Source organism: Poeciliopsis prolifica, unplaced genomic scaffold (assembly GCF_027474105.1).
Source record: "Poeciliopsis prolifica strain line A6 unplaced genomic scaffold, Auburn_PproV2 SCAFFOLD010, whole genome shotgun sequence".
Taxonomy (NCBI): domain Eukaryota; kingdom Metazoa; phylum Chordata; class Actinopteri; order Cyprinodontiformes; family Poeciliidae; genus Poeciliopsis; species Poeciliopsis prolifica.
Window position 1 is genome coordinate 1 of NW_026562385.1, and position 59777 is coordinate 59777.

Sequence of the window (59777 nt, forward strand, 5' to 3'; positions counted from 1 at the left end):
CTTTGAACTTCTCATTAAATGTGAAAGAGAACTTTTTTCTATAAAAGCAATGTGATCAAGTTCAAAATTTAAACAAGTTAAATGATTGTTTTAAAGTTGTATCATTATTTAGTTAAGTGTGTATTTTATCCATTTTGTTGACATTAAATATGCATGGTTTTAGTACTTTGGAAAACACATACCACTAAAGAAAATCATAGCTATGTAAACTAGTAAACTTCAAACTTATTTGATGTTTACCCTTCAAATAAGGGATTGAAGAGTCACAAATACATTTTTACAAAGGTCAAAATAAACTAATGACAACAGAAAACCCAAAGGCACAAAACCAGAGAGCCTGGACGTATGAAAGGGATTTGGTTCATAATCGATAGATGATAAATCTATAGTCTCTTATCAAGGACAGTCCCATGGTACTGATTTAAAATCTTGACCATTTTTCAAAATTCATTCCTGGTTATCAGTGGGTTGCAATATATTTTCTGATGCGGTAAAAGTTGCCACCATCAACTATGCTTCTATGCCTATCTGACCTTTAAAGGGGCGGAGCCGCAGGAGGGGGGCAGATAGGCGTGTTGAGGCCTCACTGTCTGCTGCTCAAGCTTCAGTTAAACATTTCACTTCCTGCCTGTTTCATTTAATTACATTAAGTTTGTTTTGTTTTTTTTAATCAATCTCAGCCTGTCTAAAACATACATGTAGAGTTTTAATGACTTTTTGTGAAGGGAGATTTTTTGCTGTTTGTTGATAGTATTCACAATGTCTAACGTCTACAGCCACTTAGTCCCCAGTTTGTCTTATTTGGAACTTCATTTAGAAATACTACTACTAATGCTACTACCAATAGTAGTAATTGTAAAAACAAAAGTTATTTTTATAATTAGATTTATTACTAGTAGTATTAGCCGTAATAGTAATTATTATTACTATTATTACAATTATGTAATATAATAAAATGACGATAAACAGTTGATATCAAGATAGATAATGATATAATATTTGGAGGTCAAATGTTATTTTCCCACCTTCTTTAATAGTTATCCATATATGTCAACATTTGAATAAAGTTAAATTAAATAAAGTTAAATTGACTAGATTATTGATTCTGTACTTTTTTTATTTGTAGGAATTGCAGTTGATAGCCAGCATAAAATAAGTAGAAAACATATTTATTAAAAAATATTAACATGACATTTTTAAAAACGTCATGGCAACAGACATTTTGCATACAGTTTTGGAGCAAAAATGTATGCAAAACCCTGTCTGTCTCTGAGACATTGTTAAAATTTTTGCAACGGCGTTTTAGCGCCCTCTTGTGGAAAAACCAATGGACATAAAAACATTTATTTATTTATTTATTTATTTATTTTACTGTATATAATCTATTGCTGTCACTAGCCGACTGCTCTATTTTCACACAAAAAAAACCTTCTTTTTCTTGTTCACTCTGACTAAGGAAAACTAAGACTTAAAAAATGTTTAACAGCTTTTTAAGCCTCGGCTGGTCAAAGAGAGAAAAGAAAAAGACATTCAGTGTGACATTAAATGTCAAACCTAAATTTCTTGGTTAAAGCCTTAACATTTTATATGGTTCTTGCTGGGATTATAGCCTTTCAGGACATTTTCTATTCATTTTAATATCCAGAGGTGTTGTTACATTTACCTGAGTAATGTTTTAAGGATGCAACATTACTTTCAGGAGTAATTTTACTGTACTTTTCAGGTCTACTTGAGTGACTTCTGCAAATCATTATGAAATGAAGAATAATTGTTTTAATCAAAACCTTATGAGACACAGATACATATTTATATTGAAGTGAGAACTCCTGTTTCTATACAAGCTTTGTTATTCTATCTGCTGACCCCGTTTGGAGCTGAAGAAGATACAGTGAACATAAAAGATCAACAGTGATTTCACAGTGGTCTGTTATAAACTTTATTGCCGCCAGGGGTCGTAAAAATTCAACTTACACACAGGCCACCACCATGTGCGCAGCTTCTGCAAATCTTCAAGCACTTGCGCTCTTTTCCCACATGTTGACAAGCACATAAGCGCTTTTGAAAACGTGAGTTTTATTCAGTAGTAAATTGATTGGGTCTGCTTTTTTTATTTGTACTGACTGCTCATAGCTTCCACTACAGCAGACAGAAACTTCTGCCAGGTGGCCTGGACCTGAGGGTTCAGCTCGGCTCTGAGTCTGCAGGCGATGGTAATTGTAATGCATTCGGCCAAAAGCTGGGGAAGAGAAACAATATCATAAATTTGGGGAACAATATCCCATGCATTTGTAAAACGTGTTGAGTCACTAGAGCAAACACCCTTTCTTGTACGTTTGGTGTCACTTGTCACTGGCTGAATTTATTTATTTATTTATTTATTTATTTATTTATTTATTTATTTATACCCAATAAATTCTTAGACGGCTTTCCCTACATGAAATATTCGTCAGGATAGCAGCTTACTCTGAAGTTATCCGGATCCACTTGGATTTTCTCGTAGTGCCGCCTGCTCAGAGACTCGAACATGGCTTTGAAGTTGTCCATGTTCATCACGGCTGTGTCCAGAGCCGACAGCACGACCTTTCCCAGGGCGGCCAATTTGGGGTTGTTTAAAATTGCCGTAGTGGTGAAGATGTCGCCAAAAGAGCCGAAATACCGCTCGATCCAGGGGTAAACAATCAAAGCTCTGTCGATGTGAGAAACCCGATGCCGATTATGAGATTATTGCACACCATAGTCGATATATAGCCTACAGACGGTAAACCGTCACATCGAAAGCTGAAAACTATTTTTTGACATGTCATTTCGAAGAATATCCTCAACTTGGAAGGAATTTTCAAAAACAAGAGTCAACAAAAACAGACGGACAGCGACTGGTGCTGAAATATCATGCAGCTGAACCAACATGCAAAAAAGGTCATCTCAGTTTCTGTAATGTCTCTCAATCAAAAGAAATAACCTCTTCTATTCCAGGGAGATTTTACATCATCATAGTTTTAAAACAAGACTTGAAAAGCCTCAGTTTGAACTAAAATCTAACTCTACCTTCCCCAAAGCTCTCCACCGATCTCATCAATATCAACTTTTTCCCAAACTCCTCTGACGATGCGGCGCTCCTCTTCTGTCCATTTCACCATGATGTCATGCAATAAAGAAACTGTCAGTTTGGCAAAAGATCTGGTGACATTATGAATGACCTGACACCAGCACTAAGTTGTTTTCGAGCATAAACTCTCTCTTCTGTCCGCCTCTGCTGGTCGCAGCAGGTTTTCAGCATCTGCTCGCGGGAGATTAAACCGTAAACGTTAATTATCTTAATAATCAGGCCAGCCACGCCCAAATAAAAACATGATGCCAATGTTATTAAGGGGAGTTTATATGCTTGGTTAATATGTCCAGTCATAACTGGTCAGATCTCATTTTTAAATTGCATTTTAAAAAAGATGACGATGAGCAAATTATTTTTGTTCAAGTTAAAGAGAAGAAAGATGAGTGTGAAGTTAAAATCTGAACATGAATATTGTTGTGTTTTTTTATTTGTATTACTGTTATGGTTTTGTTGTTTTAATTCTGTTTCTCCCGCTGGTGCTTCGAGTCATTTTCAGACGCAACATTCAGATTCACTTTATTCAACTTTTTTGCCCCCACTGGCCATTATTTATTTCACTGTAATGGAAACCAAAGATATATTTATTTGATATCTTATTTATAAACGGAGTGAACAATTAATAATTACAGAGGACACTTGCATATGATTTGAGTTTTTTATTGATATATTTTTTTGGCAGCGTTTAATTGCTCAGAAACTGATGTTTCGCTGCAGCTCTTCAGTGGTCGGCCACTTAATGGTACTGTCTGCCCAGGGCGGAGACCACCACGGCCAGGAACTTCTGCCAGGCCTCTTGGAAACCAGGGGTGAAGACGCTGGGTCCAAACTTGGCGGCCACGACCACAGTGATGCACTCGGCAAGGACCTGCAATCATGAGCCCAGAATACGACAAGCATGAACAGACTGACACGAATTTAAAAAGAAGCAATCGCGTCTTGGTGTGAGGGATGACTTACCCTGAAGTTGTCGGGATCCACGTGGAGCTTCTCGGAGTGCATGACGCTCAGTTTGGCGTAGGCGTTCTTGATGTTGTCCATGTTCTTCACAGCGGTTTCAAGGCCGCCCATCACAGTTCTTCCGTGCTGAGCCACTTTGGGATTTGCGGCGATGGCTGCGGGGGTGGAAAGGTCCCCGAAGGTAGGAAAGTACCTCTGGGTCCATGGGAACACGACCAGAAGCCTGGAAGCACAAAAGTGACAGTGAAAAATCCCGATCCTCAGGATGCAAGAGGTCATCGTGTCGTGGAATAAAATTTGCTCACGGGTTACCTGGACAGGGCTTGGGGACCAATTTCACCCACATCAAGGTTTGACCACAGGGTGGAGATGGCGGTGCGCTCGGCGTCTGTCCACTCGACCATGATGACGGTGTGAAAGCCTCGGACTTTTCGCAAAAAAAAATACGAGTTTGGTGATCAAAGGTGTAAGACTGTCTAAATATGTTTACGAGCCCCGCATTTATTCACAGCCCACTGATCCGTCCCCCAAACAAGACGGGCTCTGATTGGACGAGGCGCACTTGCCAATAAAATGACGTCCGTCATTTTTGGCACCAATTAATGAAAATAAATGTTGCGTCATCAATCTGGAAAAAAAAAATTCTGAAACTGTAGACAACGTGAATTTTCTTACTTTGTTGTCAATTCTCTTTTTTGTTAACGCGTTTCAGACTGAAACGTTAACACAGACTGTTACCGATTGTTGAGTTGACATGATTTCTTTGGAGAATCAAGTTCAATACACTTAAAATCGGGAGTGCGTAATATTTAATATCGGTTAAATTTTTATTAACTTGTTTTTTATTTTTCGCCAAAAGGTCTACTTGCAAAAAATGCATGTTGCTGAATAAGAAAAAACCCCAAGTAGGCCTACAACGATTTCAACATTTGTTAAGTGAATTTTGTGTATTTAACTCAAGAAGTCAGTTAGATATAAGTAGAAAAAAAAAACAGAGGCGTTATCCAGAGCAGCGCCTTGGCGTAATTCCTGTAACCAGCCAGCATTTACGTAGGGATTACGTGAAATTTGAGGAGTGGTAGCTTTTATCGAGCCAAATTGGCAGGGGGGGGTTGCGTGGCAGTTTCGTTATCACAGTTTTGGCATGGATTGATTCTGAGGCGTGGTGCGTTTAGGCTTGATATAAAGACGCAGTGACAAATTCATCAAAGCAGCACTTTTGATCTTCATATTTTGTCGCTGAGAAACTAAAGGCAGCAATGAGTCTTTCCAGCACAGACAAGGCCAGGGTAAAGGCTCTCTGGGCCAAAGCCGAAGGGAAATCCAGCGAACTGGGAGGTGAAGCATTGGGCAGGTAAACATCAAGTTATTCAAAACTCTTCCAAAAATGTGCCGTTGCTGTTTGTGTTAATCTTTCTTCCGTGTTACTTACAGGATGCTTGTTTCCTACCCACAAACTAAAACCTACTTCTCGCACTGGGGAGATCTGAGCCCCCAGTCCGCCAAAGTGAAGAAGCATGGTGCCACCATCATGGCAGCCTTGGGAAAAGCTGTCAAGGGCATCGACGATCTCACTGGCACTCTGGCCGCCCTCAGCGAGCTTCATGCCTTCAAACTCCGGGTGGATCCTGCAAATTTCAAGGCATACTTCAAATCTCTTCCGAATTTACTCGCGTAATCATGATCATGTGTACGTTTAGTTTCTGCTCTATGATATTCAATCTTTGATGTTTGTGTGTGTGTGTGTGTGTGTGTGTGTGTGTGTGTGTGTGTGTGTGTGTGTGTGTGTGTGTGTGTGTGTGTGTGTGTAATCTTCAGATCCTGGGCCACAACATCGTTTTGGTCTTGGCCATGTACTTCCCTGCTGACTTCACTCCTGAGGTTCACCTTTCCGTGGAAAAGTTCCTGCAGAACGTGGCCTTTGCTCTGTCTGAGAAGTACCGCTAAAGTCGCACTGATTGTGTGAAGCAGGAGTTTCACCATCCCACATCCTCAACACTCTACCAGACATGTGGAGACACATTCAATAAAAAATAAAAAAACAGACATCCGAGGATGTTCAATTCTCAGTTTTTGTTTTCTGCTGTTCTTTCCGATTTGTGTAATTATTTTTTTTTTTGTCATTGTAAAATTGGTTGGGTCTGCAACTGCAGAGGTCAAGGTATTTGTAGAAACTTTCTTGGAAAAGGCAAAGTGCCTGCACCGAAACTGCACCGAAATGCACATGGGGAAAAGCGCATCATTGTTCAATGACTTTAGTAATTAAGGAAGGCAGACATTTTGAAATAATTTCATTTAATTTAAAAATAATATTAGAATAAATAAATAAATAAATAAATAAATAAATAAATAAATAAATAAATAAATAAATAAATACTCAAGCAGCATGAAGAGTTTTCAGACTTCAATAATTTAATAATTTAAGCTTTGAACAAACATTTATTTGTTTGCCAGGAAGGCGGTTGATGCAGATACACATTGAAGCAACATATGTTAGAGTGCCATTTTCATCGATGTGAAGCCTTTAAGAAAAGGATATAGAAAAATGTAAATATTTTTGAAGATGTCAGACACAACATGAAGCATTGCTCTCTAATCAGTGATGCTTATGCTTTTGACTACAAACACCCAGAGACTTTTACTACAGAGCAAACTGGGTGTGCCAATTTGCCAAGCTCATGAGCTGTATGAGCCATAACCTGTTTTTATATTTCCCCCCTATTAACTCTAATTATGTTCAGCATAGATTTAAATATCTTCTTCAATTTTATTAAAAGCGAATTAGAATTACAATTTTGTGGCTCCTGAAAATTTTCAACATGATATTTCCTACCCTCATGGTAAAAAAGTCTGGACACCACTGACACAAACAAATAGCTTCTCAGCAAGAAGAATCAGTTTTAGAAGTGAACCTGGATCTTTAATTGCTCAAATTTAAATAAGCATAGAAAACCTACAGGACAAAAACAAAAGAACCAATCTATGTCTATCTATTTCCATTTCTAAGCTCCTGCAAGAGAAAAGCATCCCCACCTTCAAGCTGGCATCTTTGTTTATTATTATTTAACTAATGTGCAATTACTGCATAGGTTTACGTCATGTGGCACAGACAAACTTATTAAATAAGTTAAAATCTAATGTTTAATATTCCATTCTTCTTGTTGATGATGTTTGCTCTGTCCTCTTAATTGTATTCAGTTAATTTGGTTTGGCTGCAGGCTAGAAGAGTCTCGACTAAGATAAAGACTAATAGGAATCCTCAAATGGACAAACAAGCAAACAGGCTATTCCAGTCAGTTACACAATAGGTCCTAAACATCCAAATAAATGTTGTTTTTCTGTCATTTACAGCTTAAAAATTGATACATAATTTGTGTGTAAAAATATAGAGTAGACTAATATAAAAATTTCAGGTCATTCATTATTTTTTCGGTTTTTGAATTAAACTAAGTGAGGACCTTCTTTATGGTGCCAGTAAGTGTGTGTTTTAGACAAAAATACTATCATATAATCCTCTATTCACTCTTCAAAACTGCTTAACTTTTCTGCTTTGTTGATGACATTTTTTTGACTCAATAATTAAAGTTATGTGGTTTTGCAATCACTCAAATACAGGACATTAGTACAACAGTGTCCATTTGTAAGCAAGGGTTATTGAAAGTGCTTCACAGAGAAGTAAAGGAGCAGAGGTAAAGGGGATTACATTTAAAAACAAGAAAGAAACAAGTACAATCTGTCTCACATTCTCAACTTATTAAATACTTAACAAGTAGCACCGAAATTGTGTCTAACTGAGGCTTTTCTTTTAACCCTTTTCTTACTCTTAGCTGATTTTGATTTGATTCATTCCATTCGTTTCCTAAATCTACGTTTCCTTGCTGATGCTTATTTCCAGGAGCCATTGGGCGAGAGAAGGGACCCTGCAGGTTGGAAATCCTTCGCAGAGGTTAAAACAAGAATCCTATTAGTTAGTTGAATGATGCTTGGGCGCCCTCTGCTGGAAATATTAAAACGACGCCAGGCTGGACTCAATACGACACATGAATTAGTTGACGGGATCCACGTCTAAAACTTGCTCCTGAGTGCATGCAGTAATAATAATAATAATAATAATAATAATAATAATAATAATAATAATAATAATAATAATAATAATAATAATAATAATAAACATTTTACACGGATTATAAAGAGATTTTGCAGGCTTTCTGTCCTCTGATTCAAACAAACATTTTCATGATAAGTAGGATTAAAAATTGTAAAGATACATTTAATCTTTTCTCATGGCAGTGACAAGAAAATCGAGACACACATGAGCCAGTTGAATTAACACCGTGCTCTCTGGAGCTATTCTGGTTGCTGGATGAAATTCAGTAAACAAACGACAGGAGGAGCAGCACCTTGGAGAGCGCCAAGGTGCGCCTGGGGGGAGGCTTCAATTCTACAATACAATGGGGATTCAAGAAGAAAAGCAAAACTTCTGATTGCAGCTACTGTTTGGCTTTTTCACTATGTAAACAAAGTATGCAATTCTTTGAATTTGCATCTCAAATAAGTAGAAAATCCTGTGAAAAAGCTATAGAGTTAGCGCATCAAAAGCCAGAAAAAGAGGAGTCCAGTTGTTAAAATCTTCGTGTCACATTTACTTTAATAATATTGAAAAAAAAGGAGGCTACTTTTAGGAGCAGTTTTGGAGCGCTGTTTACTTTTTCTTGAGTAATATAATTATGAAGTAATGTTATTTTTACTTGAGTAAAATCGCTGGATGCTCCATCGACAGAGAGGAAGTTCACTGAATGAAGAACAAGCTTGTTTCAACCCAGAACTCACCAGAGAATTGTTCCTATTTAAGAAATATTTTCCCAAAAACATTGAAGTTCCCAATATGTTGCGGTCTTGGAAATTGTCCCCTCTGCTCCTTTGTTTCTGTTTATTAATAAGGCCTCTCCAAACTGATAGATGTTGGAGGTTGATATTTTATTTGATCTTCCTTTTTGAAATCTTTTAGCCTAGTTAAGAAACATAATTAATCAGAGTAAATTTATCATTTAAGATCAAGAGTAATTTCCTAGATATTGCAACCTTTCTCTTCTTAAAAAAAAAACTTTTCTATGAAAACAGGACACAAATTTTCACTAAAGAACCAGAAGTCAACATTTTGCGTTTTTTCAACCATGCCTTTATTGATCACACCAGGTGAATTCATGTGTCTGGATCTCCTCTCCAGTTGTTCATCTGTACTTCTCGGACAGAGCCAGAGCCACGGCAGCCAGGAACTTATCCATGGCCACATGGACCTCAGGGGTGAAGTCGTTGGGGAAGCTGATGGCCAAAACCACAAGAAGATTGTGGGCAAGAATCTGTGAAAAACAAGTGATGAGACAACACTTAGGCTTCATACAAGCAGAAAAAAGAAGGCAAGGCAACTTTATTTATATAGCACCTTTCAGCCAAAGACAATTCAAAGTGCTTGAACAAGAAAAATAAGGACTACATACTGTTAGAAGATGAGAAAAAAAAAGGACCAATACACAGCTTAAAGCACAGTCTTAGCTCTGAATGTTCACCTTAAAGTTGGCGGGGTCCACTCTCAGCTTGAAGGCATGCAGCTCGCTCAGGGTGAGCAGACCTGCAGTCAGATCGTCGATTTTAGCCACAGCGTCAGCAACTCCAGACATCACTGTAGCTCCATGCTTTTTGACTGGAGCAGAGCCGGGACTCATGTCCTTCCAGTGAGCGAAGTAGGTCTTGGTTTGTGGGTAAACCACCAGCATCCTGAGTGGAAGAGTAGAATGGGTGGGTAACTTTTTCAACAAAAAGTTGTTGAAATTCAAAGGTTTCAGGTGTCATTTACCTGCCAAGAGCATCTGCTCCAATGGCTGCTGCCTTGGAAGATATCTTTCCCCAGAAGGCCTTGACGGTGTCCTTGTCCTTGGCAGTAAGGGTAGTCATTTTGGCTGTTTCAGTAACCAACTAACTAACCAGCTAAGCGCGAGGGCTACTTGTCTGAGAGGCAGCAGAGGAAACACCCAGCAGCACCTCCCCTGAAACGGTCCACAAGAGGCGGTCTGAGTAATCCTGAGCAACGGTTTCTGAGATAAAATCTTTCACTGTCTCTGAAATTTCTTTGACTTACAAAATATTATTCAAACTTACTCAGTTCTATATGACAAAATATTCAAAAATAGTAAAAAATAATGGTGTGGATGGTCAGGATAGTTAGAAAATGGGAAATTGACTGTTAGAATTAAAGATTTTCATTTTCTAATTTTCTCTCATTTGCATCTTGTTTAAAGGAATATGATTTTACACTTGCAGCTTGGAAAACCGGCTTCAGTGCATAACAGAAAGAATCATTCAGATTTGCAGTTTAAGCTTAGAATGTGGTCAATAGTATGAAATTCCATTCAAATACATCGCAGCTTTGGTTACTACATCAAATTTGGGAAAGCGTTTAAACCATGTGAATGCTTTTCACATGTCCAACATGTTTGTAATGAATTTATTTAATATGAAGCTTTTCTGTTGTGTGTGAATGAAATACTAAAATTAAATAGATTTTCAATTACATTTTATACTGACTGAGATTTACCTGTTTTGTTTACATAAATGGCCTAAATTACAAGGTATTTTCAAAAATTGCGGCTCTGATTATGATGAACTATTGTTATCAAGATTGCACTGAGGAGGATAATTAATTGAACCAATTGACTAATCAAAATATACTGGGACATTTTATAATGTTTTAATTCATTATATACGACACAAACACCTTCACTGCACCATTAACACAAACAGTTCATAGGCATAATTGTAAAATAAAAGGCAAAACATTTCAAATGCAAATATAATGTCTGTATCCCAATTTCCAGATCTGAAGGCTGATTAAACCAAGTATTAATGATGCATTTCATCTGATATGACTATGAATGTGACAGAATTTTCAAACCGACATGAAGGATTTTGCACACAGAGCAAAAAGAACCAGATAACCATTTTTTTTAGGGTTTTTGTTTTTATGCATTTATTCATCACATCAAGAATGAACTGATGTAGATTCTCTTCCTCTCCAGGTGTTCATCTGTACTTCTCGGACAGAGCCAGAGCCACGGCAGCCAGGAACTTATCCATGGCTACATGGACCTCAGGGGTGAAGTCGTTGGGGAAGCTGATGGCCAAAACCACAAGGATGTTGTGGGCAAGAACCTGCAAGGTAAACATAACAAGTTATAATCTGTCTTAGCAACTACAACCCCTGTCAGATGTGATAGAAGGAGACAATAAGGATATATTCAAAGCTCAGAGTCTTCACCTTGAAGTTAGCAGGATCCACTCTCAGAGTGAAGGCATGCAGCTCGCTCAGGTTGAGCAGACCTGCGGTCAGATTGTCGATTTTGGCCACAGCTTCAGCAACTCCACCCATCACCGTTGCTCCATGCTTTGCCACAGGAGCAGATCCGGGGTTCAGGTCCTTCCAGTGGGCAAAGTAGGTCTTGGTTTGTGGGTAAACCACCAGCATCCTAAAAGGTCAGAAAACAAGAAAAGTGGGTGGGAAAATTTAAAACAGTGAGAGGCTGGAATTGGAAGATTTTTGTCACATTTACCTGCCAAGAGCATCTGCTCCAATGTCTGCTGCTTTGGGAGAAATCTTTCCCCAGAAGGCCTTGACGGTGTCCTTGTCCTTGGCAGTAAGGGTAGTCATTTTAGCAGTTTTGAGTACCCTGCTGAATCGAGATCCTGGGGCTTTTAAGACCGTGAAAGAGGGAGGACACCTCTTTCACAGGACCTTCCCTAAGAGAGGCCGTCCAATAGCAGCGCTTCATTCAGGGTAATATAAACAGAATTGTCCTTCTTAAAAGGATTTTCAACTCCACGAACTGGTATGTTACAATAAAAAGATAATGGCAAGCTATACCATTTAAAATGATCTTCCCCTGGATAAAACATTTATTTGACATTAAATAACCTTTTGTTGAAATTGTTTATGATATGATTTGGATAAAATGGATTTAGGTTTTCTCAAAAAATCAAATTCCAACCCTAGATCAGATTTTAGGACTAAGAAAATGATTACATTTTCAGTTTTTACAATAAAAATAGCAAACAGTTTATGTCATAATGCATATAGTTTAGTTAGTCACTTATTATCATAGCTTTATAGACAGAGATCAGCCTCTTAAAGAACAATTCAAGAACACACACAGAGAAGATCCAGGCAAATTTTGAAATCCAGGCTCTGCAGTCGGGGAAATATTATTAGATTTGTCTGGAAACATTCCAAGATGTTGAATTTAGTTACTTTCTGGCCCCTGCAGCCAAAATATATGCTCGAGCTTAATCTAATCAACTGCACTGCACCTGCAGGGCTGGATCCACACTTAGTGGAGAGATAAGTCTCATTTCTAGTTTAGCTGATAGGGTTGTGCTTTGACCTCCCTGTTATACTTCTAGTCTATGTTCTTCTTGTAGAAGAGGAGTAAAGCTCTGAAGAAGCAAAAAAATAAAAATAAAAATAAGGATGGGCAGTAAATGTGCTTTTAACAAGACAGGATGAATACAAATATTATCTCACTTCATTTTTTTGACTTTTAGTCTTTTTGTTTCAAACTTCAGCTGTAAAGATGTAAACTCACTTGCTATGCATCCAGTAGTGTCTTATCAGCTCCTCCCAATAACAAGCAGCTGTCTAGAGCAGACAGCTGCTGCTGCCACAGTGTTTTTCTCAAAGATTACAACTCGTAAGTTTATCAAAGATGACTTCATTGTTGTTTGAGAAAAGGGGTCAAATGTATAAGACTAAAGTATATGTTATTTTGGTGGGGATCTGTCTAAAACCTTTCGCTGTCAGAGTGAAAGGCAGCCAGAGCCGTCTATTTTATTAAAGCTATTTTAAAACAGACTATTCAGAGAGATATATCAAGCATAGTTTTTTTGTGTGTTGCAATGTCAGGCTTCCAGGAAACTAGTTCTTCAATAAATTTCAAACATTTTAAGGCCTCAGTTTTCAGATGTACAAATTGAAGGATGCACAAACACCCTGAATCTTGAATGAACAAGAGACAAGCACGTGTTCCACATTTATTAAGTAGTTTTTCAAAACGCACATATTACAGAGGACAGAGTCTATAATTTACAGAAACCAGCAGAGAAAAAAACTGAATTGTGCCATTACATACAATTGGAGTGAGGTTAAAAACTCGGTATGTATAAAAAGGATAGACACTTAAATTAAAAACTCCAAAGTTTATCAAAAATTCTTCACTAAAAAGTGGATATGAAAAAAGTGGGAAAAAAAACTTTAAAAAGTAAAAGATATTTTGACATCAACAGCCTACACACTTCAATCAAGTTAGACTTTAGGCATAACCATTCTGAGTTTGCATTGACATATATTATTTCAGTATTCATATCTTACACAAGACACACTTAAAACTCAGCACACTCACTTGCCGTTTCCCTGACAAGACCTACAAGCTTCTCTAGCATCTTCAGTCACTGTTCAACCCAGTTAATCTTACAAAAACATGTTGCATAAGCAGATACAATCTAATCTCTTCTTACCACTGCTGAAGATACCTTCCTGACTATAAATTAAAAAAAGACTATATATTACACACAGTCTTAAAGTTGAGGGAAGAGACAAATCTTTTGGTATAATTTGCCAATACATAAAATGTTTAGTCATCATCTGGTTAGACATTTACCACTGCGTAGGAAACGAGATTAGAATCTGAGGTTCTGAAAAAGAATAATAATTAAAAAAAGATAGAAAAATACTCTGTAAATAAATCCTGTGTATAAATATCAACAGAATGTGGAGGTGGTGTCTTTTGTTTTATTATTTAGTAGCACCAATGAGCTAGTTGATGCAAGGACACTTATGAGAGGGCTTTTGTTATTCCAAATGGCAGTAATGATCTCACATAATGATAATAAGCCTAACAGATTTGTTCCCTAATAGAATCTCAAATGAGACAGATGATGAATAAAATGAAAAATGACTCAACATAATCAGGATAATGACATTTGTTAACAGTTTTGACTTAAGTGCCACCAAAATAACAGTGTAAAGAACTGAAACGTTACAATGTTAGACTGATGAGACTAAATGACAAAGATGGAACAAAACTAACATATGACAATGTTTTAAGCTGTCATGTTATTATTATATGCACAATGTGATGTACCGAAAACTTTCAGAGTGAAACAAACACATGAACAGACATGCTGTTTTTTTCTAAATTACATGGAGGGAGAAACACGAGTGGAAGCTGCTGCGAGCTGCAGGAGACGAGTTTATTTTGGTTCACCAGATGGAGGAGAGGAACCCAAGAGAGGAGACTTAGGTGACACCTAGAAAGAGCAAATAAACAAAAATCAGTCAATACATAAACAGAAGTAGAGAACTTTTATATTTTCTGAGTGCATGCAAGAAGCCAAGTGTCCTTAGAACATACATTTACGATATGCAACATCTGAAGTAATAAATTGTATGCAGCTTCTAGTACAAATAAATGTGAATATCCAGATTTAAGCTAATGATAAAAGACCTGTAAATAAACAGAATTAATACAATGGGGTTCATCTTTCTTATTTTATTGCATTTCTAGTTCAAGACCCAGGCATTCAGCAGTCAGTGAGTTGACAGTGACCTTGTAATTTACCTGAGCCTGGCACATTCCTCCCCGCAAGAGAATTTCCAAGGCTAACAATTTAAAACATTTTGTACTTTGACATTGACCTTCATTTGGAACCATTGAAAAATAGGAAGCCATAGCTAGATAATAGTATTTTACCAGCCTAACTTAGTACTCACAGGTGAAGGAGGCTTGGCAAAGTTCAGGTGGGCATACAAAAGTACAGCAATGTCGTTTTGGCTGGCCTCCAGAGCGATGGACAGAGCAGTGCTGCCGTCCTGCATAACACAATGAGATGAAAACTACATAGCAGCAAACACTGGGAACAGTGAGAGGTGGACCAGGTTTGCTTACGTTATCGGTGAGTGTTGCATCACAGCCTGGGACAGAGAGTAGCTGACGAACAATGTCCACATGACCATGCTCACAGGCACACATCAGGGCAGTGGAGCCATCATCATCACGGATGTTGACCTGAGCTCCACAGGACAACAGCGCCCGGACCATATCCCCACGTCCGTGACTCACGGCGAGCATCAGCGCTGTCTGACCAGCCTGGAAACACACATGTGCATCCGAACACTAAGACTGTGACAGTCAAACTACTGAAAGTATATTCATAAAGAATATTTGACTTGGATTGGCATTTTTGCAGGCGTCAAGGTGCAGTAAAATGTAAGCAGCAGCAGAGGGCGCACCTGGCTGGCTCTAGCGTTGACGTCCCCGGTGCGCAGCAGCTGCAGGACAGTTTGGAGGTCGCTGTCAGAGTGAAAGGCAGCCAGAGCCGTCAACATGATGGCTGTGTAGCCGGCCTTGTTCTGCTTGTCAGCATTGCACAGGCCTGTCAGGTAGACAGGGCAATCAGTGTGGCAGAAGGCAGAGCAGCAGCAGGGAAAACCCCATCATATAACATGCTAAAGACAGGCTAATCATTGAGATACAAGACACGTCATCTCTCTTAGTCATTAGAGCAGATTAATACCTTAATATGGAATTTTCTACTATTATTGTGCCCGTTATTTGGTTTAAACACATTTTTGCTTACTTATTGAGTATTTGTCCAGTCTTATATTCTTTCATTTAATCAATTTAACATTTAAATGCAAAAATCTCAACAGGATTTTGAGCAAATACTTTTTGCAAGGGCTCAAGGTGGGAAGGAAGAAAGTGTAAAAACAAGATAGAAAATGAGAAAGGAATAACACAAGGAAAGGCGGAAGGAAAAATAAAAACAGTGAAGGAAGAACACAAGAGATGGAAAGAGTGTGAAGAGATGAAACAAAGATGGAAAGAATGAAGAATACTAGGTACCATGGAAGGAAACAAAGTAAAGTCATAGAAGAATGGAATAAGGAAGGAAACTAGGAGGTAAAGGAGACGATAAAGCCTGGAAATGCGGATATTTGCCCTTAAACGTTTTTTATACATTACTTTTCCAGACCTGAAAAATACTTAAAGCAAATTGAAAACTGTTCAACACTTTCCTGCCAGCTCTCATGCTACAGAGCCGTCACGCCAGTATGAAACAATTCCACAGTAATACCTGAAACACTTTCACACACACAAAGTCACATTACCCCATTCCACACACACTGATATATATATATGAAGAGTCAAGGTCTGTGGTTGCATTATATCTCGACTCTCACCAGTGTCCAGCAGAAGTTTGACCACAGGGAAGTTGGAGTGTGAGACAGTGTAGTGCAGCGCCGTGTTCCCATTGCCATCTGCCATGTTGATCACAAATTCCAGCAGCTGAGGGGAGATGGAGGCGAAGGTGTCCATGTAGGCCTTGACGACCGCTGTGTTGGCCGCCTTGTGACAGGACACACGCAGCCACTCCTGTAGGACGATGGTGTAGGCTGTCCTCTGTGAGCAGACACAATGAGGATGCTTAAGGCAGAAAACCATTTAACAGACTGCTGAGTATGAAGACATGACTGGGTAATGAACTCAACAGTGAAAGCAAAAGGCATTGTTTGAGATTTTAGTTGCAGAAAGCAATAAATATATTTATTGTATTTATTTAGCTAAATACAGAGCACTTTGCAAAATGATTCATTCTTGAGCTTTGTTATATTTTGTCACAATACAGTCACAAATTCTGATGTTTTAAATTGACATAATCCATTAATATCCATTTGTTGTAGAACCCCTTTTCACCAATACCCCTAAATGCAATGAAGTGTAACAATTTGCTGTTAGAAGTAAAGCTGTAAAACAGCTTAAAGTGGAGTCAGGTTCAATAAGAAAAATAAATAAATAAATAAGCCAAATAACTCCAAGAGATTTGTTCAAGCCATCTTAACATCCAAGAGGTTCAAATTAACTTTGGAGGAGCTGCAGAGATCCACCACTCAGGTGGGGCAAGATGTTGAGGACAACTAATAACCATGAATGACACCAATCCCAATTTGGCTCTTTTAGATGAGTAGAAAAAGGAAAACCTTTTACGGAAATGTTTACAAGGTCAATCTTCAGCAAGCATGTAGAAAAGCTGCTTCAGTCAGATTAAACCAAATCCTAACATGTTGGCCTAAATGTAAAGATCAGTCTGGCAGAAATCTTTCACTGATTAAGGGATGATGCATCAAGATAAGTACAACGCAATCCTGTAAAAATCTCTTAAAGGCTGCAGGAGGACATTCCTCCTTGAAAAATCTAACAAACCTCTCTCCCTTTTAAAGCCAAAACCAAATACAATGATTAATGTCTTAACATATTCATGTATACGAACTGGCAGCCCTAAATCCAATTGAAAATCTTTGACAAGACTCAAAAAGTTATGTTCATTTGACATATCAGTCCAGTATGACTGAGAATAGTCTGGTCTACAAATACAAATTTTCTGAAAATTAATACCACTAGAAACCAGTGGTAATTGTTTTTTTTAAACTTTTATTAGTGAAAAAAGCATCATTTTCCTTTTACTCTACAGTTCAATGTTGAGTTCCATCATTATAAACAGTCCTAAAATACATTAAAATGTGTGGTCATAATGCAAGATGTTAAGAAAAAAATCTCAAGTGGCATGGATGCTTTTGCAAAACTCTGCAGATCAAATTTCACAAAGCATATGATCCTATTGTTTCAAGAACGAGAAACTACCATTAGTTTCTTGGATTTCCAAGATGTAGTTAATGATTGAAGTAGTGTGGAGACATACTGCTGCTTGTTGGCTGAAAGCATTGGGCTCCCCCAGGGCTTTCTGCAGAGTACAGAGAGCTGACATCAGGCTTTCACTCAGCTCCAGCCTGCACAGACAATAGCAAAGCAGACAAATGAGAGAGAAACCTCCCTGACAGATTCTCCGTAAAGTGTGTTTACATTTACCTGACTGGTTTAGAGGACTCCTGTTTAACGCTCTCAGGTGCTGCTTTGGACTCTGGTTGACAGGAGGTGGTAGACGTTTGTGACAGAGCATTTACTTCTGCAGATTTAGTGATGCATGTTGAAGAACACTTAATGGCGATTGGTGCAGATTCAGTGTTAGGTGATGTGGAAGTGGTCTCCTGGGCAACAGTGTGATTATATGCTATTTGGTCCACAGAGGAGGCAGAATCCTTGGCTGGAGGTGTTGAGGTGGAGACTGTGGTAGATGTGTGGGAGGCACATTTTCGCTCAACAGAGTCAGTTGCTGGTGAATGATGAGCATTTTCTGGCAGTTTTGTGTCCTGTAAATGGGTTATAGCTGGTATTTTTATGTCAGTTTGTTGAGGTGCACTGGTGCTTTCTTCTTGGGGTTGGGAAGTTTTATTAAGAGTTATACGCTGGAGCTGATTGGTGGACTCTGGAAGTTTTTCTCTTGCTTCATGATATTCACTGGAGTCGCTCCCATCGTCTGAACTCTCACTGCTGCTATCATCTGAAGAAGTGGACTCGTACCTGGGAGACAATGCATCTCTTAGTCCTCTGAAATATTATTACCAAGTTCATGAAAAGTAATGTCTGCTTTATTTCCATTTACAGCATCGCTTTGGCTCTAATGATCTCACTGCTAAGTGGATAAAAATGGCTCAGTGCTGCTTTGTTGTAATAGCCACTTACCCTCCATTGACTCCAATGAACTGCAGGTTTTTCTTTGTAGAGGGGGAGCCTGGTTCACCTTCTGCTTTCCGCTTCATAATTGATCTCAGCGAGGACTGGGGAGATGAGGCTAAAACAAAACCATCAATCAAAGTTAAAATAAAAACCTGATACTTGGAGAACAAAGTAAGCGCACTTTACTTAACTCAATCCACAGACCTGATTTAGAAAAGGTCTCGGGAGACTCTTCTATGGTTTGCACCAAGCCAATCTGATCACCAGATGCTACAACGATGGCAGGATTACTGACAGGTACGGAGGTGGATAGCCCACTTTTCAGGACGTCACGAACCTGCTTGGAGCTGACTGCAATTGGCAACTCAACGGGATCTTTTGAGACATGGAAGGAATGTCAATAAGTAAATTATTACAAGAAAAAACAAACAAAAACAAAACAAAAAAAACAGTACAGTACTGAACATCCATCCCAATCAGATTTGATTCTGCCCAATCTGTTCTAGTTTTAATATCCAGTTTTTGTGTGAAAAATGCTTACAACTTTCACAAAATGTTTTGTATCAAATGCTTGTTTAAAGATCAGAAACTTAAGCCCTAATTGGACCTAAGTAGTTTTTTTGTTTCTTCAAAAGAAAGTCATCAAAAGGTTCTAAGCTAAAAATTGGCTTCATTTTTCTGGAGAATCATATTATTTTGTCACTTTGAACTTCAACTCTCTTGCTTCCTCCTCCCAGTGATGTTTTCAATCAATCTTCAAAGGTCTGCAGTGAATCAGCTACACATGTGACAAGGTTTGTCTTTTTATTCCTGTAAGAAGGTGGATCAATTATGACTAAGTCAACACTCTGTTTGCTGAGATTATTCACAATGCAAACCAGCATATTCGACTTCTTAGCAGTACTCATGAACGTTCAGTGAAAGGAATCCTTACAATTCATAGTTGAGCAGATTGATAAATGCCAGATGGCAATAAAAAAAGACTCAATATTAATTAAAAAAATAGTCATAAAATGTGCTTATATGTTCAGTTGAAAAATGATGACTGTATGCAGAAATGTGCGGCAGCGGTAGAATTTATATGAAATTGCAGGAAAATGAAAAGGTAATGTTTTCATGAATTAGGCAGCTTTAACTTTGAAGGTCTCTATATTTCAAACCACACCAGAATTCACTTCAACCGAACCAAAACTTTTAGGTGAACCAGCGTTTGGTCCACATTAGTGTTTGGTTGCACATTCACATCTCCCTAAGTGAGCCAGAATTTCAAAGTAAAGCAACTAGAGTTCAATTAAAGCACAAACTAAACTGGGCTGTTGTGAAGTTTTTCCAAAAGAACTCAAACCTACAAAAGCAAAGGGTAAATGTTAAGTTAGCGCCAGGGCTGGAGCTGATAGTTTTAAGTTTATTAATGGTATTAACAGAGCACCGTCTCAGAAGTGGAACTACTTTGGTGGAAAGCCCCTCAGTTTCTCTCCCGACATCATCAGTTTAACACAAACCTTCAGTTTGTTCTTTGTGGTGACGTTCTGTAACTCCACCTGCTGGCTGACGTGAGGGAGGGCTGCAGGTCTCTGCTCGGAGCAGCGTTCCCACCTCCACTACTGTAGGTTTCTCCAGCGTGTACACTTGGATCCCCACAGTTCTCTGCTCCCTCTGCTGTGGCTGCTGTGTGAAGCTGACCAGAGTATGCAGAGTGCTGCCTTGTGGTTCCTGCCACCCAATGCTGGTTGCCATTACCGGATGCTCTGCCTGTGGAGCCTTTTGCAGCTGTGCAGCCTGCAGTTCTTGCAGAGTCCTCTTTAGCTTCCCCTCAAGCTGCCCAACTTGGTCTTTGAGCACCTCAGCCTCTGCGAGAAGACCCAGATCCTTCTCTCGAACCCAGACCCCCACATCACGTCTGCCCCTAGACTCCTCTGGTCCAACTCCAATGGTGCGAACTTCTCTCTTAGCATCTGGTCGGGCTCCACCCACAATCACTGTGTCCTCGATTTCACACCCTGAATCCTGCTTAGAGACTTCAGTCGGAGACAATGACTCTGTTGTCTTGTTGGTGCTTTTAGCTCCCGTGCCTACCTCCTCCTCAGGAATGTCGATGTACAACTCTCCACGGTTTCGACCTCGGCTAAAACCCAGAGTGTGTCCAAGAAACTTTTGACTTTTGAGCTGAACGCTGAGCTGCCTTTTCTCTTCTTGCAACACAGAGATTTTAACTTGCAGCACAGGGATGGTCTTCACCTGCTCCTCCAGCTCCTTTATCTTCCTCAAGGCCGCGGCCATCTGCTCTCTGACATGTTGCAAATGTGCAGGGGTCGGCGTCACTGGTGTGGACAGGCCTGAGCTCAAAGGAGTGAAAGTCCCTCCACCCTGTGCCCGGTTGAAGCTGTGCGCACTGCTAAGGGAGGTGTTAGACCCTGCCATACTGTTGTTCATGCTGCCGAGGTTGGAGAATCTCCTCCCTTCTTTCTCCTCCTCCAGCTTCCTGCGAGCATCTAAAAGGGTCTTCTCCACCCGAGCTGTGCTAAAGCTGGGTCTCTGTAATGTGTGGTAGCCTGGGGCACAGTAGGAATAAGAGGAATGCCTGCTCTCCACGCTCGCGTTGGAGCACAGAGACTCCGTGGAGGTCCACCAGGAGCCGGTGTAGCCGTACCCCCGAGGCAGGGAGCCATAGCGTGGCCGGCGCTGTATAGGCACCTTTTTAATAGTGTTACCCTTTTCTATGTCGTTAACATATTTGAGGAAGTCCAGGTCCAGACGGTAGCCATAGGGGGTCTCCACTGAGTAGGGCGCCTCCTGTTCTTTGGTGTGCAGCGTCGGAGGAGCAGGCGAGTTGAGTTTCCCTGTAGGGGAAGGAAATCAACGTTAAACAAACGGAAATCTTTGTCTAATCTTGGGCTCAGACTTTAAAAACTGGAATAATCTCTGGAGTCCTGTGTAATAGAGCATGCACTTTGTAAAATTCCACTAATTAGACACCAAAGGGATTGTTGTTAAATCTAATCTCACTTTAAGACAAAATGCACATATGGTCCAAAGTATCTGACAAAAAAAATAAAAGATGAATAAATAAGTCAATGGAGTAATCATTGAACCAGCAAATACAAAGAGTTTTAGACAATTTAACTCAAACAATTAATTTAACATTATTAAATAATTTTAGGAAAACAAAATAGTAAACAACACAGAAAATATTCAGTTAGCAATTATGTGCCTGTAAAAAAGAAGGGCCTAAATAAGCAGCATGCCCACCTCCACTACTGTAGGTTCTCTTTTATTGAGATTTTTATTAAGATTTTTTTATTAATCTTAATAAAAAAAAGATTAAAAATAAAATGGTAAATCAAACAAACAGACATGATAACACAAATAAACTACAACATTTTAAAAACTTTTTTCAGAGCATTTGGTGGGATGATTACTAGTCTATGATCTGAAATGCTAAGGTTAATACGTATGAAATGAACTCTACGGTAACGCAATAAATCCTCTAAGTAAATACAAATATGCTAGTTAAAAAAAAAAAAAAACTATAACTATATTTTTTTAAATCTTACATGTCGCTCCAGATAGTTGGGTATAGTTCTTTAACTAAATCAGGCAAGTCAGTAAGGAGTTAAATCAGCTATAGTGCCTGCCAAAACCCATTTATAGCATTGTTGTTGGTCTAATTTAGACAAAACGAAACTCTTATCAGCAACTATATTTGGTGATCTATGTGGCACCAGGAAAGATGAAATGATAAAACCATCGTTTTGAAGAATACTTTAAAAAAATGATTATGTTTTAAACAGAAATATAAACTCTTACATGGATGTAGTTTTTCTGGATTTTTTTAAGACAAAGATTTAATGTTGTAGCATGTATTCAGTCATTATTGTTATTATTAGTAAATTTAAAACCAACCTGGAAAGCCAGGGTCCATGTGCATCACCTGAGCCATGACGAACCAGCAGCTGCTTTTCAGTCACACACAAACTCTCACCTGTTAGAAGACAGACAGCTTTCAATTAATAATGAGCAGACTGGATGTTTCCTGCACCAACAATAATACAGAGCTGAAGTAATTATTTAAATTATCTGTTTACAATGAATGAGCTGCACAGCACACACCGTGTAGTTTTCATTTTTTTTCTTGCATTGCACAGCTTTCTCAGCCTCTAATTTTACTCGTTCAGTCTCTGAAATACAGCTGATTGCGTATTTGCTTCTGTTCTTAGCAGCCTGAGAAGAGTTACAGGGTGAAAGTTTCCTGGCAGCTGAATCCAGCACAGAGATTTGCCAGTTACAGCCTTATTAGGAATCATCTGCGCACACCAACTTTGTCTCTCAATTTAAGGTTTGCCTCCCAGTCTCTGCTCCTTCTCACTCTTACTTCTTTTTCCCCTTTAATCTTCCACATCAGTTCTTTTCTGTCTCTCTTGCTTGGCGTCAGCTGATGATCAGGGGTATTTGGGGTTGCTCACTTTTTTGTTTTTCTCCACTTTTCCTCGAATCTACTTGAATGTCCTGTTATTTCAGAGGTGATGTATTTGATTTCTGAAAAAACAAAAGATTTCCTTTTTGCCTTTATCACGCTGGCAGAGGCAGCACTAAATCCCCCTCATGCCAGTCATTTAAAGTTTGTATCTTCTTGGAAAAGATTAACTTTCTAGGTCATCACTTTGTGGGAACGGGTACGATTGAGTCATCCACAGAAAAGTTCAACTTAATTTTAATACCGTAGCTCTAAGAAGTTAAGATCAAACATTTTAGTGAAAACAAAACAAACTCTGCTATATTTCTAAAGGCAGTCAATTTGATTCAGCACTGGGTTGTTTCTCTTCTCCTCTTCCCTCCCTTTGTCTGTCTTGTGACCATAACTGGTGCTTGCTCGTTTGTGAAAAGTAGGACATTTGGAAACACTGACTGAGCAGACTTGGTATTTTTGAAATGCTGTGTTCACTTAAGTTTCCTCTGTGTAATTCTCCTCATCTGTGCTCCTTCATCACATACATTCTGAAATGGCCACATACAATGGATATCTGACAGTATGGTATGCATTTATGCACACACTAGAAATGTGATATTTGAAAGCCCTCCTCATCAGACTGCTGTAAGGATGAATAAACTGGAAGGTGCATCAAGAACAGTAAAATTATTAAATGCCCCAGATGGACATGGGCTGGTTATCAAGGTTTTAGAAGCTATGGTTTAAAAACCGTTCAAATTTAAAATACTGGCCCTACAATTCAAAGAGTTTTTCTGATAAGTTTCTAGAAGAAGAGCTAGACATGAGTTTTCTCCGCCTGTATAGAGTGGTGATGCTTCATCACTTGCACACCTCCCCCCATACTTCAAGAAAAACAACCAGGCTATATTTGGAAATATAACTGGTCAAAATATGCATGACTTCAAAATAAAAGTGTCGCAAAAATATTTAATCAGTAAATTGCTTGTTAAATTAAAATGAGCTTGATGATTTCCAGTTTGACGATAAATACTTAAATACGAAGGGCAATTTTGTTTAAAGAGACATCATAATGCATTTTATTTATGGTTTTGGTTGCAAGTGGTTTTTATTTCTGTTTTAGTTCTTATTTTTGGTTGTTGTGTTTCATTTTGGATATTAAAATATCTTCCAGTTCCACAGTGGAATGTTCTTTACAAAATTAAAGTTTATTGGTATTGGAGGGGGTGAAAATGGCATTGTAACACCATTACCAATTCATTACTTGTAAAGGGTCTCAAATCAGCATCATTTATCTCAATAGTTGCTGGGGCAATTTATAATACAACATAATTTGCTATGTTTAGAGCAAAGGGCCGGCATCCTGCACGTTTTAGTTCTCTCCCTGGTAGTACCAACAACCTCTTCAGCCTGTCAATGTTCTTCTTGGGCCTTTTAACGAGACATCATTGGATCCAGGTGCATTAAAGCAGGGAGGATAAAACATGCAGGATGCTGGGCCTCCAGGACTGACTTTTGGCACCCCTGGTTTAGAGGCTTAATTGGAAACTAAAGGAGAACCAGTCAACACTCTCATCAGGATACTGCTACATCCTAATGAGATACAAAAGTATCTCATTAGTAGTATCTTGTTAGGAAAGAAGAGGGAAAGTTGAGTATTTCAGTATTAGTGAGGGTTTTAAAATATGCCAGAGAATGCTCAAAAGCTGTTAGTAGCTCTTAGAAACAGTTTACTGTCTCAGCTATTCATTCATGGCTATACCTTTAGACAGGGAGTTAAAGGTCACCAGATAAGAAGAACACATTACAGCAGCATTGCCCTGCTTTTCAAAAACATTTAAACCCTTGAAAAGCTCTTGACAGCCGATTCTTAATGCTTGATACAAGTTGTTACTTAGCCTTATGTAAACATTCCTCATACCGTCTGAGTCTATGGAGAAAAAGATGGCTTGGGAATCTTAAATTGTATATTGATGGAAAAAGAAGAAGAATTTGAGCTGCCTCCTTGAGGATTTATTTTAGGTCTGTTTATCTCCAGCATAAGTGTGAAACTGATTATGTGCTGCACTTGTAGTGTGGTGTCAGTACGGCCAAATCTGTGAGAAAGCGACACAGTGACTGTGACAGAGTGTGAGAGTTTGTGGGCAGGAGGGCGGAGGACAGAAAGGGGAAAGTTGATGAGATATAATTAGAGCCGGCAGTTTAGCCACCACCATCCCATCCAGACACAAAGGCCGACGTCCGCTAAATTTGTCCCGATTCCAAAACCCTTTTTCTCCCCCTCTTCCCTTCAAGCTACTCTCTGCTTCAAAGTTTCCCTTCACTCCTTCTCTGGAAGCTCTTCCTCCCACATCATCCTCCCCAAATGCCCACACCACTAGGCCTCCACATCTGTTTTTACATCAGTGGTGAATGGGGTGATTCTGCAGCATCTCCGTGTGTGTGTGTATGTATTCCCATAAGTGTCGTAGCACTACTGACCTGCTTACCATCTTCAGCTCTCAAGATTCTACCATTCTTCAGATCATCCTGACTCTTCCCCCGATTAAATCCATACCAAAGGAAGCTCTCATTGCCCAGTCGACTCCCTCCATTCTCTGCCATTAAGATTAAGCTTGGCCTCAGGGGATAAGATGCAGGTCATCCAGCACAAATTACATGTCTGTGGTATGTCCTGTAAGATGTCACGAGACTAACCGCATCGCAATGCGACTTCATCATCCTCCTGTACAAACTGGTTTGTGCTTGAGATTTATTTTTTAAAACTAAACTCTTGCATCCCATTTGGGAATTTGATGACTGGCTTTGATTTACAGCATGCATAAACATTCTTGTCTCTTTGTTGTGTCAGAGGACTGAGACCACCCTCAGGAGTCATTTGACATACCAGGCAACATTTTGAAGTCAGCTCGACTAAGTTTAACAGACTAATTGAGTCATTTGATTAATATTACTGCTATTGCAAAAGATTAAAAAGAATTACATCTGGACTAAAAATTATGGATTTTTTTCTTTGCATTACAACTCTTGAGTTTAATGATAATGTCTATTTTGCTGAAGGTTTGGAAATAGGCTTTGACTTAGGAAAAATCTAAAGTATTTCTTGTGCTCCATACCAGCTGCTTGCGCTGTGAGGATGGGACGTCTCCTCCCCAGGATCCTCGCTCTTCCTCCCTTCTGTTTCCCTCAACAGTCAACACCTGTGGGAAATATGAACAAAGGAAACCTGAACTTTATCTGACTATGCTCTACTGTAGCAGTCTGAAGACTGGAAAACCAAAAATAAGGGCAATATCATGACTTGGTCATCAGGAAACATAAGCTTTTGGCCCCACACCACTTAATGGCGTGCAGACAAAAACAGACTTACATCAGGTTACAAAACAGCATCAACACAACGCAACACTTGAAACAGGTTGGGAAAAATTAAGCATCCGTAAACATTCCAGTGTTTTGACCTACAACTCTGATGCAAAGAATACACCCCTATAAGATGAGCTGCTCAGACCTTGTGATCCGTGTTTAAGTGCTCCTCTTTCCCCACCCTGTTCCACACTTCTACTCTGGGCACACTAATCAATTCAAGGCTACATGCGGGAGTTGCCTTCCCATGTGATTAGGCAATGTGCTGTTTTCTTGTGACTAACACTCCTAAATCCCATGGCACAGACACACACCCTCCAAGTTTGGTGGGAACAGCCATCACCTATGCAAACCAAACTGATTTCATGAGACTTTTACTGCATTCCTCATAATGTAGACTTAACCAGTGCATGAGTGTTCAGCAGATAAGCTCCATGATAGTGCCTGCAGATTCTCAGCTATGATTAAGGCCGGACATTTTGTCTGCAGGGCCTCAGAATTACCAAAGGGTGACCTTTGCATAATATCATAACAGAGCCCCTGGTTGTTCAGTCCATTGTTTAATTGTGTTGTCATGCCAGTACCAGTGAGGGTTGGAGGCAAGGGTGGGTGGGAAGGTAGTGGGAGAAACAGATCGTTTCAGACCCGGAACGGCGGCCAAATCACAAAGAGCCATTCATTCGTCTGCTAGTTCCACAGCTGGTTTTAATAGAAAGCAAGGAGGGGCATCTCAGAGACAGAGAGGCTGAGAGAGACTGTATGTGCATGAGCATGCGGCAAGGAAATTTGCCTCAAAACAAACAAACAGTTGACGAACTGCTGCTACAAAAGCCACACGCTGAAAGTAAGTGGAAATAAAAGAAACAAAACGGGCACCGAGGGGACAGACGTCCAGAGCTGATTTGGTAATGTCCCAAAAGCATTTTTACATTTTTCCACTACAAAATCAACAACAGACTACTGTGTGCAGATGATTTTGTTAGAAAGCCAGCTTTGGAACAACAATAAATGCAAACTGTTACAGAAGAGACTGACAAAACTCCCACGCCTCCCATGAAGACACACAGATCCGCCAACACGTCAGCGCTGTCTGAGGCCCGAAACTCCCACATATCAACCAACAGCTGTAGCTATTGAGTTGATTTATTCAGGGAAGGAGCATTAATTTTATTTAAAAAAAACAAATGATTTAGTTGGTTTTAATTCACTGAGAAAACATCAGCAACAGGCTGCTGAGAAAAGGGCACATTTTTCATTCATTAGGTCAGCTAAGTAAAAAACAAATAAAGCCTCTTATCACTTTATGTCCTGGTCTCATCTTAGCAAGCTAATTTATGTTGCAAAATAGAGATAATGGGTTGAGATCTGATGAAGAAACGGGTTACAGGAAGGGGATTTTCATCTTTGTATTCCCCAAGGACACAAAAACAACCCAGTCACTTCCTCCCAGCCCAGGAGAAAGAGTAACAAGGAGAGCAAAACGAAAAAAAAAAAAAAAAAAAAAAACAGAGAGCAAGAGAGGGAGAAATTTGCTTAGAGCAGAGCAGCATGTGAGGGGAGAAAAAAGTGGGAATGTAAAGGAAGAAAGCTTCTTAAGTCAGAGGAAAATGGGAGTTCTCCTCCAGAATGAATCCCAGCTGAACTTCTGCTGCTTTTAATTTAGAAAAAAAAACATCGGAAAGATCAAAAAAGGACTAAAATGGTTCCTCACAAAGCATAAACAAACTTCTCATTGTTTTTAAGGTTACGCCTAGAAGAATACCATCATTTACATGTTCTGCCCACCCAAAATAGACTGAGAGCAACCCAACATGCAACACAATGCAGACTAAAAACAAACCAACAAAACTGCATTTCCGCAGACTAAAAAAACCCAGAATGAAGACACCCATCTCAGATATTCACAAAAAGTTACACAAAGGCCAATAAAAAAGGCTCTACTCTAGAGATAAAACTAAAAGCTGAAGAGATTTGTCTCGTGAGTCTAAAGAAAAAGAAAAAAACTGAAACAAATTGCAACAAATCTCTGTCACCGCATACAAACGTGGCTAAAAAGAGTATGTCACTGCCTGACACAAATCGGCTTTGCCAAACTGCACTGAAGCCAGATGACCTCATATTATGGTGGTAATACAGTGTGTTCCACTCCTTTTGGAGGGACATGCTCTCTACTGCAGCCTTGAAATTTGGGACAGTGAAATCCTAACCTAAAGGGATGTCCATTTAAGAAAAAGAAAAGAACAAAAAAACCTTAAAGGCCTGTTTTTCACATTAAACAGTGATGTGGAGGAGCAGACAGTAACTGGGGCTGAAGTCTTTGGTGGCGGCTGCAGAGCAAAGCCAAAAGGAGGGGCTGTCCAGCTCACATTACTCCTGGAACAGGAGCAGAATAAATACCCGCCGGTCTAGCTTATTGGTCATTGTGCTGACCTCCAACAGGAAACTGCGCAAGGGTGGGGCCGAGCGGCAAGGAGCAGCACCGGAAAAAAGATACACACTAAAAGAAAAAAAAAGAAAAAAAATCTTTTGGAGAAGATTCCTGAGCAAGTTGCAGAAGTGGGGAGGGGGGGCAGTGAAGAAGGTTGCAGAGGTCTTTTGGAGGTGGAGAACGACAAACTCCAGACGGAAATGAGACGAGGTGGTCAGAGCAAAGTTAGGGTTAAAAGATCATGTCGGTGTGTGTGTAGCAAAATAAGACGCAATGTTACTGTGGTTTGGTTAAGTTGTTTCCCCTCATGAATCTTATCAATTACCTCCTGGTTCCAAAAGAAATGCTCTGCAAGAATAAGGACAGCAAAACATCCTCCATGCCAATTATACCAACATATTTAAGCCATTTAGTGGACAGAGGAGTCAACTGGCTTTCTGAGTCATCAGGGTATTAGGTGAGATCAGTCAGATTATTCGAGAAGATAAGTACTTTTTCCAGGACATGAAACCAAGATTTAGACCATATGTTCACAATGAGCATCTCTCCACTGGTATCGTTAATTATCTATGTTGTGCTGGGGTATCATCTTTGCAGACGTTTCTGCAGCCGGCTTTACAGAGTCGCATGAGTTTCCCTTAGTTTATAAACAATCCAGTCCTTAAAACTTAGAAAGAAAAGCTCCTGTTGAAAAAAAAGCACATTATATGAATACAACATATAAATGTACACTTTTGTATTTTGAGCTTCAAGTAAGAAAGAAAGTCATTAGAGTGGCTGAAATCAACATCGTCAACTGAGCTTCAACTTAATTTAGAGAAACGTTTGAAGTTTTCCAGTAAAGTTTGGCCAAATTTTTAAAATTGTTTTTATCTATTTATTTTGGACTGAAACAAAACATTAAAAAGCAGGGCATTCCATAAAACTTGGAGAAGTTAATCTGTAATAAAGCCACAAGACAGTGACAAACCCACCCTGGAGTTGTAATTTCATTAGTCTCAGCAAAGCATTTAAATGCCCGGCGTGTGGCCTGGTGTGCAAATGGGGTTTACAGCGCTGCATTCCACCGCAGCACCCCTGGGCCCGAACGCTTTAATGAGACAGCCACATTCCTAAACCTGGTGAGGGGAAACTCCGGACCTGACCAAAACATTCTCAGATTGTGACTTTAACAAGTCAGAGATAGAAAACGTTTCTCCAGCTTTCAAGACCCGCAGAACTTTCAGCCTTCACTGCAAGCAAAATGAAATCGGCTTAATGGGGTTCACTAGTAAGACGTACACAACTTCTCTTTCCATGTGACAAGCCAAAAGTGAAGTCAGAGCCCAAGTCTAAATGCCATGCAGCTGCCACAAGCTATTCCCTGTTATATGATTACATACAGTCAGTAAGTCATTATACAACAGCGAACAGTGGAGTACTGTGATGAAGTGTAACAGGCCAATGACTACTCCCCCACATCCTGCCAAGACCTTCATGTCCTCCACAATAACAACATCTGATGTGTTTTCTGACGAATCTGAAAAAAAATGCCACACATCTCCCACTCTGGAGTGTCAAGTCATGTAAGGGCCAGGAAGTCAACAGCTTTGGAAATAATACAATCATTTACTATTTGAGGATTTCCCTAGGAAATCGTTGATTATATCTGTCAAGCTGATGGGAGTTAATTGATAAGTGGAGTCACCAGAGTGCTTCATGAGAAAATTCAGAACTATATTCATATAAATGCAGTCAAGTTGGGGTATTTTACACTCCACCTGTTCTGCTTCATCCATAAAACCTCATCCTAGTGGCAGAGTCTGCCGACCAGCAAATCTGAGAGCAAAAAGTAAGGAAGGGGGGAAACACATCTGGAAGTCATGAAGTCAGGGATGCCTGGACCCACCCTCTCCCCAGAGTACTCCAGACAATTGACTGGCTTTAATCTCCTAATGAATTTAAAATTTTGAAACCCTTCACTGGCTTTTGGCAAGAGAAAAGTTGTGCAATCCTTTCTATAGCTTCTCTACTGTGGAAAACAAACAACAACAACAAAAACTGGCCGGAGAGATAAAATATTGTCAAATATAGAGGCGTCAAATTTCTTCGTTATTTAGTTTTCACAACGTTTGAAACAGCTTCAGTCATTTAAGCGGAGGTTTGGGCTGTGAGGAAAAGTCCTTGCAAAATGAGCCTTCATCCAAAATATCCAAACAGACCATAAATTTGGGCTGCTGGAGAAAAACGCAGTAAAATTCAACCAAATGAAATAAATCATTCTCTTTAAAATGACAGACGCATCCCTAAGGGAATTTGATTTTTCGGTGAAGTAGGGATTATTAAACATATTTTTGGGTTAGATTTTGCGGCGCGTCAGATAATACTCCAAACAAACAAAAAACGGGGCAAACGACTCCGAGGCTCCGTCTCAAATTCCTCTGAATGTAAAACAGAAACGAAGATGCAAAACGAGAAAAACCCACCTGGTCTCAATTCTGCTAATTAATTCAAACGTAGCGTTGCATTTGCGCGTGTTTCAGTACATTTATAGCCCGTTACTTCACAGAAAAGCCCCCCGCGGAATGGGCAGAGGCGACGCTTCACAAAGAAAGTCTCCAAAAGGCGCGTTGTCTGAAGTGCCTCAAAACGTTTCGGAAAAGAGACGCGAAGCAATGATTCAAACGGGGGAAATGAAACTTATTCACAGCGCTTACCTGGCCCCTCTCTGGAAATCCTTTCAGTCTTCTCGGCCCAGGAGCGCTCAGTGAGACAAAAACACTGCAGCCGAGATGCTCCGACCCTCCTCCTCCCCTCCCCTCCCTGCTGCTGCTCCTCTTAAAGGGCCAGCAGCCCCCAGGACAGGCGCAGGCTTTGGTCATTAACTGTAAGACGACCTGACAGGTTGGAAATATGAAAAATAAAACAATACAAACACATTCAACCGCTTCAAATGATGTAAAATCGACTATTTTGAGCGTTAAAATATTCTATATTGTTATCTCCTAATCAAAAACAAACCTGCAATGTTGGTTTTCTTGTTAGTTTGAGAATTTAATTGGTGGCAGCCATTCAGCTGTTGTAAAACGCCTTGGGGGACCAAGCGCCACCTTTGAGGCTCCCTCTCAGAGCAGCAGCTTCCAACATGCCCTCACAGGGCAGCCCTTCCCCAAGACTCCCCCTCTCAGCTCCTTCAGACTAGCCAACAACAATTAGCAAACACCTGACGGAACTGGCAACTGCTGAGCTCATTAGACCAGCTATTTCTCAGTGCAATGCTGAAAAAAAAAAACATTGTTAAATGAAGGTGGTGTTTTAAAAGGGTTTAAAGAGACAGAGGTCTAATTTCAAAGCATTACATTATATATTATTATATACATATATTTCTTTTAAGTCATTTTTGAGATATATGGCTTTTTTCATAAAGACTGACGGTAACAATTACTCCAATCCATATGCCTGGAAAATGCACAATACTGCTCCTTTTAAATTGATTTAAAACAAAAATAAACATTGAGGGTAGAAAAAACAATTTATAATATTACAAGTCATACACCTGTTATAACTATTGCAAAGCAACGATAAATAAATGAATAAAATAAAAAAGAATAAGCCCATATCTTGTCTCACATAGGTGCCAGAGACAATAGGGGAAACTTTTCAGAACAAGTCCAAAAAAGTGGACTTGCAAAGCGGCTCTCTTCATACCGCATTATATATATTTTTAAATTACACTTAGTACAATTACATTTTCAAGGCTGTTTTAAAATAGTAGAAGCCTTTTTTACCGTCTTTTTGGCTTCTTATTTTTGTCATTGTTGGTGTAATTCCCAGTGTTTATCCCACTATTTTTTTCTTTCTCTCTCCATATCCTTTTCCATAGCCTTTCCAGTTTGCCACCAGAACTTGATAATTAAACAACATGGGGAAAAAAAAAATAAAAAAATAAAAATACTTCCTCCCCTTTAGCAGTGTCTCGCTGACACTGTATAGGAACCTGACCTACCACACTGTTTCTGAGCTGCTAGGACAGGACACATAGTGAAAAAGTTGGACTGAATGGTAAATATTTAATCCATCAAAAATATTTATGAGCCCCAAATTGTTCAACCCACCTCCCCAACCCCAAAAAGAAATGCTAAGCGGTTTGAAGAAAGAAATATTTAATAGAATACAGACTAAATAAATACAAAACTACCCGGTAAAAAAGCAGTTGTAAATAAAAGCAAAGCTTGTTTGGTTATAACAGTTTATGTGCCCAGGTTGTTTACAATAGTGCAATTTTAAAGATACAGTAGTAATAAATGTCTACAAAATAATAATAATTAACAAAAAAACATATTTAGTAAGTAATGATGAACGCATAAGAGCACAGAGCACTTTCTAACAGCAGATCCCAAAGTCTAAAGGGGGCTTGCCCACACAGGTAAAGCTTATTCAGTTATCACACTGCAGTTTGACAGTAGATGCAACAGTCTGAACATATTTGTGTAGATAAAGGAGATGATTCAACTAGAGGCAGAGCTTCTGTGATAAAACATCGCATATGACTTCCGTACAGAGGAATTCACAGTTAAAAGAAAAAAAAAAAAATCACATTTGGACTTTTTTTTTTTTTTTTACTAGAAGTGGGGCCTGAGCTTGCATGGAACAAGCCCAGCAGGTCTCTATACTAAATTCTTAGAGCGAGATGAGCTGATATAAGTGACAACTTGAGGACGAAGGAATGTAAATCATGTGGTCCACATACAACAAAAGAAAACTCACAGTGAGGTGACTTTTTTTTTTTGTTTAAAACTTTGGCAGTGACTACTAACAGAGCTGGATTAGAATAACCTAGCAAATTTTAAAAAAAGGCCTGACAAAAGGCAGCCCACTGACACTCTCTCTAAAGCAAAACCGAGAAACCTTAAGCAACTCAGAAACATAATGTTTGGTAGAACCACTAGAGCCAGATCAGCTCAGACAGATTACTTTGGGTCTGGGAGATTACTTTAGACAGCTTTCTTTAAACGCAGACCTCTTAAAGAACCTCACACCAAATGACAATGTTTACTAAGCAGATAACCTTCAAGTATAAACACACGAGATTTTTTCCTACAGTGGTGTGAGCCTGTAGTGATGGCGGAGGGGGAGGATGGTACAGAAGGGAAAAAGAGGTGACATCTTTCAGTGTGTGGATGGTAGCAGAAGTGGTGTTATACTGGGAGAAGGGGGTTAAGGAACGAGCATATGGATGGGGATAAAATAACAACCAAGATGAGCAATGATTGCGTGTGTATGGTGATAGTTGGCGCACAACAGGGTGGGGGAGGGAGGGAAGGACAGATGGGAGAAGATGGTGCTCGTTTCTACAACTTGTTGCTTTGAGTTGCTGTCCAGTTTTCTGCGCCTCATCAGTCAATTTTGCGAAAACTCGATCTGCCATAGGAATTCCTGAAACACAGACAAGGAAGTAATGAAATTAGGCTAAATGGAGGCAAACTTTTATTTAACAGTCTTCAAGTAATTTTGGTCTCATTTAAACAATTTAAACAAAGGTAATGTTGCATAAATGTTTTCAACTGCCTACTTTTATTTTTATTTCACATCCAAGAAAACTGACTCAGTTTGGGCTTTAATGTATCCTTTTCTCTTTAAAAAAAAAATTACATTTGTGCCACCTTCATAAAAATCTTTGAATTCTTGCAACAATACTTACACCTCTTGAATGCTTCATGTTACAACCACCAGTTTCAATTTCATTTAGCTTGTATGAAAATACGCTTTGCAAAGATAGAACAGCATTTTTTCATCATTAACAGAATAAATAAAAAAAATTAAACTGATTTTTTTAATCAATTAAATCATTGGCATCTTCCCAAATGTAATTACTTCTTCCTCTGAAAGTGAGGTAGCATTGGAGATAAATGTAGAGCTTGATTTCCATTTGGAGTGTTTTGATTTATTTCAGCATTTTGAGTTAAGAAAAGCATTAGATTCTTCTAAACTTTTAACTTGAGTGTTGGATACAATCCCAACCAAATTATTTAAAAAAAAATCAACCCTTAGTAAACAGATGCATACTACAGGCCTTTAAAATTGCTGCACTAAAACTGCATTAAATGTTTTTTTTTTATCTCATTCAGAATGATTTAAGCTACAGATCTGCACCTAATCTTTCATATCTAAATTTCTTGAGAAAACGCTGCTAATCAAGTGCGTAAAGATCTATTTAAGGAGTTTCAGTCTGATTTCAGAGTTCAACGGCGACTGAAATAGCCCCAGAGAAAGTTACAAATGATATTTTCTTGACCTCAGATAATGGACTGGTATCTATTCTGGTTTTGTTAGATCTCAATGCTGCTTTTGACACAATATTCTTTTAGAAATATATGTTTCTTTACTTCACAACATTGCTTCCATTGCTTTGTATTAATCTAACACATAAAATCCTAATAATATACACAAACGTTTGTGAATGTAGCACAAAATAATGTGAGGAAATCAAAGCCATTGCAATTGTGATGAAATGTGGTTTCATGTTGCTCCATTGTTGCAGTTCAAGAAGCAGCTGAGCTCATTCTGTGAACCCCCGCGCATCTGTTAAACTCTCAAATTACCGTTGTGTTTGCACAGTCTGCACGGGCAGGGGTCTGTACAGCTGGAGGATTTTGCGGGTGATGAGAGGACCCAGAGCTTCTTTTAGTTTGTGGTAGTTCCTCTCCAGCTCTCGGTGATACTCTCTCTGGTCTGGCCCAATCAGGCTCTTATTCTTCCTCAGGGCGTCCTCACACCTGCATCACAAATAGCAGAGGAGAGGCCGACGGGCGGGATTTATTTTTCTTGGTTACACAGTGGTCTGGAGTCTGAGGTGTAGAGCGTGTCGTCACCTCTTGGTGAAGTCTTTAAAGCAAAGCCGCAGTTTGTTGTGATGGCGAAACAGCTTTGGGTCCTCTGGAATGTCAGAGAGAAAGACCTGCGCCACCTCAAGGGGACCCTGTGAGGGGGAGAAACCGTTACATATCGGCAGAGGAATGTCTAAAGACTGAACCAGACTTTAGGCCAGATTTAAAGCAGCTTACTACTTCAGAGGAAGTTGGCTTTGTGACATTTTAAACATAATACAGTTAGAAATCTTTTTTTAAAGTCAGGCACCTGGTTGACAGTGGTTCCCACGCACAGTTGCAGCACCATTTGAAGCATCTTAGGGTCGTCCGCCGGGTCTTGATTTGTGCAAAGGCGAGCTCCTGAGTCTTCTTTTGCATGTCTTCAATCGCCACCTCTATTGGAACAAGGATAATCTGGAGAAATAATAAAAAACTTAATAGAAGCAGTTGTAGCAAAATGCAGCATCTTCTCGGTTATCCTGCAGATATCCACCTCCTCCTTGTGGATGACGTTGACGCGTGTCTTTATGTAAGGGAAGGCATGAGACGTTGTCAGGATCGTTTTGCGCTTGTACTGCTCATGCAGGTCGCCGTGTGCCCGGCCGTCCAGAGTGAAGGGAGTGCAGTACATGAAGGTTCGTAGGTTGTAGTTCTTGTCAAAATAGGTGATTCTTTCCTTCAACTCGTATGTGTCAAAGTAAGGCTCGACGTAGGTGATCTGGAGGTAAGCCTGGAAAAGCAAAACTAAGAATTAGGCCATTTATTTCAAAAACATCAACTTTTTTATTTATAACAAACAAACATATTAGGCTACCTTGTTGGGATCCAGTTTGCTTTTGTCGACTGGACTAGAATCCTTGATAATTTCAACCACGTCATCCTCAAATCTTTCTGAGTAGAACTCCTACATAACAACAAGTTTCATTTTGAAGTTTCTCATAAATCTCTAGTGACACTTTTATTAGGATAGTGATAAATCAGCTTGCCTCAAGCCTGTAGGAGATTTCAGCTAATTTGGTGATTGAAGGCTCTTTGTAGACAAACTCCTGCTCATCCAAATCTCCAAAGTGGCAGCCATAGAAACCAACTCGGAAATAGGTCCCAAACATTCTCTATGACTGCAGACAGGATACAAAAAAACCCAAAAACATTAGGATAATTCAATTCATTTTGAAACGGAGAAGCAAAGTAACAAAATGAAAGTGAAGAGGCAGTGACGTGACATTTGAGATAGGGCCATGAAGCACAAAGGAATGCAATCTGAAAGCTGATAAAGCCAGAGTTCCACTAAGTTAAATAATGAAAGTATTCTCACACTCACCAGTAATGTGGCGTCCACACAGGAGCACAAAACCAAGTTATAAGAAGAAGGAAAAGACTGTTAGAGTAAAAACTTAAAATTACGTGTTCAATGTTTAAATTACTGTATTTAGTTACTGAAATTAATTTGTTACCTCCCATCCTGAACTCTAGAAACATTGAGAAGTGAAAAAGAAAACAACATAAGATACAAGGATTAAGTGCGTTTTTATTGTTTGGAGGATTTTTTTTAAAATCTGAAAGTCAACTAACTGGGTTGTAGACTTTGTTGAAGGCCTCCTGCAGCTTCCCGTGGACAGTTGCCAACTTTTTGAAGTCTCTGTTGGCTTCGATGGGTAACAGAATCTTGTACACTTCGTTTATAGCATACATGGCAGCCTGTGGTTAGAAGATAACGCATCACGCATCTACTAATATGGCTTAATCAACTACGCCTATTTCAATATACAGTGCTGTGACCTCGAGCTGTCTGACCCCATGCAGTCTGTCGACATGGAGCCAGAGAATGTGAGTCGTACCATGTTAAAAGAGGCAGCTGCTTGCTCCAGGAGGCCCACCAGGCCGGCCTCACTGAAATACTTCCCAGCACAAATGCCTTCCTCCTCAGGGGACAGAACGTCATCTGAAACTGCTGACTCCTCCAACACGTTGGAGGAGATATTCTGTGAGAAAATTAGAAGAGTCACTCAGAAATCCAGCTGCCTTTAGAAGTCACTAGTAAGTAGAGTTGTTGTTTGATTAAAGCTTAGGATAAATTATAACTACTATTGTACATTAGCCTTTACAAATAATCCCTACAGAAACAAATGGGACACTTTTGTTTTACAGTCTGTCAGAGATGAGCAGAGGATGAAAAAGGAACTAAATACACGGCAGTCCTGGAATAAAACCTGTTGGAAGCTCTAAAGACTTGAGACACCTTGCAGTAGAGAAACTTAAACATACAGTAACAAATAGAAGGGTAACTTAGAAATAAGCCTATAAATGTGTTAGAATGGCCCAATCAAAATCTAGACCGAAGTCCAGGTTAGAATCTGATACGATGCTTGAAAATATATGTTTACAGATGCTCTCCAACCAAAATGAGTTTGTGCTCTTCTGCAAACAACAAAAGACAAATCTAAAGGTATATAAATCTGGTAAGGAAACACGCCAAAACACTTCAAAGAGCAAATATAGCAGAAGTTGGTTCAACCAAGTATAAACTAGTCCAAACATGCACCACACCTCAGATTTTATCTTTAGGAAATTTGAAATCCATGATCATTTGCCTTCAACTTTCTAATTATGTGTTTTGTTTGGTCTGATAAATTAAATCCCAATAAGACATATTACATTTTGCGGTTGAAATACAACAAACACCCAGAGATCTAAAAACTTGAATCATTGTCTGTACATTATAGAGCATAACTGATCACCTGAAATGTTACACAACCGATGGGCAGGTAGCGGCAGTCCTCCAGCATGTTGAGATACTCTGCCACCAGCGCTGCGCTGTGAACGAGGCAGTGGGCCGCCTCGGCGTGGTTCCCTCTCTCAGAGTGTTTTCCTGCCATATTCTGCAGCCATGTGAGGCGCAGGTCAGGCGAGTTCTGGTAGCCTTTGGCGATCCTAAAACAGAAAACAAAGGAAGGATTTTTCTTCTGTTTTTCTTCACCATTTTTAACTCATTCTTTTTTCCCCCCCCCCAATACCTGTACATCAGGTCAATGAGCATTTCAGGATCCTCCTGATGCTCTTTCATTTTCACAGTGTCGGTAAGAATCATGTGGAGGTTGAACACCAGATCCTGAACCTGTAGTTTTGAAAAAAGAAAAACACCCACCAACATTCATCATCACACCCTTTCAGTTTGAAGACTGATTTAAAAAGAGGGTTACGTGTAAACTACCTGCTCTGGGAAAGGCGTTTCACGCAGCTCTAGGTCCTCCTCAGCATATGTCAAAATCGTCTTTAATGACCGACGAAGATGCTCTTCGTTGAAGTTCTGTGATGTTCCCACCAAAGAGGACAGAGACATGGTGACCTGCATCTTCACTCGCGCAAAGTTCTGATGCAACGCCGGAGAGAAAGAGGTAAGTTGTAAATAACATTATATTTCACATGCAATGCATATCTATTTCCGTTTAACTGAGATGTTGGTACAGGAACAATGAAAGGGAATAAATTAAAACAGTGCTAAACTTACATTTCCGATCTCAAAGTTCTGCCTCATGAGGAGATAAAGAGAGGCGGAGGCCTGGCTCCTGACGGAGCCGACGCTGCTGCTGCAGTGACGGAGGAGACGCAAACAAAGGTCTGCGCAAAGCTCAGTGTCCTCTTCAAACAGCATCTCTGGAAACTACTCAAAAATACAATTTCAGTTAACTGAATTTACTACTAACTCTGAGGTCTAAGCTGAAGCATTGAAAATTATCTAATGCGCTTAAAATAAATGACTAAATAAAAAAAAAAAGCAGGAATGCATTTGTGTTCTATTGAAGTTGTTTAATTCCTAAAAAGAACGGCACTAGTTTCTCACCTTGAAAACCAGTGCTCTCTGTGTAGTAAAGCAATGCTGCAGAAAGAGGGCGCTCTGGTTGCCTGCCATGCTGTGAAGAATCACTCGCAGGACTCCACCAAGAACGCTCTCCTTCAGTTCAGAAGCAACCACAGTCTGAAGGAGGACAGAGACACGACATGCTGAAACTTAAAAAACATAAAAAGGCACCTTAATATGACAAAAAAAGAAAACATTTAGTGTTACCTTGACTATAATTTCCAGTGTGTCCAGTACTATGAGGGACACCTCAGTAGCTAAGTTTCCATCCACCACAGACTCCTGCTCCATCTCAGCCTTACTCCTGTAAGTTTATTCAGCATTCATTAGTTTTTCACATAGGAAAGCATCAGAGAAGAACTCAATACCAATTTCAACATTGTAATTAACATACTTGTCAACTCTGTCTGTATTTTGTCTCCAGTGGGTGACATTCTTTTTCCACCTGACATTTTCCTGGCTACCATAAGGACTCCTTTCTGTTATGGTAACAAAAAAATAGATGAATGTGTGAGATTTTAACAGCTGTAGACAAATCATGAACCATCGTATTCTCACGCTCCTCACCTCTGCAGCGGCGGACCATCTCTTGACGAGCCCCTATAGTTCCCAGAATGGCTTCCTCCAGTCGGGCTTTCATGTCCTGAGACTTTTTAAATGTCAGGCTGTTTATTCTTTCCAGCGCTTTCCTCCCCTGCAGGAAAAATTTGTCAGAAAATGTCAGCAGCACAGTAGAAGGTCATAAAACTAAATATATTTAGAGAGTACATAAAACTGGCAAAAATAACAATCTAATAAATATTGAAAAAAATGTAAGATAAGCCTAATAAAAATTACACATTTACAATTTGTTCTTTTTGGATAAATCAGAATCACGATTATGTTAATGTACACTCAAAAACACACCACGTTATAGTCTCACACACCAATCTGAATGTGTCAACAAGAAAATAGAGTTTCTGAATTTTGATTCCAAACTTTCTGGCTATCATAAGGAAGTTGAAGTTGCCCATGTTGTTCCTCTAAGCTCTGCTCTAATATTGTTTTTCAAACGGTGAGAGCAAATGGTAAGCTACAGTTTTATAAATAAAAAGGATGCTATATACCATGGTTTTAATCCTACAATTAATAATATAGCCCAATGAATAAACACTAGCATCTTATTCAAAAGTATTTAAATTGGATGTAGGGATTTATGACAGTGAGGGCTCAGATAACTGGTGCAGAAATATATTAGATTTCAATTTCCGTGTGTTAAATGAATAGCAATGAAATGCTTACACACAGCAGTAGGTTATCTATCCTCATTACTTTACCTTGTATTCAAAACAGGACACACACAGATGAAGTAGATCCAACAAGCGGTTGATCTGCAGGACAGATAAGTCCGACACCCAGCGCTCCAGTAGGGAAGCGTCTGCGTTCTTCAGTACCCACAGGAAGCACACCAGCAGAGTCCGGCTGCACTCGGCAGACAGAGAGCTGGTCTGGCGCCCGGCCTGGTGGAGAACAGACAAAAACAGAAACTCAAGAGCAAATCTTGGGATCTGCTTCAGAAAGGAAGAAAAAGGACAAAAATAGAGCGTGAAGGAGCTGACTTTCTACGCAGCAGTCGACCTGCGACCCGTCAGTCTGTACAGCCCAGGAGAGCAGGCTGACCCTTGCCATTGTCACTTACCACAGAGGGGAGAGTAAATGGGTTGGCTTTGGCATGCGGTAAAGGGGAGCCAGCGATCGCCATGGCAACAGACTGGTTGATAATGTTGCCACTGTCTGGGTCGGTGTCTTCAAAGTAGGCAGAGGAAAGGCGAGCGCGAGAAAGCGAGGAATCTAAAAGATGAAAAGGACTCTTAGGTATGTCGTGTTTCAGAAATAAAATATTTTTTCTTTCTTTTTTTTTTTTAAATGGCGTACAAAACATTCCACTGACCACAGAAATCGTGGAGCTGATGCAGCGCCTCCATGACAATGGGCAGCAGGGGCAGGTAGAGCTGAGCAACATGCGCCCTAACCTGAGGGTCCTGGTAACGAGGGTCCGCATCATGGCTGCACAGCAGCGAGTGAACGGCACTGATGGCCTTTTTATGAAGGAAGAAAACCCTGCAGGCAACAAGACTTCATGAACCACCTTTGTTTCAGTCCTTACTGAATGTGGCGCCACTGCGACTGAATAAAAATACATATCTCAAAAAAAGTACAAGGTTGTAACGTGACAAATGTGAACATGCTTATGAGGATTAATACTTTTGAAAGGCACTATAATAGAAAATATGAAGAACCTACCCTTCACCATCAGGATCAAGAATAAGAGCGAGTTCAGTGAGCAGCAGGCCAGACAGGAAGTGCTGCTGGCGGAAAGGGACCGACAGCTCAAACATGGTGGCCACACCCTGGTCTTGCACCATGCTTGAAAATGCTGAGCTCTGCCAAACAAAACAGATATTAATAAGATCATATAAACTCTGTGAATACAATTTTGTAAATAGAAAATAGAAATGTTTAAAACTGAGATTCATAAATGTAAAAGTATAAAAAAGATCTACACTTTGGAGTCTACTTGAGTACCTGTGAAGTGGTGGATGAGGTAGAAGGGGAGGGGGATGCTGGAGGGCTCAGAGTTGAGCAGGGCAAGTTGAGGGTGACATAATGCTCATGGCTGCAGACAATACGCATAAAGTCCATCCTTAAGGCATTCAGAGAGCTGGGATTCTGTGTCGTGTGGAGCTTGTTAGCGATCTGTTAAACACAGATTAATTGAGCGCAAGAAGTTGAAAAACGAGAGCAGAACTGGGTCGTCTGAAGCTACGGGAAAATGATGAAGAGATCAATAGAAACCTGTTTGTAGTAGGAACGAATGAGGTTGAAGACAAAACCCCGGTCCATCAGAGACAGCAGATCATTAAGGAAGAAGGCCAGACTGTTGTTCAGCCTCTCTACAACCTCCACATCCTGAGAGGGTGGGAGGGATTTCACGGGGAGAAGGAGGATCAATTACAAGAAGAGAGTTTTCAGGCGCATTTCAATAAATGTGAGTTTCAAAAACATTTTCATTTATTTCACTAATTCAATTGAAAAGCTGGAAATAATCATTTAGATTAAAAATGGAGTGAGTCATTTGATGCTTACTTTGGATGAATATGGCTTAAAGCAACAAAAAATACCCTCAAAAATATTCAAAATTCCCTTTCAGAAAATGTAAATATGTTATATTGGACCAATAAAAAGAATTTTATCATAGAATTTTAAGCCTAATGTACAGTTTATACACTGAATTACTGCAACAGTAAGGAATAGCGACAGGTGTTAAAGTTTGGTGTGATCTTATTTTTGACCTTACTAAGGAAAACAATGGAAGCATGAAATGATGTAAAATGTTCTGTCAGACGAATGTGGTGCCCATAGACTATATAAAAGAAAACCTAAAGCTCCCAAAGCCATTCCTAAAATTCCTGTTACTAAAAACCCAGACAGCAGATCGTTATGTCTTTATTGCACACATTTACCTTGTGATGTCTGCCTGCAATGTCTGCACTGATGGCACACACCAGTGCTGCAATGTCGTCAACAAAGCGGTCTGGGTAGCGCTGTCGCCTGGGAGAATCCAGTTTAGAGGTCAGGAATAAGTGATGAGCCATGCTCTTGGTCTGAAGAAAGGACAGGAAATGAACTCTTAGAACAAAAACAGCTTTTTTCTGATTTAAAAGTTGTGATTTGACTGTATTTGCTTTGGATGCACGAGAATTATATGGCCCAATGAAAATTCACAGAAAGACTGACCATCAATTGGAAGAAAAACCAAGCCTGCTGCAGTGTTGCATCCCTCACTGCGCTGGTGCTGACCACCCACTGCAGCGCCAGCTCCTCATGGAGCAACTAGACGTGAACCAACACAGCAGATATTAATATTTTAGCTCACAGGAGGAAACAATGAGATGTCGCTTTCACTTTTTTGTCAGATATTAATATTTTGTAAATGTCACTACATCTAAAACACAAATAAGAAGAAAAAGCAAAGAATGTGCGCTCTAAAAATCATAAAATTTTAAAAATACAAAAAATGTGGTATGGATTAGGGAAGAATGTGAATGTTCTGTTTACATTAGATGCCACTTTTGTTTTACCTTCTTTGTAATCGGTCTGGTGGGAACAGTTAACAAGGCCACACTGTCCAGAAAGGCAGACATGCGATTGCAGCTGTGGTCGCTTGCCTGACAGGTGGTGGTGAGGTGAACACAGACATGAGGACAGCGACGTGAAAATGGGTGAATGAGAACGGGCGGGTGGAGGGAGTTCTTTTTACGAACTCTGATGAGGCTGAAAGGAAATCTAACAAGCTCCGCAATGAGCTTCTGGCAATTAGGCGCTTGTTAGGACAGCGAGGAGAAAATGTTTTTGAAATGATTGAGGAAATGTAGTTTTTAAAAAAAAGAGGTAGGATGAGATTTGCAGAAAATGAGTCCATGCAGCGACAAAAGGAACCTCTGAGAAATTGGATAAGAAAAAAAACGAGCAGCTGATCGGAGGCTGTGAGCGATGAAGGTGGAGATGAGGAGGAGGAAGGAAGGATTTGGCACCTGCTTGAGCTCGCAGCTGGAGTTGGGGTTCCGGCGTAGCACAGATCTGGAGCCCCCAGGGGCATAAGCAGAGTTTACCCAGGAGTGCGAGCGGTCAATGCCCTGCCATAAGCACCCGAAGAAACACACACACAAACACACACAGAGTGGCAAGAGGCAAGGACACAGTGAGCAAAGGGAGGCTAATTATCACACAGGATTTTATTTCAGGTTGAAAATCAGGAAGAAACAAAAATTAAGCTCAAAGGGGGAATAAAGGGGAAAAGCAGGGAGGGAAGAAAAACTGGAGGAGCCAACAGAAACAGAAGACAAAAGTAAGAAGCACAATTGTAATGATTAAGCATTAATTAATTACTGGAACAGTTCTCAGTCGACTTGAGTTTAATGAAGCTGCTGTAAAAAGTCAAGACACTATAATTAAATCAACATAGAAAAAGGTAAAGAGCAGCACAGTGGTTCAATAAAAACATAAAATAAAGACTCTCAGCACAACATAGAGAATATTAACTCACCTTGCTTCCTATGATCCTTTGGACTTCCTCATCTGGGGAAATTGGTGTGCTAGCCAGATCAGGGTTGGAGTTGCTGATGCTCTTTGAGCGGGACAGATGCAGGCTGCTTGGGCGGCCTGTCGCCCTGGATAAGGTAGCATACTGCACCGGCATCTCATAGGGATGGACGCCTGCTTTTTAGGAGGAAAATTAAACGCACAAAGAAATGAAACATAGAAATGGCTGAAAGGGCTTTTGCAAAGTCTTATAAACAGTCAGTTCTGACTGGTCTTTCACCTGCTGGAGGCATGACAGGTTCAGCAGTCGGCAGGCGGAAAACGTAATGGACGTAGGACGCCAGCAGGTTGTTGCGACCGTGCTGGTCTTGGTTTCCCTCCAGGTTTTTGTGGATCTGGTTAACCAACAGTGCCATAGCTTCAAAAGCAGTCCGGCCGAGGTTCACTACAGATCAAAAAAGAAAAGAAAAGCTAATTAAAACACAGGTATAAATGACAACAAGAACCAGGACTTTGATTTAAAAGATTTTTATTATTCTTTAAGGAAAAATATGTTCTTTTTTGAGTCTGAGACACATAACGCTGAAACACAAATCATAGTCATCAAATGTTCTTAAACTCAATAGATCAACCAGTTTATTTGTTAAAACATAACATACAATTCAGTAAGTAATAACAATATATTCATTTTAAACTGGAAATTTTACTGTCTGTCCCCTAAATTTCCTGTGAAAATTTAATATATAATAAAAGTTGAAAATGTTGAACTCTATTTTTAACAAAAACAGAGATTGATTTAATAAAAGAGGTTTTAAATGTAGCAAACATTAACATAGCAAATGACAGCCAAATCTATACTGATTTTAAGTGAGAGTTTGTCTTGCTGTCGTGGTGAGTATAGTGACTGGACATTAAAAAAGTGAAAAAACTGTTTAAAGTTTTAAGAAAAACTTTTAAAATCTTCAAAAAAAGGAAGATCTGTTTTAAAGATAATCAATACTATTGACTAACACCAATTTAAAACACTACAGAGCACAGAACAATGGTTCTAGGAAGCAAGCAGAATTAAATGACACATAATCCACAAGTTTACCCTTTTAACAAATATTACATCAGCTCTCCTGAATAAGAACTCATTAAAAAAAAACACTCACCAATTTGGCCTGCAATGACTGGCGGGTACACGATTAGCTGAATGAGCTTGTTGAGCAGCTGATGCAAACAACAATGAGACCCTCTCAGCGCTGAGATGCTGGCCTTCAGCTCGCCTTCCATGTTTGCTTCGGTAATAATCACATCCTTCAGTCGGAACGGGAAGGAGTACTCCTCGAGAACATACACCAGAGTAAAGAACTTGTCCAAGTATGGGTCCTGAAATGGAGAACCAATCAAACACAGATTTATGTTTGTTAGAACAAACACAGAAATCAAGCAGACTGTTAAGGCAACATTTTGTCTTTTTAAATCCATATAACACACTTTCCTGAAGAATCAAATTGCAGGCGTTCGTAGCCCTAAACACACTTTCCTGAAGAATTTTTGCATTTTTTGGTTTACCCAATTAATAATTGGTTAGCAAAAGATTCTTAGAGGTTTATTTTTTTTTTTCTTCAAATTTGAACCACAGAACGCTAAAATTAGGCTACTAGCAGGTCTGGGTAGAACATATTTCAGAAAAAGTTTATTTCTTTATCTTAAGTGGAAAATGTACTTATATTTTCTAGTTTTAACTTAGTTACTGCTCTGAGTATGTTCTTTCACCAAATAGCAGTTTTTTTTGAGTCTGTATACTTCAGTCAACTGATTAACAAGCTGACAATTATTTCAATATTTGATACATGGTGATTAATCATTTCAGCCCTACATTAAAGATTTTATGAGTCTGGGAGAAAAGCAAACTGGTAAGCTTAACCCTCAGTTAAATAAACATTTTATGTACCTGAGTGTGAACAGAGGAGGTTGCTGTCACCTCGACATTGAAAACTCCTTTGTGATTATCCACCCACTTCATGCCTGGAAGCTGAACCTGTCACACATTGAAATTCAACTAATTTAAAAGCGCACCGTGACATCACAAAGGAATTGCTGTTGGCAGACGAACTGATATCCACACAGTCTCGTGTACATCACTCACATCGGGTGTGAGCACCGAGTAGCTGGGTGGAGGCTTTTCCACAGACACAGGGAGATTGAAGAAGCCGGTGCGCAGTCGGCCGTGCTGCATCAAAGGTATCCACTGCGGGCGGAAAGACATGTGATCTCTCCCAAACGGCGAGAGTACAAAAAGAGCTGCCAAACAAGTTAACATGTGGGTGAAAGTGTTAAACCTGAGCCAAGAGCACACTCACAGTGTAGCCCACGGGGGTCTCCAGAGGAGTGTTCTGCTTGGGTTGGCAGCTGATGTGGTAGAAGGTGAACAGCAGATGATGGTTGTCTGTCAAATTGGCAGGAATCTTCATCTTCATCTCCTCATAGAACTCAGGGGACCTTATGAGCAAGAGTTAATGTTCAAGATAGCTGAACAGAGAGAAGGTAAAAGAGCGAAAGAGCCTTACTTGTTATGATAGATGATGGGAGTGTATGCTTCTTTCATGAACTCGGCACAACTTGACTTTCCGAAGATGACCTGGTCAAAAAGGCCCAGTGTGAAGGTCATTTTCAACCTCTAACACAGAGCACTCGTTTTAAATAACCTGCTCTATTGTTGCATGCAGGTTTATAAAAGAAGCTATTTAATCTGCTGCACTCACGTCAAAGATCCACTTAAAGAACAAGCAAGTGAACCTAGAATAAACTCTATATTATAATTCAATATTCTTGTTGGCAATAAATTAGACATCCAACTAAAAACTAGTTTTAAGTGGATATCTCTGCCTTGAGCAATTTTTTTCAAATATATATTTTTTTAGGATGCAACAATTATGTTCGTCTTTGAAAGGGCCTCACCGGTAAAGCTTGGCTGGGATCTTCTCCTGCCATGAACTGAACTTTCACGGCAATGTTCCTGACTGAGCCCTGGCGGCTGCTGAAGTTCAGACTTTGCGGGTACACATAGAGCAGGTTCCTGAGACGGGAGGGACAAGCAGAGGGAGACGACACTAGAACAATTTAATACAGAAACAAATCTATGAAGGTAAAAGTGAAATAAAGTTATTTTCTTTTGTTATGTTGTTAATAGGAAAAGCATATGGAGTGTCTTAAAAAGGTATTCATACCTAATGAACTTTTGTTTTACATTTTGTCATGTTACAATCATAAACGTCGGGTTGTCATATTGGGATTCTGTGACAAACCAACACAAAGCAGTGAATGACTGTGAAGTGAAAGTAAAAAGATTTATAATTTTTCTATGTTTTAGAACTTAAAAGAATGGTGTACATTTTGTTTGTATTTATGCCACTGGAGTCAATACACCATTGGCACCAGGACCTTTTGCAACAATTCCATCTTTAAGTCTATTAGTCCAGATCAGCTCAGTCTTTGGTTGGGAACATCTGTGAATATAATGTTGTCAAGCCCATTCAGCCTAACTCTAAACTTCTGATAAAACACATTAAATATTGTGATTTCAATGTGACATCAAACATAAATATCTACAAGGCATTTTACAACCTGCAACTTCTTTACAAGATTCAGAAAGTATGATTTTCTTAGAGAATGAGAGTCCTGTGTGTACGTGAGAGACGTTTGACCCATGACCGTACACTCACTTATGTCACCAAGTTCTGTCCAAGTTAAACACACACAGGTTAGTACTGTTCATATTTTGAAACATCTGATGTAAATTGCATTAGGAGAAAGATAACCACAGTAGAAAAGGAATGCCGCTGCACTTATTTTAATGCTACAAATATTTGCATTTGTAGCTTCAAGTACATCTCTTCCATACATTATATGCATGGTGCAATAGTGCATGACCTAAATGACAAAATTAGACTCTCCGTGGTTAAACTTTGAGAGGTCACCGAGATCAAGGCCGTGAAACTAAACTTGGGATCGAACCACAGACGAGCTAATGTTTCACTACAGTGCTGCGTGACCAGTTCCTATAAAAGGTGCAGCAGCAGGCCTGAAAATTCAGCTGTAGATGATTAAATTCTGGATGAAAGGGAGATACATATCCTCCTCTTACAGTTTTTGTCATTTAACGTGCATGTTAATATTTTGTAGGAAGTGGGTTTTAGAAAAAACAAAGCCCCTATGAAAATGATCTGGAGCCTGTGTCTCATGTGTTTAGTTGGGGGTTTAAGAGAGGTTCTTGCCAGCCCCATCAGGAAGACGGGCAGCATGGAGGGCAAGGCTGCGCCTCAGGAGGAAGTCAATGTGCTCATGTTTGGAGTCATACAGCTGAGCGAGTCGCTCAACTACGTCTTTGAAACAACTGAGGCAAAGATCGAGAGAATCAGCAAGACTCTGAAGAGTCATGAAGAAACCCTCCAACGGCTGGGACAGCAGACTGAACAGGCTGCAGAAGTGGAGCAACAGATAAAAGTAGTCGTCCAGCTGCTGCAGGTAGGACCAGGGAAAAATGTAAACACTGGATTCCATGTGTGAAGTTGAATAGTTGCACGATTACAGTTCAGATTATGTAGATATAGAATACAGAAGCTAGGGAAGACTAAAAGAGTTAGACAGTTAAAGCAAAGTTCAATAATGTAAAGCAACTTTTTTATCCAGTGACTTATAGAAAAATTTAATTTAGACTCTTAGTAAGGTGAAAATAGTTTATATAGAAACTGCTGTTAAAGAGAATAATAAGACTAAATTCCTATTTTCACAGGAACAAATGGCAAAACAACAGGCTCAGACCCATTTAACAAAAGACTGGCTGAACAGCATAGAGAAGGACGAGGAAGAACTGATTGCAAAAGTTCACCAACTGGAGATGTACATCAACAACACTGCACCAAACACCCTCAAGGAGCTGCAGGTAAATCTGAAAACTCAACTCATTCACTGCCAAACTGTAAATTAAATTTAATTTCCTTATTTTCATCACATTTAAACATCTGTATTGTTTTTTTTTTTCATTTCTTTAGAATAAAGCAGAGGCGCATCTCCAAATCTTGAAAGGTTTACAGACCTGGAACAAGATCCAGAAAAAGGATATTGAGTCTCAGGATGAGCAGCTTTCCAAACTGCAAAAGATGGTAACTTGCTGGTTCAGCACATTACATATGCAGAACTTATTTTATTTGTTTATTTCAATTAAAAATGTTTGTTTCTGTGTTTCTTTCAGAGTGAAACTATACCATACCTCATTCAAGACTCATCAGTTCATTGAATAAGAAAAAATTCATCAACTCCTCATTGTTATTACACTCCATCATTCCTATATATGAATATTATAATAACTTTTTAAATAAAAATTAAGTTAAAAATAAAGTTAAATTATACACATTTTTTTGTCATTTGTAAATAAATATTAAAACCCTAAAAAATCCTGGTTCTTCTTTTGTGAATTTTTCTAAGTTTTCTAAGTTTATAGGGTGAAACTTTTGGCTTTAAAAAGAAAGAAAGAAAGAAAATCATCCAAAAAAATGAAAAAGTCAAATCAATCAATAATCACTCAGTGCAATGAGTGGCTGAACTTGTGCCTGTTCAATACAAGAGTTCAAGCCACCTCTTGCACACGACTTTAATAGTAAACGCCCACCTGTACGTGGTGTGCGGCGTGTACACATTACGAGCAGGGAACTCCAGCACCTCTTTGGTGGGCCGGACGCGCAGGTCCGGATAAGGTTTCACGTGAAGGAGTTCTGGTGAGAGGCAGTAATGTGGCGAGTCTGGTGCTGGAGAGATGTCAATTTTCAACTGAGCTGAGGAACACACGAAGCACAACAAGACATCAAATTAATAATAATAATAATAACAATAACCATAATAATAATAAAAACTCTCTTAAATCTTTTCATGCAAACTGGCACATTAGAGTACATCAGAGTTACCAGTGACAGGCCTCAGCCGTCGCAGAACAGAGGACGGCCGGCGCATGTCTGCCAAAAACTTGTAGAGGTCCTCATCACTCAGTCTATCCCCCTCCTTGGTAAGCATACAGAGAGAAAAAATGGAAATAATTATTAATTTAAATCTGCCATGGGTGTGACTAATTTGGGGCTCATGTGTGGTGTATTTAAATGCCAGCCTGTATGTTTTTACCAGTTGCATTGACTCTGACCTGTTTAAAGAAGTTGGTGACGGTGAGCGTTGCTGGGCGGAAAGTGGCAAAGTTACACATCTCCTCCCCAACACTCATCCTCTCAAATCCCTTCTTCTTTCTCTCATTCCAGGTCCCATGGCTCTTTCGTTCTGCCAAAAGTAATTTACAAAACATGTAAATACCTAAAATATTTGTAGAATGCTAAAGATTGTGCACATGCGGGAATTAGAGGTGGAACTGGGGGTGAAGGGGCACTCAGTACCAGAGTCAGAGTCTGGGTCAGACCGATCGAGACCGCCAACGCTGCTGACGATGTTGAGGAGGTGAATGGCTGTCCAGGCAAAAGGCATGCGGAAACGTCCAAGACGAGAGCACGCCTGCTCTGCCTGGAGGCGGAGCTTCTCCAGCTTCTCCTTGTGCTGCGGTGGAGCAACAAGAGATCAAAATCAGCTCAAAGGACACTGAACTGTCGAGACCTTTCTGCATCAGCCAAAAATTTAGCAAACTAAATATGACAGTGGACACTGCAAAATCAATCAGATGGAATTGAGTAATATTTGTGGCTCAACTTTCATAACATCTAATGCGAGACATTGCAACAGCGACACACTTTGACTCCGTTACCTTTGAGGAGTCCGACTCTTTCATGACCATGTAGGGTTCACAGCATTCACCAATGTCTCCCTGCTGAAGAACTTTTTCAAGCTGAAACAAATTTTATATGCAGGATTGTTAACAAAAGAACTATTATTTTTCACATTTCCACAAAATTTAAGACACCTCTCTAAAAATGTATTATTTGGATATTTACACATGTCAAAGCACAGAAATTCACTGTATTTATACAACAAAAAATTACTTTGCTCTGCTAATTAAACAACTGATATAAAAAATGTAGAGTCAAAGAAAAAAGCTTAGAATGCCCTTATCTCTAATAGCCAGTATGTAGCCCTGTAGTTTAAATAACTTCAGTGAGATGATTCTTGTTGCCACCTACTAGTCTTTTACATTGATCTGAGGGAAGTTTCACCTGATCTCATAAACATTTCTGACCTTTATATTGGTCATTTTACTTCATTTCTTAGTTTTCAGCCACTACTTGGTGAATTCCCTGGTAGGTTTTGGGTCACTGTCATGTTGCAGGACTAATTTCTGCTTCTGCATGTCACATATTTGCTTCTTTAAGCATCATTAGATCCTTTGAAAAACTGGTAGTGGATTTTATGATAATGATCTGACCCATAGCTGTGCTGCAGCAAAGTATCCTTAATACATGACACTCATCATGCTTCACAGTGGACATGAGGTATAATCCAAATATTTTTGGATTGTCAAAAATTATTATTAAATGTGCAAAAAATACATGGGCTGCTCTAATTATGACATTTTAATTTTATTGAAATGAACTTTCTGTACCTTAATGACCAAGAAGATATCTGGAGAAGGGTATGTGATGGAGAAAATTGCGGAACGAGCCAGCGTGGATATAACTATGTGAGGTGTGTGAGGTTTCAGCAGCCCTTTCATCTGATCCGAGTTCAGGTCGAAGTAAAAATTCTCTGAGATCTGTCGGGGGAAAAGACAAATGGGGAACAGGGAAGGATGGGGCATGGAGAGATTATAATGGAAATCTACGTCAGAGGAATTTAATTGAGTTTTGCCCAAGTGATCTTAACAAAATAAAACACACTTAACCCTTTTAGACCGAAGAGAAACTCAATTAGTCAAACATGAGCTCAGAATTACTAAGTAGCCTTACTCAGCTGTATTGACTGTGGAAAATCTCACAAAAAAAAACATTTACCTTTTTCTTTTCCTTAACGTCATAAAGAGCAAGTGATCCAAATATTGGCTCAATTTCAATCTCAAATCTGAAAGAAAAAAGAGAAAAAATTACAATTTTACGTGCACTTACTGTCACATAAAAATCACACTAAGGAAGTTTTTATCTAATTTGGCCACTCATAGAAAGAATGAGGTATAAACATGAGGCGTTATGTTTCTTACTTTAGCGACAAACACTTGACCATAATCCTCTGGCCGCAGTGTTCTTTGGGCACCTCTGGGAGAGGACATCTCTCCACTGCTTCATCCTGCCACAAAAAGAACAAAAACAAAAATCCACAGACCAAGATAACATTTAAACAGACGTTATGGTAATGTCATGGCAGACGAACAGCGATCTGTACGCAGACATAAAGAGACACGGATCAAGAGAGAAAAAGGAAAAAAAAACAATGAAATATTGAGGAAAGAAAAGGCTTGCTAGCTGATATTTATCATCTCAAATTGATTTTGTACATCAAATAAAAGCATTCATTTTGTCTGAGTTGAACACATCCCAAAAAGATGGACCTTGTACTTGATAAGACACAATACATTATGTATAGGTGATTAATACTTGAGTTTTCAGCTAAATGTTAGCTATTTTCACACAAACCTCATCAGGGGGAGGGTAGAGGCCCAGCAGGTCACTGTGGCGCTCCTGAGACCGTGCCTCTGTGTTGTTCCGGTCCATATCCTCTGCAGCTGTCCGCTCCAGCACGGACGGGAGCAACACATCCGGGGAGGAGTTCTTCAGGTCAAATATGCTGGAAGCCCAGCTGCCTCGGGGGGTCTCATCGAGGCTAACAGACCTCCGCTTCGAGTCATCCTGAGAAACACACAGGCATGAGAGGACATTAGTTCCCCCTTCCCTCATCAGAACAGCTGATGAGGGAAGGGGGAACTCAGTGATGCTAAAGACTCTACTTGCTAGGTCACCCAAATATTTGAATTTCTAAGAAGCATGAGTAATTGATAAGGGAACAGCTAGAGCCACTTATCCATTATGGATGCTGAGATGTAAACAGCTTACATTGCCCTAAGCCATTTATAATGGCAAACTATCATGTTAATTTCCTTGTCAGGGGATGAGATGATGGAAGCGTAAGAGGAAGTAAAGCTTCCTTTTAAACTTCCAGCAACGCTTTATGACACTAAAACTGACTGAAATTGCATCTGAGTGTTTAAAACAGTAAACGCTTTCAACACAGCCAACTACCTGGTCGTCCTGGCGATCGTGCGCAGCAGCCTCGTCCAGTTCAAAGGTCTGTTTGACCAGCCCTCGCTGCCTCTCTCTCTGGCGCTCAGAGTTTTGAGGGGTGTAGATGGTGCTGTAGTGCTGAAATCTGGAGGAGAAAATCAAAACTTTGAAACGGTGATAGCGCGCCGTGACGGCAGTCGATGAAACTGACACTTACTTTCTATGTATGACAAGCCAGTCATCTGTGTAGACAGCCAGGGCATCTCTCACTCTGGGATCTAGTGAGCTGCACAGAAAAACACTTGAATAATTGAGCAATGCATGCCTTTATTATTTATGTTCACATAGTGTTAAAGAGAAAGGCTTTGTTCTTCTCTCTAGTAATGCCTGTCTCCCATTACAGTGTACTCAATGCTGCTGCTAGTGCAGTGATGTACAGATCAGAAGAGGATTTCTAGATAACATAATGAGCTGTGAAGTCGAAGTAGACCCTCTGACTTACTCCTCCTCCTCCTCAGGCAGAGGCGGCTCCAGTGTAGTGCACTCTTTGTCCAGCGGAAGGAGCTCCAGGTCGTCCTGGGGAAACTCCATCAGCTGTCTGAGGGGGCCGGCCTCGACCCCCGGAGCGTGACTGCTCACATATTCTTCAAAGTCCACTGGTTCAACCACCTCCGTCAGAGGCAACTGTCAGAGAACATCAGGCCATGACTACTTAACCATCGCTAAGACAAAACATCAAGACAAAACAATAATTGTCATTTGATTGTCTTGTCTTGTTAGGGGGGAGGTTTAGAACATTTCTGACTAAACTTAAAATGTACATAAGTTAGTAATAATATTGTTCCCCAATTAAATGTAAAAAAAACTAGAAAAATCATTCCTATATATTTTTAGACCCATCACAAGAAATCTCAACTGGTTAACTATTCTAATCCATTCATGAATAATATTTATGAATGCATGTTTAACAGCTATTTTTTCTGCTGATGTTCTGTGTGTGAGGAGAAGCCTCTGGCTGTGCTGTGCAGGTGCTGTGTGTGTACAGCCTACGTCAGCAGAGATTGACTCCAGTCATTGGCCAACTTTGTTCAAGCCGGAGTTTTGAAAAAACAAATACATCGCAGTGAAAAAAGGATTTTCCCCTTATAGAGTTCTTCCTTTTATGCTTTTTCTTGTCAAAAATCTCTCAGACCAAGCAAATTTTAAAATAAGACAATCTCAGTAAATACAATAATGTCCTTTTCAAATGTTGATTTTAATCATTAGGAGTTCAAAATATATCTAATCAAGAAAGTTTTTTTCTTTAATAAATAAAATATTCAAAAACAGGATTGTGGAGTTACTCTGAATAAATTCACATGACATTAGAGCGTCTTTGACGATCTAAAAGACTTAATAATGACTTCAAATCAAAGCAGATAAAATCTTTAAAAGGACAAATACTTTGTAAGAAACATTTTTAATAATCCAAGAATTTTGGGAGTACTTCAAAGACCAAAAATGCTAAAAAAGAAGGAAGGTTTTGACTCTCTACAAGGACTATTTGCATACAGTAGCAGCACAAAATCGATGTGTGAGCGTATGAATGAGCTGACAAAGAAGCAAAACAAAGTCATCAAAAGACAAAGACAATCAGTTCCTGCGTGCAATATAAGCTGGACACATTGTTTGTCTGATACGTTTCCTCCGAATAAATGCTTGAGGATACTTTTAGACCAGAAACTGAAAACATTTTATTTGATCAAAGCCTTGTTTTTGTGCAGAAATGTGTAGGTTCTGTCTGTGTAAACAGAATTTAGTCTGTGCAATTAAATCATTTAAATTAATCTTACTGGCCTTTTAACTAATGCTATATTAGGATAACTATCTTTGAGCAGTAAAGATTTCAAAAATTAAGAAGCAATACTTTCCTTATGCATCCACAGAAATCTAAAGAAGCATCCTTGAGATTCAAAAGATAATTCCCAAAACAAACTTCCCACAGACCCAATCTTTACTTTATTTACATGTAAAATGTAATTCAAAAACAAAAATATCTAACAGTTTTACAGGTTGTTTGAAAATGCCAGCCTGTTAAACTGACATGTAAATTACAGGCTGACTTACAGGGTGATGAGCTCCTCCTCGTTTCTTAGACAGCTGAGGTGAGCCATAATCTCTGGTCACTTGTTTTCTGACCTCCGCTGCGATCGTCCTGCAAAAAAAAAACAACAAACAACTCTTTTTTTTAGGAAGAAAGAAAAAGAATATGGTATCTGGAGATAATAGGGTTCAGTTAATAATAGGGAGGTACAACGAGATTTTAAAAAGTTGGGGTTTCAAAACTGGCAAGTTCAACTATCAGTTGATTGTTCTCTTTACAGAGCAGAACAGCAAAAATCTAGAACATTCTGCACATTAAGCGCATCAAATATTCCACATTGTTACTCTATACTTCTGTTAAAGTCAATGTTTCAAAGTCAAATTATCTATTGCATTTATCTATTATGATACTATGGAAATCAGATACTGCTGTCTCCTGGCCCTGTCTTATCTGGAGGCAAAATAATTTAACTTTCATTAGCGAACGTGAACAAGGAATACATATTTGTATTTTGCCTGAATTACAATGTCATCATATGCATGCTTGACAGGACATTTTCCATCACTTGCCTTATCTAAGCTCTTTTTAGAGAAGTAACACTTTCATCTGTTCCTCTATAGTTAAGCATAAAGGTTTCAGAGACATCATCTGTCAACTATTTGTAATTGAAGGATCGCAGCTGTTGCACATAATGACTCAAACCCCACAGAGCAGCAACGGGTTGTATCTCGGGAACGGGCGCAGGGCCAGATCTTCCTTTCTGGCTGCTAAGAACTTACAGCAAATGGCCAGCTTAAAGACAAAGCAGGAGAAAAGCCCAATACTCTCAGGGACAACAAACAGCTGCTGCTTTTGATGTGCAAACTGTCTGCTTCTCACATTTAAAAGCTAAACAAAAAACACTCCCTTAACACCAGGATCTCAACTTTTCCTTTTTTGGTTTTTTTTTTAAGTGTAAGGCTTTTTGTTTCACACTTTATTTAGCAGCTCTGTGTCATTTCTAAGCCATGGACAATTGACAAATCCATTTAAAAACAGGAAAAAGGAAAGCTACTGGCTGCAGAGGCAGAGCCAGAACGGGCTTCCCACCCTTTCCTGCATCCGGGACAAAACAATAGTGTTAGACCTACTACAGGAGAAACAATCCAAACAATGCAATGATGAACTTTTAGAATTCACGGTCGTATGCAGCTTAAAGTAGTTGAAGTGACTGAACTTAACTATAAGAATCCATGTTCTTGTTTATTTTCTGACATGTGGAGGGACTATCTGGTTTATGTACTAAGACAATGCAAATACTTGTGAATCCAGGTCAAATACAAGCATAAGGTTTAAAGTACATAGTCAGAGAGTGTAATATAAGTCATTTGCACACAAAAATGAATTGTCATTTACATGGCTGTGAAGCTTTTTTTCCTCCTGGAATTTGATCAGTTAATAAGTGTAGCGAGAAACGGTAGATTTGTACTTAACACGGCACTTTGCTCTGTTTTACAGCTTTATAATACTCCCAATTTGACACACAGCAGCAGCAGAGGAGCTCTTTCAGCACAGTAACTCTGCTTCACCGAAGTGGCTCTTGACAACGCTGCTACCGCGCTGCCATAACGCCTGTCAAACAGGTTGTTAAAGCCTGAATAAGTATTAGGGAGCGCCAACCACTCCAGTAAATTGTTTTTTTTAAATTGAATTAGGGAAGTTACATATTTAAGCTCAGCTGATGATACTATGTGAGACACTGCGAGTCCTAGCATGGTTGCTATGTGTACACTCGATCCAGCAGGTCACTTTATATTCACTGTCGCTGTTAAACAATAACTTGTTTCAGCCTCACCGGTTGATTTTATGAGCAAACGCCCTCCTTTCGCACGCTGACGATGTCATTTCTTGCCCTCCATGTAAAGAAAGTCTTCGAAAGTCAAAGTGAAAGTGTTCCCCTCCCGCGGCGGCTTGGGTTTGTCCCGTCCTGTGTTGGGATGCGGACCTCTTTCCTTCTCCACACCAGGTCCAGACAAGGAGCCCTCCTTGTTCCTCCTAGTGGCCGGGAGCCGAGGCGGCCGTGACTCACGACACTAAGCTGACTCATGACACTAATACCACATCCGGTTTCCCTTCAAAATAAAATACCACTTTTGTTTATGAACGCTGACATCTTGAATAGACGCCGAAGCAATGCAGTTTAAACGTTATCTAAGATATTATCTTTTTACTTAAGTTATTGAAATCATTTAATTTAAAAATACACCTCATGTATAAATCAGATGCAAGTGGATTGCTATGTTCCCAACATTTATTTCTGATCATTTTGGTGATGAAATTAGAACCCAAAACTCGCCATTTAAGAAAAGTGAAAATATTACATAAGTCAAATATATATATATATATATATATATATATATATATATATATATATATATATATATATATACACACAAAATACAAAAAATATGGCCTGAACAATGAGCTAGCTTAGACTTGTTGGTCAGTGCTCAGCAGAAGAATTTCAATAGAAAGTTGAATGGAAGGAAAAATGGTTTGGTTTGCACAAGAAACAGGAATGACTGTATACTTGGAAGGATTTTGAGGCAAAATTGGAGTCAGCACTTCAAGATACATCAGAAAGAAACATACACCTGTCTCATTCCTTGTGCTGAGTCACTTCTCAACCAGAGACAATGTAGATGTTTTAAATCTGTACTCATAAGATGTGAAGAAGAAAAAAATTATTGTAATGTTAAGTTCTCTTTTCAGAGAAAAATTATTTTTTCATTTCTTTTGGAAATCAGTGTACAGGTGGACAATAATTTGATCAAACTGCATCTGTAGGCACTGTGCAAGTTTTTATTTACTTTTCTTTTAATATTTTATGACCTCGTCAAGACGAGCTTACTTTCTTCTCCTCATATCCGGTTTTATTGTTGTTTTTACGGAAACTTGACTATCAAGCGGCTTCTGTACTCGGCTACCTTATCCATCCCACCCGCCCAAATCTCACCCGACCGGTTTAATGCGACCAGACAATGTCGCTTACGCCTCGCAGTTTTAGATTTCATTGGTTTCAGTTCTGTTTAAAATATAGGAAGTAAACTAAATAAAGTTTCCAAGCCAATCCCTCTCACTGGAAACGTGACTTTGGCACTTTCACTTATTGTTGAATCAAACGAGAAGCGAAATTCTGTGTTCGATGGTTACTGTAATTTAACTAAGTCTTGTGCTTTATTTATTTATTTATTTATTTATTTATTTATTTTTAGTTCCATTCGCAATCAAATTCTGTAAAACCAGCATGCAAAAACTGTCATACATTTCTCACCTCGTTGTTATTTTTTCTACATTTAATAAAAGTGTGATCATACCACGACCCCGCCAACAGATGGAGCTATTCACCACGATTGGAAATTAATTGGTCTCATCAATAATAGGTAGAAATAATTAGTTTGCAAAATTCTCCATGGGTTACAGAAGTCATCTTCCAAGAAAAAGAAAAAAAGAAACTTGATATACAGTGCCGTTATGCATAGTGACAAGAAACCCTACAGGGTAGCTCAATAATGCATGAGTGATATTAAAATAAAAATACATGTAAAGGGTGCAGGAGGCATGTCAGAGCTTGTGCATTTACAGGCTTTCTCTCTGTCCTGTTTGAGAAAATATGGAAAGATATTGTCAGTGATTCTTCCCTTTAATAGAGGCCTTGTCAGTTTATGGTAATGGAAGGTCTCAATCTTCCCTGGCAAT

At 39.4% G+C, this 59777-nt stretch overlaps 8 protein-coding genes across 8 annotated transcripts; 2 read left to right on the top strand and 6 right to left on the bottom strand.

Annotated features, from left to right (window-relative positions):
* Positions 1 to 1922: 1922 nt before the first annotated feature.
* Positions 1923 to 3257, bottom strand: LOC129363935 (hemoglobin subunit beta-1-like). Its single transcript, XM_055036291.1, has 3 exons — positions 3046 to 3257; positions 2464 to 2686; positions 1923 to 2236 (listed from the first exon to the last, which is right to left on the bottom strand). The coding sequence occupies exons 1-3, from the start codon at positions 3135 to 3137 to the stop codon at positions 2108 to 2110; spliced, it is 444 nt and encodes a 147-aa protein (XP_054892266.1). The 5' UTR covers positions 3138 to 3257; the 3' UTR covers positions 1923 to 2107.
* Positions 3258 to 3750: 493 nt separating this feature from the next.
* On the bottom strand, positions 3751 to 4549 carry LOC129363899 (hemoglobin subunit beta-A-like). The gene is made up of 3 exons (XM_055036231.1): positions 4379 to 4549; positions 4067 to 4289; positions 3751 to 3974 (listed from the first exon to the last, which is right to left on the bottom strand). The coding sequence occupies exons 1-3, from the start codon at positions 4468 to 4470 to the stop codon at positions 3843 to 3845; spliced, it is 447 nt and encodes a 148-aa protein (XP_054892206.1). The 5' UTR covers positions 4471 to 4549; the 3' UTR covers positions 3751 to 3842.
* A 688-nt stretch (positions 4550 to 5237) lies between these two features.
* Positions 5238 to 6135, top strand: LOC129363897 (hemoglobin subunit alpha-like). Its single transcript, XM_055036229.1, has 3 exons — positions 5238 to 5420; positions 5501 to 5708; positions 5885 to 6135. The coding sequence occupies exons 1-3, from the start codon at positions 5326 to 5328 to the stop codon at positions 6011 to 6013; spliced, it is 432 nt and encodes a 143-aa protein (XP_054892204.1). The 5' UTR covers positions 5238 to 5325; the 3' UTR covers positions 6014 to 6135.
* Positions 6136 to 9222: 3087 nt separating this feature from the next.
* LOC129363768 (hemoglobin embryonic subunit alpha-like) lies at positions 9223 to 10096 on the bottom strand. Its single transcript, XM_055036046.1, has 3 exons — positions 9921 to 10096; positions 9634 to 9841; positions 9223 to 9426 (listed from the first exon to the last, which is right to left on the bottom strand). The coding sequence occupies exons 1-3, from the start codon at positions 10016 to 10018 to the stop codon at positions 9298 to 9300; spliced, it is 435 nt and encodes a 144-aa protein (XP_054892021.1). The 5' UTR covers positions 10019 to 10096; the 3' UTR covers positions 9223 to 9297.
* A 977-nt stretch (positions 10097 to 11073) lies between these two features.
* Positions 11074 to 11825, bottom strand: LOC129363769 (hemoglobin embryonic subunit alpha). The gene is made up of 3 exons (XM_055036047.1): positions 11671 to 11825; positions 11379 to 11586; positions 11074 to 11272 (listed from the first exon to the last, which is right to left on the bottom strand). The coding sequence occupies exons 1-3, from the start codon at positions 11766 to 11768 to the stop codon at positions 11144 to 11146; spliced, it is 435 nt and encodes a 144-aa protein (XP_054892022.1). The 5' UTR covers positions 11769 to 11825; the 3' UTR covers positions 11074 to 11143.
* Positions 11826 to 13131: 1306 nt separating this feature from the next.
* On the bottom strand, positions 13132 to 31763 carry LOC129363687 (KN motif and ankyrin repeat domain-containing protein 2-like). Its single transcript, XM_055035931.1, has 13 exons — positions 31679 to 31763; positions 26308 to 26391; positions 22648 to 22726; positions 20247 to 21584; positions 18949 to 19119; positions 18751 to 18859; positions 18037 to 18588; positions 17870 to 17957; positions 16353 to 16572; positions 15402 to 15544; positions 15058 to 15258; positions 14883 to 14981; positions 13132 to 14419 (listed from the first exon to the last, which is right to left on the bottom strand). The coding sequence occupies exons 3-13, from the start codon at positions 22682 to 22684 to the stop codon at positions 14363 to 14365; spliced, it is 3015 nt and encodes a 1004-aa protein (XP_054891906.1). The 5' UTR covers positions 22685 to 22726; positions 26308 to 26391; positions 31679 to 31763; the 3' UTR covers positions 13132 to 14362.
* Positions 31764 to 33734: 1971 nt separating this feature from the next.
* On the bottom strand, positions 33735 to 58086 carry LOC129363523 (dedicator of cytokinesis protein 7-like). The gene is given in 50 exon segments (XM_055035648.1): positions 33735 to 34397; positions 35564 to 35737; positions 35834 to 35940; positions 36099 to 36178; positions 36181 to 36244; positions 36324 to 36560; positions 36645 to 36734; positions 36817 to 36942; positions 37285 to 37299; positions 37403 to 37528; positions 37669 to 37812; positions 38569 to 38761; positions 38845 to 38945; positions 39042 to 39200; positions 39339 to 39491; positions 39672 to 39806; positions 39897 to 39993; positions 40084 to 40168; positions 40257 to 40383; positions 41006 to 41188; positions 41368 to 41519; positions 41620 to 41789; positions 41973 to 42112; positions 42255 to 42425; positions 42525 to 42638; positions 43193 to 43333; positions 43467 to 43562; positions 44264 to 44365; positions 44776 to 44945; positions 45052 to 45216; positions 45926 to 46142; positions 46711 to 46797; positions 46906 to 47007; positions 47120 to 47258; positions 47327 to 47397; positions 47718 to 47835; positions 50428 to 50590; positions 50720 to 50813; positions 50950 to 51080; positions 51194 to 51350; positions 51556 to 51636; positions 52348 to 52497; positions 52736 to 52802; positions 52939 to 53024; positions 53372 to 53584; positions 53975 to 54101; positions 54174 to 54242; positions 54459 to 54640; positions 56063 to 56150; positions 57874 to 58086. Coding segments are annotated over 50 exon segments (6249 nt in total). The 5' UTR covers positions 57924 to 58086; the 3' UTR covers positions 33735 to 34357.
* On the top strand, positions 48865 to 50214 carry LOC129363524 (uncharacterized). The gene is made up of 4 exons (XM_055035649.1): positions 48865 to 49283; positions 49552 to 49701; positions 49811 to 49921; positions 50011 to 50214. Exons 1-4 carry the CDS (start codon positions 48972 to 48974, stop codon positions 50053 to 50055), a joined length of 618 nt encoding a protein of 205 aa, XP_054891624.1. The 5' UTR covers positions 48865 to 48971; the 3' UTR covers positions 50056 to 50214.
* Positions 58087 to 59777: the final 1691 nt, after the last annotated feature.

Bases quoted from the DNA above. Each gene is read 5' to 3' on its own strand.
- LOC129363935 (XM_055036291.1), bottom strand. From the start codon at position 3,137: ATGGTGAAATGGACAGAAGAGGAGCGCCGCATCGTCAGAGGAGTTTGG. The intron at 2,687-3,045 runs GTAGAGTTAGAT...TCACATCGACAG, and splicing joins GGTGGAGAGCTTTGGGGAAG to AGCTTTGATTGTTTACCCCT. The intron at 2,237-2,463 runs GTAAGCTGCTAT...TCTCTTCCCCAG, and splicing joins TGGATCCGGATAACTTCAGA to CTTTTGGCCGAATGCATTAC.
- LOC129363899 (XM_055036231.1), bottom strand. From the start codon at position 4,470: ATGGTCGAGTGGACAGACGCCGAGCGCACCGCCATCTCCACCCTGTGG. The intron at 4,290-4,378 runs GTAACCCGTGAG...TTGTGCTTCCAG, and splicing joins GGTCCCCAAGCCCTGTCCAG to GCTTCTGGTCGTGTTCCCAT. The intron at 3,975-4,066 runs GTAAGTCATCCC...TCATGATTGCAG, and splicing joins TGGATCCCGACAACTTCAGG to GTCCTTGCCGAGTGCATCAC.
- LOC129363897 (XM_055036229.1), top strand. From the start codon at position 5,326: ATGAGTCTTTCCAGCACAGACAAGGCCAGGGTAAAGGCTCTCTGGGCC. The intron at 5,421-5,500 runs GTAAACATCAAG...TGTTACTTACAG, and splicing joins GGAGGTGAAGCATTGGGCAG to GATGCTTGTTTCCTACCCAC. The intron at 5,709-5,884 runs GCATACTTCAAA...TGTAATCTTCAG, and splicing joins TGGATCCTGCAAATTTCAAG to ATCCTGGGCCACAACATCGT.
- LOC129363768 (XM_055036046.1), bottom strand. From the start codon at position 10,018: ATGACTACCCTTACTGCCAAGGACAAGGACACCGTCAAGGCCTTCTGG. The intron at 9,842-9,920 runs GTAAATGACACC...TCTTCCACTCAG, and splicing joins GGAGCAGATGCTCTTGGCAG to GATGCTGGTGGTTTACCCAC. The intron at 9,427-9,633 runs GTGAACATTCAG...TGTTTTTCACAG, and splicing joins TGGACCCCGCCAACTTTAAG to ATTCTTGCCCACAATCTTCT.
- LOC129363769 (XM_055036047.1), bottom strand. From the start codon at position 11,768: ATGACTACCCTTACTGCCAAGGACAAGGACACCGTCAAGGCCTTCTGG. The intron at 11,587-11,670 runs GTAAATGTGACA...CTGACCTTTTAG, and splicing joins GGAGCAGATGCTCTTGGCAG to GATGCTGGTGGTTTACCCAC. The intron at 11,273-11,378 runs GTGAAGACTCTG...TTTACCTTGCAG, and splicing joins TGGATCCTGCTAACTTCAAG to GTTCTTGCCCACAACATCCT.
- LOC129363687 (XM_055035931.1), bottom strand. From the start codon at position 22,684: ATGGCTCAGGTGATGCACATGGACCCTGGCTTTCCAG. The intron at 19,120-20,246 runs GTTTGTGTTAAA...ATGTCTCAAAAG, and splicing joins CCACAAAGAACAAACTGAAG to ATCCCGTTGAGTTGCCAATT. The intron at 15,259-15,401 runs GTGCGCCCTCTG...GTGTGTTTCCAG, and splicing joins TCAACGCTAGAGCCAGCCAG to GCTGGTCAGACAGCGCTGAT.
- LOC129363524 (XM_055035649.1), top strand. From the start codon at position 48,972: ATGAAAATGATCTGGAGCCTGTGTCTCATGTGTTTAGTTGGGGGTTTA. The intron at 49,284-49,551 runs GTAGGACCAGGG...CTATTTTCACAG, and splicing joins TAGTCGTCCAGCTGCTGCAG to GAACAAATGGCAAAACAACA. The intron at 49,922-50,010 runs GTAACTTGCTGG...TGTTTCTTTCAG, and splicing joins TTTCCAAACTGCAAAAGATG to AGTGAAACTATACCATACCT.